The sequence below is a fragment of the Chiroxiphia lanceolata genome, chromosome 5 (genome assembly GCF_009829145.1).
Source record: "Chiroxiphia lanceolata isolate bChiLan1 chromosome 5, bChiLan1.pri, whole genome shotgun sequence".
NCBI classification, from domain to species: Eukaryota; Metazoa; Chordata; class Aves; order Passeriformes; family Pipridae; genus Chiroxiphia; species Chiroxiphia lanceolata.
Window position 1 is genome coordinate 7,586,405 of NC_045641.1, and position 65,052 is coordinate 7,651,456.

The 65,052-nt window shown below is 42.4% G+C and overlaps 4 protein-coding genes across 8 annotated transcripts; 3 read left to right on the forward strand and 1 right to left on the reverse strand.

Annotated features, from left to right (window-relative positions):
• Positions 1–10,779: 10,779 nt before the first annotated feature.
• HSPA14 (heat shock protein family A (Hsp70) member 14) lies at positions 10,780–22,819 on the forward strand. The gene is made up of 14 exons (XM_032689217.1): positions 10,780–10,881; positions 11,003–11,083; positions 11,189–11,271; positions 12,294–12,342; positions 13,163–13,256; positions 13,377–13,467; positions 14,629–14,733; positions 15,221–15,382; positions 16,259–16,414; positions 17,670–17,772; positions 18,825–19,037; positions 19,427–19,600; positions 20,563–20,633; positions 22,175–22,819. Exons 1-14 carry the CDS (start codon positions 10,825–10,827, stop codon positions 22,251–22,253), a joined length of 1,518 nt encoding a protein of 505 aa, XP_032545108.1. The 5' UTR covers positions 10,780–10,824; the 3' UTR covers positions 22,254–22,819.
• Positions 22,820–24,496: 1,677 nt separating this feature from the next.
• SUV39H2 (suppressor of variegation 3-9 homolog 2) lies at positions 24,497–35,107 on the forward strand. The gene is made up of 7 exons (XM_032688065.1): positions 24,497–24,574; positions 25,566–25,711; positions 26,684–27,355; positions 29,226–29,372; positions 29,955–30,084; positions 31,446–31,561; positions 34,127–35,107. The coding sequence occupies exons 1-6, from the start codon at positions 24,556–24,558 to the stop codon at positions 31,553–31,555; spliced, it is 1,224 nt and encodes a 407-aa protein (XP_032543956.1). The 5' UTR covers positions 24,497–24,555; the 3' UTR covers positions 31,556–31,561; positions 34,127–35,107.
• A 298-nt stretch (positions 35,108–35,405) lies between these two features.
• Positions 35,406–48,472, reverse strand: DCLRE1C (DNA cross-link repair 1C). 4 transcript variants are annotated; one of them, XM_032688064.1, is made up of 16 exons: positions 48,312–48,345; positions 48,169–48,220; positions 47,085–47,246; positions 46,451–46,535; positions 45,618–45,857; positions 45,329–45,388; positions 44,006–44,061; positions 43,240–43,341; positions 42,920–42,992; positions 42,620–42,760; positions 41,649–41,750; positions 40,902–41,038; positions 40,686–40,740; positions 39,188–39,276; positions 38,231–38,331; positions 35,406–37,754 (listed from the first exon to the last, which is right to left on the reverse strand). In XM_032688064.1, coding segments are annotated over exons 7-16 (1,764 nt in total). In that variant the 5' UTR covers positions 44,008–44,061; positions 45,329–45,388; positions 45,618–45,857; positions 46,451–46,535; positions 47,085–47,246; positions 48,169–48,220; positions 48,312–48,345; the 3' UTR covers positions 35,406–36,792. The 4 variants fall into 4 exon arrangements, with proteins under 4 accessions (XP_032543955.1, XP_032543951.1, XP_032543953.1 ...); XM_032688060.1 differs by lacking the exons at positions 45,618–45,857; positions 47,085–47,246 and having other exon boundaries at positions 48,312–48,472; XM_032688062.1 differs by lacking the exons at positions 45,618–45,857; positions 47,085–47,246; positions 48,169–48,220; positions 48,312–48,345 and adding an exon at positions 46,720–46,878.
• A 79-nt stretch (positions 48,473–48,551) lies between these two features.
• On the forward strand, positions 48,552–56,732 carry MEIG1 (meiosis/spermiogenesis associated 1). 2 transcript variants are annotated; one of them, XM_032689353.1, is made up of 4 exons: positions 48,552–48,720; positions 51,216–51,348; positions 53,210–53,372; positions 55,283–56,732. In XM_032689353.1, the coding sequence occupies exons 2-4, from the start codon at positions 51,245–51,247 to the stop codon at positions 55,409–55,411; spliced, it is 396 nt and encodes a 131-aa protein (XP_032545244.1). In that variant the 5' UTR covers positions 48,552–48,720; positions 51,216–51,244; the 3' UTR covers positions 55,412–56,732. The 2 variants fall into 2 exon arrangements, with proteins under 2 accessions (XP_032545244.1, XP_032545245.1); XM_032689354.1 differs by having other exon boundaries at positions 48,565–48,720; positions 53,210–53,339.
• The last annotated feature ends 8,320 nt before the right edge of the window (positions 56,733–65,052 follow it).

A 65,052-nucleotide genomic window follows, 5' to 3' on the forward strand; every position in this document is an offset into this window, starting at 1 on the left:
ATAGTGACATGCTTTAACTAAACTCACCTGAAAATACACTGAAACAAAAAGCAAAAGCCATGATTTTTGCTGAACTTCAGTTTTTTGACAGAACTGCACTGGGAAGCAGTGGCACGTGTTTTATCAGGAGACCTCATGTATCAGCAACCATCAGCAGACTGGGAATGCATCATTGGAAAACCCCCCTCCAGCTCCCAGCCTAAATCTTAGCAGAGCTCAGATGCAGTTCGTGCAACATGGCCAGAGAGATTTAAAGCTGCCTCACATCAATATACCCTGAGCTTGTAAATGACAAACTCTACCAGTGTCACACACACTTAAAATCAATGGCAAACTTAATCTCCACTGCAGCTGGGTATTGATTTACCTACATTGACTTAAGTTCCAATACAGTAAATGAATAGATCTCCCCGGCATTAACACAAAAATGCAGGGTAAAGGTGCTTCTGTCAGTGTAGCCTGTACCTAAGAGAAATAATTTCAACAGGATTAATTTTTTTTTTTCCCCCAAGTTTCCCTCCGGGTACGGTTGGACAGTCACAAGCAGGCAGGTTAGTTCCTTAAGGCATATAAGAGGCAACAGCAACACTGAAAGGAGGAAACCTCCAGTAGGGGCTGGGAAAGCAGAAGGCAGCACACAGTGCTGTGTCCTGCAAAGCTCAGCTGTTCATGTTTGCAGATGCCCACCTGCATGTGGGGACATGAGTTCTGCCAGTTTTCTGCCAGACTAAAATGGAGTAACTGAAGCCACTTGCACCAGCAGTCTGAGGTTAAATTAAACTGTCGGGAGACCTGGAGAGGACTGGATTCTGTGCCAGCCTGTGGTGGAAATTTCTTGCTGAGTCTGAGGCGAGGAATATTAATAAGAAAATCAGAAGAGTGGATGCATACAAATGGCAGCGATGCATAGTAAGAGGTAGATTGTTTCCTAGCAACATAGGCTTTAGGCTGGTTAGTTTTGGTTAGCATTTTCTGACTAATAGCTGCAATTTGTATCTGTACTGCTGCTCGCTTGCCTACCTGTGCTGAAAGAGAGAGAATAAGCAATAGAAAACAAAGAAAAGGATCTGTATGTGCCAGACTATGTGTCTGAAGGTGAGAGCTTTGCACATGAGGGACCTGCCAGTAGTCCAAAAACCAATGGGCTGAAAGTGCCTCTTCAGATGCCCATTCCTGCCATGTGTGAACTAGCTCAGACTTAGACCTTGTGCTTCAGGCAGCTGAGCCAGGGCACACGAGTTTCACCCCTACTGTATTTTGACACTTCCCTGTCTCCATTTCAGAGTTGCACATGCTCCAGGAATACCCCATGGCTAAGTCTGCTCTCAGTATCATCAGCAAGAGACCCTTGACTTCACTGGTAGCAGGGCAGAGCCCTTTTATTTATTTATGGATTTTGTCTGTGGCTTTATTTACACCATGTCCTCAGAGAATAGTGTAGGAAAACAGTTTCTCTCTGTGTGTGTGTTCATGTGTGTGTTATGTATAGGACTTGGCATACTGGGACCTCTGCTTACCTATTGCAAGGTAAATAATTAATGATTGTATGTCTGTTGGAAATCTTCGCTGAAGGTGTTTGACAAATGTGTTGCACTGATAGGGTGCTACAAAAGCAATTCCTAATAAAAATCCCAACCATCCCTTTAGGCAGTATCTATGAACAATATGGGCTTGACACTGGTGTCAGCTCAGAGTGTGATCTGGGCTTTCCACATGTACACTTTGGGACAAGCTCTGCTTTCTCCATACAGACCTTGCTGACTTCTCCCCAGCCTTTCAGTACTTCCAGAGCTCAGACTCTCTTATCCTCCCAGAGAGCTCCACTATTTTAAGTCTCATTTACTTTCTGTGAGAGGAAAGAGTTTGAGAGATGCTTAGAGAGCACGTAAGTTTTCATGTTGTCCTTGACTCCTCTGTGCTGCTGGAGAGGAAAAAATCACACAGTTTATGCAAATGCTGTGGAGCAATTGCTGTAGCACAGAGCAGCAGGGTCAGGAAGACCAATTGTTGCACCCCAAATGAAATGGGCTTGCAGTCCCGTGTCCTTCAGTGATCTGTCTGTAGCTCCAAGTATTTGAACAAAGGACCAGGGCTTTACCACAGTCCATGACACTTTTAGAGGGGCTGGCACCAGCTCCTCTGTCTCATTTCTTCCCCCATAATTTGTGATCTCCACAGCCTTCCCCTCCCCAAGAGCAAAGCTGTAGAATAAATCTTACTAGCCACCAGAAAAATCACACAGGAGAATGAGTCTGAAAGTGTCCAGAGAGAAAAGTGCCCATGAGAAAACCTCGTGCCAATCCATGCTCTTTAGTAGGACAAAAGCAGCAGATCCACGAGTCATGAAGCCCTGGGAATGAGGCTTCATTTGGTCCAAGGCACTGGCTATTTATGTCCTGCATTCAGTTTTTATCTACCACAAAAAACCATCTGGGCAAGAGGAAGGCAAACAGGTTTTTGATGTACAAAAGAAAGCAAGGCCTGATTAACTGAAGAGGGAAAAGAGATTTCATTTATTCGGGTTATTTAAAACTCAGCAGTCTTTGTTAACAGCTGCTCAACTTGAACAAGCAATCCCTCTCTGAAGGAGTCTCACTGCTCCTCCTTCACAGCAGAGCTGGGAAAGTGTCCATCCTCATCCATGAGTCATCCAGACAGGCCTCCAACAAAGGCTGATCTGGCTAACAGGAAAGTGTAAGCCCAAAACTCTCTACTTTTATGGCCTAAGCTGCAAGTAGATGAGAAAAGGGAGGGAGGGACTACAGAACTATTTATTTCCCTTTCTGCTTAGGTTTAGAAAGGCTGAAGAACAGAAATAGTCTGCAGGAAGGTACTCAAAGTGACTACACAATGAGATCCCAAAACTAAGCAATTTGCTTTAAAACCTCGACCTACCTTATCCAAGCTCACCAACATGAATATCTGCCATCTTATACTTTTAATGGATCTTTGATAGGGGATGCTGCAAAGCTGGGAAGGCTTGCACACTCCTAGAAGCCTGTGGCAGTACAAGGCACCATAAATTCAGGGGTGCTGACTGCCAAAAGGCATGTCCTAAGGTCATGGGTCTTCCTTTTCCTTTTACATGGCAAAGTAAAGGGTAGAGCAGTGCCAGACCTGCTCATAAAGGATGTTGCAAATGCACAAATAATGGATTTTCAAGGTGACATTGAATGACGTTGCTACTATCTGACAGTTTGATTTTGTACCTATAATAAATCCTGAAGGTAAGCCTTGTATCATGTCCATCTGTCATATGAGTAAATGCAATAAATGTACAATTAAATTAATTAATGGGTAAGGTGATACAGCAAAGGAGTGCTCTTCTTCATGGTAGAATGCATCCCATGAAAGCAGTGGGAGTTCCTACTAGCTTTTACAGTGTAGAGGAGGAAAACAGACAACCTGTGGTTCTAAATCAAGAATGAGGCTCTTCCAGCTCAACCTACCTAATCTATCCTACCAGGACCCAAAGTGGGAGCACTTTTCAGCTCAGGAGCAGGAGGATGATCAACCAAAACCTATGCCTATCTCCTGGCCAGACTGATTCACTGTTTCTCTGCACCCTAGGGAATTCCTGTTGGTTTTGCTCATTTCTTCACTTTTCACTTTCATTATGACTGTAAGTTCTTCAAGTGGATCCTGTCTTTTTGCTCTGTAGTTGAACAGCACTCAGAGGAATAACCTCTGGGCATGAGAACAGGCCAGGAAAAATTCCCCAAAGGTAATTTGGGAAAATCCAGAGCTGAAAATCCAGCGTATGCCTTTCTTCAAAGGGTAGGCCCATGGAAGAGATTGGTGCTGAAGATGTGTCTGCTGAAGTCGGCCTAAAACTGCTTCTTGGTGGAGTGGAATTTGTCCCGCATGAGTTACCAAAAAGCAGCGCATCTTCTGCAGCAGCTCTTCTGTGGAGACTTCAAGGATTCCCCTCTTGCTTCCAAAGAAACGAGAAGTCCCTGCAGCTGGACTAATTAACATCTGAGTGTGGACAGATTTTACAACACAGACTGCCTGATTGCACAACCCTCCTGTGGATCAGGAGGTAGGATCAGTCGATGTAACGTGTCCCAACGGCCTGAGCCACAGGTCTGCCCTGAATGAGAAGTGTTTCAGTCTCTGTAAAAATAGCTTTCCACAAAAGTGGCAGCTGTTCTTTTAGAGGTAGCTCTCTGGGTCCAGGTCTTTAAACCCAAAGCATCACACAGTAAAAAACATTGGGTGCCTGAAATACCTCTGAAGCCATGACGCCGTCACTGAGGAAGAAAAGTGCCGCTGTCTCTTCATCAGCCCAGCAGCTCCCTCCTCTGCACCCCTGGCCTTTCCCAGCTTCCTCTGCAAAGGTGGGAGGGAATTTCAGTGTATCTATTCAGTCATCAGCTGATGAGCTGCCAACAGCAATGTTAATTTTCCCCTGCTGTAACAGGCTGTTTAGGGCCCCAGTCAATGACCAGGGAAGCTGCTGAAAAGAGTCCCACTGATTTCAATGGCTGTCCAACAACATACAGCCATATATGCTGAAAATTAATCACAGATCCTCCAAATTTGCTTCTCACAGGCCACAGGACTGTCCTCTGTTGTTCATAATTATCATTATTATTGTCATTACTGGATTTGAATTAATACCCATGAGTGCAGATGGGCAGAGATTTTTATTGAGCACAAATTCTGTCATTTAACCGGGACTTTCTCAGAACATAAAACAAAGGATAATGGTTCCAGGTGCCATTCTTTTCCTTTGCATCTCCACAGCTGCTGACCAGCTATGATGTCCACAGCAAAAATTGAGTTTCTATAAATGAATTGTAAAATCTGTTCAAAAATTCTTTACATACTGCAACAAGAAAATAAAAACCTTAAGCTGAACAAGAGAGACTGCTAAAGGAATGTTAACAAGTTAGCTAAAGACAGGGATCATTAACACTTAAAAAAATACGACTGCTCTGTAGTTTAAAGAAAAACTGTAATTTCATCTTTTAGCTTTATAGATAACAGTGGGATTGTAGGAAATGAAATAGTTCTATCAGCTCTGCATGTATCCCATTAACACTATTTTTCATAAAAGGAGCTCAAAATCTATCACCACTCTGATCTCAGCTCAGTAAAGCTAATCTTAGTGTTGGTTTTAACATGGACATTTAATTGTGATTAATCAACTTCTGCAAAAATCAATTAAGTTGACATGATTCTGACCAGGACTGGTTAGCATAGATAAGGAAGAGCTGTGTTCTAACTACTCCATCCTATTACACTCACCTAAAGGCAGACAACTAATTAACGTGGTTATCCTCAGGAGGAAGGGGAAGCGCTACTCTTGTTTGTTTGTTGATTTGGGTTTTTTCAGACAAAGAACTCAAGAACTGGTAAAATTAAATGGCTTCCTCAAGGTCACATAGTAAATCTCTGACAGTGCACAGAATGAACTTCTTGCTTCCAGCTGGTACCTTTGTGCCTAAATCTGTTCTTTGCCTAAGATGAAGACATTTTTCACCAACTAATCTGATGCTGATCACAGCCTGTTCTGATAGTCAGCTCTTCTTAAACTGCTGGTTTAAACACTACTTAGTTTTCATCGAATCATAGAACCAGTGAGATTGGAAGAGACCTCTAAGGACATCAAGTGCAACCCCAGCACCTCTGTTTTCCCCATGTCCCCAAGTGCCACATCCACACGTCTTTTGAACATTTCCAGGGATGGTGATTCCACCTCTTCCCTGGGCAGCCTGTTCCAACATCTGACCAACCTTTCAGCAAAGAATTTTTTCCTGATATCTAATCTAAATCTTTCCTGGCACAAAATGAGGCCATTTCCTCTTGCCCTTTTGTATTGACCTTGCCCTGCAGAGTATGAACTTCATGGCAGTGCTCAATGAACACAAGGTTTTCCACTCAGAGCACAAATGTGAATTTCAGACATGTTTTACCATGAAGTTTGCTTAGAAAGCTCTGGGCTTGCCTCCTGGCACCCTTTGTAATTCATGCCACAACTTAGATCTGCATTATTAACCATAACATTTTATATTTACAGGGTATCCTCCAGCCAGGGATCTCAGCACACTTCCTATCTATTATTAAAACCTTTCAACATGCCTGCAGACTGAATTTGACATAATTTAGGAGATGGAAAAACTGGAACATAGAGAGGAAAAAGGCCAAAAATTTAAAAAAGAAGTTATTTTATTATTTCTTCTATTATTTTCCTGGGGAAAAAATATTTTGTACATATCTTTAAAAGTTCTCAGGCTTGAAAAGATTAATAAAGTTGTTCAGCCAACTATGACTGTCATAGATGTACCCAGAGATGACAGTGCCTGACACAGTCAACAGCAATTCCCCAAACAGCAATGAGAATATTACATATTTTTTGTTTTATTAACACAGAGTGTACATGCAATTATCTGTGGCAGGTGCTTGTATTTACTCTACAGAAATTCACACAAATTTGATTTTCCTAATAGCCAATTTCCAACAAAGCCTTGTCAAAGGTGACTTGTTCTGGTTCTGTTCTAGCCATGCAGTATGTTTGCTGTGTTTAATTGGCCTTCAGTGGCTCCTTACTCCTGTCAAGGATAATCTGCAATTGGCTAAATGGAAGCAGAGAAGAAATGTACCAGAGTGACTTGGAAGAGATTCCTATTTTTAGGACAACAACGGAGTCATTGGCAAATTCCCTTGGGATCCTTCAGCATGGGTCAGCAGCTCATCCAGAGTACAGGCTGGAGGTTTGGTTCTTTTGGGTTGTAAGAAAATCAGATCTTTCCTACTTTGTGACTCAAGTTGGTGATGTGGAGTGCAATAAAGGATGGTTTATTTTGAAGGCACTCCAAGGTTTTTCAAGAATAGACAGAAAACTACCATTCCTGACTTACAAGAAAAATCAGAGATGTTTAATATGCTTTATGTCGTCTAAAATACAAACCAATCTTGGGATGTTATCTAATAAGCGCTCTGGTGTAAGAAAAAAAAAAAAAATCTGGCTTCAACTTTTCTGCCAACCTACAAGCTGCCAAACAGACCAAGTGCTGCAGATAATTTGTAGCACTGCTATTACATGCTGCAGTTACGCCACCTACAGGCACTGAGACCAACTTCCTGACCTTCGACCCATAAGAACATTTTGTTCAGCTTATTAAAAATTAACACAATTTTGTTCAGCTTATTAAAAATTAACACAAGTATTTAACTAACTGAGCTGGCTTCTTCCCTATCGCTTATGTACTGTGACTATGAAGCAACGGGGAAACTGAAATCTACTTTATCAAGTGACTTTTGTAACAGGTGGGATATGTTACAGCAAAGCCAGAAATAGATACAGCCTTCCACTAAAACCCAGTTTGGGGGGTGATATACGGACCTCCCAACACCATAAATTCCTGTGCCCAAAATAAGCAGTGCAATATGAATAACGGTGATGTAATTACTTCAAGGGTTTTAGACAATCGGTTTGAAGAGACTCTTTTTATGCAAACAAAAGAAACCTCATTAATGTTTTTGTGAAGGCAAGCAGTGGGGAAGAAAGTTTCCCAACAGAGATGTCAGCACCTCCAGTAAGACTGTACTGTGTCACCCTGTTGTCTTTGGGAAGGGGCTGTTTCCAAAGCCAGGGCAAAGTCAAGGACCACTGTCCAGGTCCCCTGCTTGTTGGGCTCTCCTGCAGCTCTGCTGACAATCCACTCCTCTGGCTCTGTTCACATTCCCAGGCCTGAGGTGATTACAGGCCATGGTATTGCAACTGCCCTCTCAAGTCTCCTTGGGGCTTAATTTCCTGAGAATTAAGTCAGAACGCACGCAAGATAATTAAAAGATGTTCTCTCATCCCTCTTTCCTCACCCCAAGGGACATTTTAGAGTATATACTATTTACCAGCTGCAGTACAGTCTGTTGTTCAACACTCACTTCCACTTTGAAGGTATTTCAGCATTTAGAGAGGGCCTGTGAGAAAGATGGGGACAAACATTTTAGCAGGGCCTGTAGCAACAGGACAAGCGTGATGGTTTGAAATGAGAAGAGGGTTGATTAACATTAAATATAAGGAAGACTTTTTTACATATAGCATGGTGAAACAAAGGCACAGGTTGCCCATAGAGGTGGTGGATGCCCCATTCATGGAAACGTTCAGGTTCAGGTTGAACGGGGCTCTGAGGAATCTGATGTAGTTGAAGCTGTCCCTGCCCATTGCAGGGGGTTGGACTGGGTGACCTTTAAGGTCCCTTCCAACCCAAATTATTCTGCGACTCTATAAATAACTCAGCTGATGTTACTGTCCTTTTGTCTGTGATTTTCCTACATCCATCTGGTTACAGATGATCCATTTTGCATTCAAGCCTCTCAGGCTGCTGAGAGGTCTTGGTACTAAAGGATGTTGGGTGAGCTCCATTGTATTGTGCTAGCACTGGTCTGACAGAGGCTGCTCTGGTTTTTGGATGGCTGAGAGATGTGCCATGGACTGGGAGGGAAGGGGCAGCTCTAATGTTGGGAAGGTTTGTGACACTGCTTTGTCAGGTGGGAAATAATACTAAGGGGTTTTAGCAGAGTATCTGGCTAAATCTGAGGTGAGTTTGATAACGGGGTAGCATGGTGGGCTTGTTTGCTGGATGTAGGTGCCTGAAGACATGTAGGATTCCAGTTAGACTGGGACTGGATGTTTCTCCTCCTCCTCGTGACTCAGAGGGACAGCTCTCACAGAGGTGTGAAGGTTTAATTTCTTTTGTATCCTGAATCCAGGATGTTGCTTCCACTTTTATTTAGTGTTGAGTTGTTTGCCCCATCTCTCAGCTCACTCAAGCTCAGCGCAGCCTGTGAGCTTCCTATTAGCTAAGGACACTTCCCAAAAAGATAAGAAGGACACAGAGGGGCAAGGGGTTTTCACTACTCAAAAAACAATACTTGCTCCCACAAACCTCAGCTAAGGCATTTCTTGCCTGCTTCACTCAGGCTTTTTTACACCTGGAAGGAACATCAATCGCTTTAGTTAAGATAAGCAGAACTTCTCTATGTCCATGGCATAACAACAACTGGAAAATAACTGTGAATGTGCCTGAGTAGATGTTACCAGTGTGGCCACAAGCCCTTTTTAGTGCACAGATTACACATACTGGCTTAGGTTCTAAATACCAGTGTATTGCCATAAATGGTGCAAATGGTATTAGGATTTGGGTGAAAGCATGGGAAAAATATTCTTGGTTTCCATACTATAGACTTCTATTCTGCTTTATCCTCCTGTCTTCAGTGTCTCTTCCCAGATTCTCCTCATCTTTTCTTTTGTCAAAAGCATCACTTTTATCATGCCTTTCTTCTACAATACCTTTTTCTAGTCCCCACAGGTCTCTCATGCTCACCTCTATCCTTTTTCTCTTTAAGTCCTCCATTTACAAGAGGACGCAGAAAGGAGCTACAATTTGGACAAACTTCAAAGGTATTGTTTCCAGTTGTATAAGCTTCACCTTTTTCAACACTACCATCATCTCCCGAGCACAGACTGCTGGCATCTGAGCTCCAGCCTGTGGTCAGACTTCAGCAAGCTCAGTAACCCAAAGGAAGATTGTTCTGTGACTTAAGAAAGCCAAGATCCATTTTGGGACACAAAATCCCTTTATGACTCCAAGTAACTCATTTCACTTCTATGTGATCTTAATTTATTGCTTTAACTCTCAACATATGATATATAAAGGAGGATAAGGACAATCTTGAGAATGATGCAGTGAGATGGTCCAGCAGGGCATTTCGACTCCCTGTGGAAATGAGATGCAAATGAGCACCCAAATCTGCACATGTGCTGTCATCTGTACAGTGTGAGGCTGCAAACATTGGGTGACCTGCTCTCTGGTAACTTTGCAGCGCCCTTTGCAGGGACACACAAAATCTGAGGAGCCTTCAGCATGATAGCTCTGGCCAGGATGTGTGAATGATGTTCTGTGCAAATGGTGCTGATTTCCCCAGGGCTGACAATAGAAATGTAGAAATAATTTCCTTTTTTCTTTTTTTCCCCCTTCTCCTGTGGTATTGAGGGTGTATTTTTCCAATAGCAGTGTAACAGTGTGAGACACCAAGCTTTGCTTTCAGACACCAGTCGTGCCTCGTTAGACAATACAAAACCAGTGCTTCAGCTCGACCTGAAGCACTGGACACAGAAATATTTCCATAATATAGAAAGGTTGGACATTAGGGGGAATTCCTTCACAGAACAGGTGATTAGACATTAGAATGCAATGCACAGGACAATTAGACACTGGAATGCAATGCACAGGATGATTAGACGTTGGAATGCAATGCACAGGGCATTGGTGGAGTCACTATTCCTGCAGGTGTTGAGGAAAGACTGCATGTGGCACTCAGCGCCCTGGTCTGGTTGAGAGGGTGTTTTTCAGTCATAGGTTGGATTCGATGATCTCAGAGGTCTTTTCCCACCTAATTGGCCTTGTGATTCTGTAATTTACAACGTCTCCATGCACTCCGTTGCCTGCATTTAAATCACAAGAGGTGCCACGGAGATAAGACACGCGCTGCAGCATGTACATGATACAGCTTCTGCTTTCTCCCCTTTAATCTCTATTTTAATGCCTCTATTTTCTAACTTCTCAACTTCCACCTCTATTTCCACCCCCCCCAAGGTGTGCCGGCGTCGAAGAACCGCTCAAGGCCCCTCAGCGCCGCTTCCCGCCAAAATACCCTCTCCTCCCAAGCACAGTCTGCCCCCCGTTGCTATACGCGGTGACGCGCCTCCCCTTGCTTTTCTCATTGGCTGTCCCTCTGGTGACGAGCGGGCGGTGCGGCGCGGGATTGGCTAGGGGCGGGCGCGCGCGGTGCAGGTCGGGGCGGGTGGGGCCGATGGCGGCCATCGGGGTTCATCTGGGAGCCACCTGTGCCTGCGCCGCCGTCTACAAGGTGAGGGGGGGACGGGGTTGGGGGGCTGCTTGGGGGTCCCTGCCGGTCGGAGGGGGCGGGCCGGGGCGGGGCGGCGAATCCCCGAGAGGCGGCTCACGGGTGTCTCTGTCTCTCCCCTCAGGATGGCCGCGCAGATGTGGTCGCCAACGACGCCGGGGACCGGGTCACCCCCGCGGTCGTGGCGTTCTCGGAGAGCGAAGAGGTGAGGCTGAGGGGAGAAGGGAGGGGGGCTCTGCGTGCTGCTCACTTTTTTTTTTTTTTTAATTTTTTTTAACTTTATTTTTTTTTTTACTTTTTTTTTATTCAGGTGGTTGGCTTAGCCGCAAAGCAGAGTAGGATCAGAAATATTTCGAACACCGTAGTGAAAGTAAAGCAGATCCTCGGGCGAAGGTAAGAGAACGGGTATGGAAGGAGCAGTGAGAAGTTTGGTTTTCTCCGTTAAAGCTGGTCGGTGAAACCTCTCAGCGCTGATGCTGGAGGCATTTTAATGTATTGTGACAGCATTTAATTTAACCTGGCATTGGCGTGTAATCTCTGAAAAAAATCATTCTGTTATCATAGTCACAATGCTTTGGGTTGGAAAGGACCTTAATGATCCTCTTGTTCCACCCCCCTGTAGTGGGGCACGTGGAAGGCACACTGTCCACTAGACCAGGTTTATATTATTAACTTCTTAGCCTACATTTCATTCCAGGAGCAAAGAGGTGTGTAGTATTTTAGGTCTGAATTTGTCTGTGAAAATCAAATTGTGAAATTTAGTAACAAGTTGCACATATGCTTTTTTATATATACTTAAATTTCTCAACTAAAATGTCTTATTACTGGGTTGTTTTTCTGCGTGTAAAATCCACTGTGGCTTTGTTTGCATGAAACTTTTATATTGTAATAGTGAAACACACTGTTGTGATTCCTCAGTCAGTGGAACTGCGATGGCTTGCACTGGCAATTACAGTGACTAGAACAAAACTTGTGTTGTTCTGGTTGGTTGTTGGGTTAGATCTGACATCAGACATGTATCAGAACTTTTTAGTGATGACCCAGCTGTGTATAACAGCCCCTTCATGTTGTCCGTTCTGATGTATTTCCCAGCACTTTTCATGTCATAACTTTATTGAGATCTTTTACAGTGGTCACTGGGGCTAGCAGGTTGAAACAATGTGTTGGGTTTTGTTTTCCCCTTTCCCTAACTAGTAGGTTTTTTTTCAATTATTAGTTATGGAAAGGAGATTGAAAGTCAAAACTGTTGTCTTTATTTCGACTGTATAAATGCATCTGTAGGGTGGAAACGGGAATTTTGGTGGAAGTATAGTTTGATATATTGGAGATGTTTATAAGGAATATGAGCAAGGTGAATTTGTGCAATTAGCCTTGAGCAAATGATTTATCTTGTTATTTTGAATTTGTCTGGACAGCGCTGGTGACCCGCAGGCAGAGAAATATATTGCAGAAAGCAAGTGCTCTGTGAGTATGATCTGGGATTTCTGCTGTTCCCAGAGTAACTTATATGACTTTATATTTTTCTTCTTGTCCTTGTTTATGCCATTCATGTCTGTGTTCTCTAATGATCACCTCTTCATATGAGGTCCACTTGCTGCTGTGTTTCTCTTTTTATCTAGTAGATAACCATATTCTGAGATCTGCCAGCATGACGTAGTCCAACAGAAAAATTCTTACCTATCTCTTGGACATTCTCTAAAGAGATGAATCTTAATATATTTGGGTAGTAGCATTGTGGGTTTTCTTAGTGCTGGTAGAAGGTGCTCAGGTTACAGCACTTTGTGATAAAAATGCTTAACCACTCGATTTAAATGCAAATTTAATTTGAATAATGCTGTGATTGTTACTAGAAAATTTTGCAAAACAAGAGAAAAAAGTATCCGGGCAAATACATTCATAAAGAAGGAGCAAGTTTTTCTCTGGGTTTTGGCTGTTTGTATTGGTGTGCTTTTATAAATTGCTGGGCTTTTTCTTGTGGGATATAACCAGGCAAGCACTTTTGTTCTAATGATTGCTTTTGTACTAAGGAAAACTTAATAGAAAAAGGAAGTCTGGAGTCTTTAGGTCCTTCAATGTCACTGTTGTGTATGTCAGATGATCCAGGTCTTTTTGTAATCTTTGATAAGCATCTTGGAAGCATTTATTTCCTTGTAATAGAGTACTAATGCAGAGAGTATTTACACAGTCCAGTTCTTTTTACTTTGAACAGAAACTAAATTAAATGTTATGTTTTTTTATTAACCATATTGCATATCTAACAAAGGTGTGTTGGTTTTCCTTACAGATAATTGAGAAGAATGGAAAACTTCAATATGAAATAGATAATAAACTTATTAACCCGGAAGATGTGGCAAAACTGATTTTCAGTAAAATGAAAGGTATATAATAATCAAAATCATAACACATTTTAGCTTTTTAAGCTGTCCTCGTATTTTTAAGATGAAGTATATTGGTTTTTTATGCTTTTAATAACATGTTCTTCCTGTGTTTTTAAACAGAAACTGCTCAGTCTGCGTTGGGTTCAGATGTAAACGATGTTGTTGTCACTGTGCCATTTGATTTTGGAGAGAATCAGAAAAATGCCCTTGGGTAAGAGGATTAAGATTTTTCTGTTACTTAACGTACCTAAAGAAGACAGGCTGGAAGATCAGCAGTGGCAGTTCTCCTGCTGGACTTCAGCTTGTGACTGTCAAGATATTGGGATGTTATTTGAATGGGGAAAATATTAAAGCAGGAGATTAAATCCTGGGTTTAGAAATTTTTCGTGGAATTCACTGATGTAACCAAAAGGACATTCTGAATCATTTATAGTGAGAGGGAATTTTGGTATCATCAAGGACAGAACATCATTTCAGATCAGGATCTTCAGTGTCACCTTTGAAACAGTTTCTCACCCTCCTTAATTTCCCTTCCTTCATACTCACCAAACCAAATGGTGTTACGTGACTTGCTGAGGACTCTTGTCAGAGTTCACATGTGGAAAATACCCCACTATTCTATTTGGAAAGTCTCTTTGGAATCAATTCTGCTGTTACAGTTCCTCTGTATGAAAATATAAGTATGCTTAAAGCTGAGCATAATTGGCAGCATCTGCTGTTCTGTAGTAGATGCTGATATGTGGTAGTAGTATTTCTGCTTTGTGGAAGCCCTTACGTTTATCTGTCATGAAATACTTAAAATGCACCTAAAAGTTGCTCATAAAACATGAGTGAGCTTGGTATTTGCAGCATTTATAATGAAGCATTCTATTGCTCTGGTAAAACAGTTTCAAAATAATTTCAAAGTGGAGGAAACAAGTTGCAGGGCAGTCCCAGGGTTACTGAAGTTTCAAGAAAACATGTAAAGAAGTGTTACAAGTGAGGCGCAGTAACTTCCTTTTGAAGCAAAGTGGTTTCTTTAGCGTGTTACCTGTTGAAATAATGTATCGAGAGCTTTTAATACCACACCTGAAGATAAGTTACCAAGTTTGATTGAGGGTAGGGGTTTTAATCTTGTAGTTGAAGGGGGTTTTGCAGTTTTTATGGGCTATGTAGGCTGCTATATGAGAGTTTTCATGGCCAATAAGCACACAGCAGATCCAACTACCTCAAGAACACAATAGCAACTGAACTTAGTGCCTTCCTTTTCCAGTCACTTGGCTTTGCTAATACCATGCTGTAACCAAGTTCTGAGTTCAGAGGAAATGTTAATAGTGTGTGACTATAGTGAAACCATTAAAGGAAAATGAAATGCTACTGTGCTTTATCGCAGGGAAGCAGCTGCAGCTGCTGGGTTTAATGTTATGAGATTAATCCATGAACCATCTGCAGCTCTCCTCGCTTATGGAATTGGCCAGGACTCACCCACTGGGAAAAGGTAAAATTCTAATATTTTACTTCTTAAATTTAAGCTGCTGTACTTAAATCCCAAGAAATCTTAAATGAGGGAATGCTGTGTTGCCTTAGCAGTCAATACAAAATTAATGATTTGAGACTTGGTTGTTTGGGTTTTTTTCCTCTCAATAAAGCCAATAACCATTTGTAATTCTGTAATTACCCTTCTCATATACTTCTTGCCTGTAACCTTGAAAGTAATGTTAGTTCTCAGTCCTGCTGAAGGAGAAACCTTGGCTGCTCTCACTGTATGAAACAGACTAATTTTGTTCTTTAGAGCACGTTGTCAAGCAGTCAGGACTACTGAGATGCATTAAATACAAACACCCTAAAAAAAAAAAATCTTGAGAAAACTGATTAAAACCTGCAGTACATTATTTGGTGGTAATCTTTATAGACAGTGTGTCAAAATTAACATCTTTTTTGCTGGCTTATTCATGCTACTTTCAATATTTTTTTTAACATGGCAGCAATGTGTTGGTTTATAAACTTGGTGGGACATCACTTTCTATCACAGTCATAGAAGTAAACAGTGGGATATATCGTGTGCTTGCTACAAACACGGATGACAGCATTGGTGGAGTTTGCTTCACAGAAGCTCTGGCACAGCACTTAGCTTCTGAATTTCAGAGGTAAGTTTTGAATTCCAAGCATATTCCCAGGACAGGAACTTCATTATCTAGTGCTTGATTTCAAAAAAAAAAAAAAAAATAAAAAAAATCTGTCAGACCATCTATGAGTGAAATGGCTCAAATAAAGGAGCAGTCACTTGTTGAGGGCTGAGGAGGAAGACTGGGAAATGCTTGGGTTTGTGTGGATATTGCCTGGAGTTGGTGTTGAACTATAACGGCTCAGCTATGAACTCTGCTGTGTTTTGAGTGATGTGTGTGACTACAGGCTGCTTCCATACTTTCAGTCACAAGCTTTTTGGGTGTCAGGGAACTGACTGTGTGGTTTTGTTTAGTTTTCTTGGTGTGGAAGCCTGTAGAGGGACTTGGGTCATCAGGCTGAAGTCTGTGTGTCACACCATCCTGTGATGAACCAATGCATAACCACTAGCTCAGTGGTCTTGAGGTGGTCAGTAGCATACTGCCACAAAAAGACTTTTTGGATAAAACTTAACTATTTTGCTGACATGTCTAATGGTCACTGTTCTGTTTCTTCTTAATCTGTGGTTAAAAATCAGTAACTTGCAGACTTTTTCTTGCTGTTCCTTGCAGCCATTTACAGAATTTGTTCATCTGAGAAACTGTGCAGAGAGACTTTAATCTGTATGATAAACACTAATGCCTGAGTTCAGGGTGCCTCCTCACTGTGATCTCTAGTTGAAATTGAAACAGATACTTTTTCTTGGCAAGCTTTCGATAGTGGCATTGTAGTTAATACTAAAATGTTTACAGAAAGAGTTTAATAGCTCTAAACTGTTTTTCCTTTCAGAAGGTTACCGTTATCAGTCAAATTCCTACCTTTCTGAACTGGTATCTTCTGGGTTTTTTTTTTTAATACAGGTCTTGTAAACATGATATTAGAGGAAACCCCAGAGCCATGATGAAGTTAATGAACAGTGCTGATATTGCAAAACACTCTCTATCGACCCTGGGGAGTGCAAACTGTTTTGTAGATTCGTTGTATGATGGATTGGATTTTGATTGTAACGTGTCCAGGTAAGGCAAATCTTGAAGCTACTGCCTTTATATAAAGCTGTTCTTGCAATCTTCCTAGGTGACATTTAGGAAGTTCAATAAGCTTTGATTTCCGGTGGCATTTATTTTGGAAACAGAAGACAAAAGACCAACTTGCTTTGTTTCAAACTGATGGTTCTGTTGTGCTGCAATCTGTATAGTTAGGGCAGTAACAGAGTGTTGCCCTAATGGTTAGAAAATAAAGTGAAAAAAGGCACAAGGAGACCCCATCTCTGGAGTGTGGTTGTTGATTGAAGGGGAGTAGATACTGTAATGAAGCTAGGTGGCTATTTCTTCCCCCTTAGTGATTTTTTTGTTGTATCTTCCCTAAAGAAAAGAAGACTTTTTTACTCTTCATCTAAATGAGCTCCAGAATGATAGGTGTCATGGAAGTTGATGCTGCCTCAGTGACAGCTGGAGTAGAAAAATGTTCTCTGTTTGTACTGCTCTGTCCTACTCTTAAGTCTCTTTTCCCTTGGGATGATACTTATTTAGATGTTTAGCTCACTTCGATTGCTCTTCCAGACTGCAGCAGCTTTAGCAAAATAAAATGGACTTTTCCATTCCAGAGCTGTGCATCCACTGCTGCAGAAGTTGGAGCTGCTGCGATAAAGCACAGCATGTTTTCAGGCTTGGGAAGCAGTACTGTGTAACTTGGGTTGGCTCTCTTTTGGATAAGGATGTTAATCCTGTGGACTAGTGCTGCAGACTTTGACTTGCTGTGTTCCTGCAGAGTAAAACCACTTCTTCAGGCTTGAAAGAGATGAAAGCAAGCACAAGTTTGTTTTTTAATTTGCTTAACCTATTACCTGTGTGCAAATCAGGACACAGCTTGATTTGCTTCTGAAATTTCCAAATAGAGTCTTTGTGTCCGTTTTAAAGGTGATGGAACAGTTCCAGGATGTTTGCTGCTTTATTTTTTCAAATATGAGTCAAGACAGCAATGCTGGGTTTTGTTGAGACAATACTGTTTTTTCTCTAGAGTACACTGAAGAAGAATGAATGTGCATTCCATGTAGGTGTTAGTGGTGGAATTATTCACAGATACTTTCACAACAACAGAATCACTTCAAGATTAATAATTGGAAAAGAAGATATTTTTTTTAATCCTTAAATACCAGGTACAGCTAGAGAACCAAAGAATATTCTAAAAATGATCATTCTTCCATTTCAGGTATTTGTCTCTAATAGATGAGATGACCCTTCTTGAATGTTTTTTTTGTGGTTTTTTTCCTAGGGCCAGGTTTGAACTTATCTGTTCTTCACTTTTTAGTAAATGTGTAGAAGCCATTAAAAACCTCTTGCAGCAAGTTGGATTTACAGCAGATGATATTAATAAGGTAATAATAGAAGTCACTTGTCTGTAGTGTGCTTAGCTCCCCAAAAACAGTTAAGTGGAGATGATTGGTCTCTATTTTGTGTGTTTGTGTAACTCTTGGTAGAGCTGAGGAATACCTTCCTTAAGTTCAGTATATGGACTTGCTTCTGCCTTCACTGAGCATTGCATGGGGTTTGCTGACACTTCTGAAGAAGCTGGCTGGTGCTTTTAATGGCACTTAATGCTATTTCAGACTCTTAATTAAAGTGTTTGCTGTGTCACATCTCAGTTTTCCTGGTGGATAATGAGGCATCCCAGGCCACTGTTCAGAAAACAGCTTTTGTTTTCTAGTGGCAGTATTTTTTAGGTGGTCTTTTAGGCTCTCAGGCCTCAATGCTTTGGGGGGGAAACACTTTAAATGTAAAAATAAATTAACCTGATTTACAACTCTCAAGTTATGTTTTACATGAGGAAAAGTAGGAATTAGCTTTGTTTCCATATCAGGCTGATTTCAACAAAGTCACTGTAATAAGACTTGGACTAAAAGACAAAACCTGAATTGCTTCTTCCTACAGGTGCATGATGGAAGGGTGAGTGGCAAGCAGCACAGGTTACAGCATGGGGAAATTTTAAATTCCAAGAAAAGAATTTGTAGTGTGAGGGAAATCAAATGCTGAAATAATGGCCCCCAGAGTCTGTGGAATATGTATCTGTGGAGGTAATGTCCTGAGCAGGTTGTAACTCTGCCTGTTCTGGCAAGGAGGTTGGACTAGATCATCTCTGGAAGTCTCTTCCAACCTGATGCTATTTTTGTGATGAATTTCTCGATTTCTAAGAACATTACCTTATCTAGCTGATTCTTGCTATAAGAAACACATTTTCAAGACACCGTATTTCCTTTCATTTCAAATGCAAAAGTATCAGAAGTCAAGCAGAGATTACATCAGTTTTTGTTGTAACAACTACAGATAATTAAGTATCCCAGAGCAGTTTGTGGTTTTGTACTGCAGGTTGTGACCTGTCTGTTTTATTTGACAGCAGAAAGATTTGAAATTGTTATGTCATGTTCTCCAGGTAGTTCTGTGTGGTGGGTCTGCTCGAATCCCAAAGCTACAGCAGCTGATCAAAGACATTTTCCCAACTGTGGAGTTACTGAATTCAATTCCTCCAGATGAAGTTATTCCCATTGGTGCAGCCATAGAGGCAGGAATTCTGCTAGGAAAAGAGAATACCTTGTTAGAAGAAGAAGCACTTATTGAGTGTTCTGCCAAAGATATTCTTCTAAAGGTAAGACTAAAATTAGAATATTAGAAAATTTTACAGCTGCAGTGAATATATAACACTAATGATTGATGTTAGAGAAACAGTATTGTTTTATTACTTCTACAGATTGTCCATAGGTCAGTAGTATGTGGTAACTTGGATTCATTGACAGAAAAATGACAGGAAAAATGGCTTGATTTTAAGGGGAGATAGATTGTATCTTTTCTATGTTGTAATAGCTGAACTTTTACTTTATAGGAATGTCAATTTTTAATTTTTTTACTTGCTGTGATGGCAAATGTGGCAGAGGGAATGAATGTTGAATTTCTTTTCTTGTGGAGCATTGTTGTGACCATTCTAGCTCAGTGAAGCACTTAGAGAAAGGCATGAACTCTTTTTTTTTCTTTTTAAAGGGAGTAGACGAGTCAGGGGCTGACAAATTCACAGTGCTGTTTCCATCAGGGACACCACTGCCAGCTCGAAGGCAGCACACCCTGCATGCCCCTGGAAACATTTCTTCTGTGTGCCTTGAACTGTACGAGTCACTGGGGAAAGGTCCCATGAATGAAGAAGATAAATTTGCACAGGTGAGGATGTACACACTCGTGCACTTTTAATAGCAACCACTGGAAAGTCTGTTGGATCTGAAAAAAATGGAAACCAATCCCACCTCTACCAAAACTTGTTAGAAAACTTGCATCTCTCTGGGCATCAGTCTTCAGTCATTCTTTTCTACATGCAAAGTATTGAAGCACTTTATAAAGAAAACTGAAGTTTCCCGTTTTCATTCCTAAATGGTTGGTAGGGCTTGATGTTTGACACTGCTGTAGTAAGCTCAACTGGGATGAGAGATTCCAGTCATTGCAGTAGGGCACAGATCTCCAACATTTTAAATATAAAACTGCTCAACATAATGATGTAGCTAGTGTGTGTACTGCTGATTACTTTTTGATCTTCTTAGATTGGATAGGATCTTGGTATTACATATTAAATGTGATTTTTCACAATTGTAAGATGATGTGATTATATCAAGTGAGGTTTTAAAGATCTTACTCAGGAGTCAACTTGCAGAGAGAGAACACAGCTTGTTTAAAACAGTGATGATGTGCTTTCCTTGGAAAGCCTTGGGGAGGGGCAGATGTGTCTGAAATTGATGGAATATTTGAGAAAATAGTTATTCTACCTTAGTCCTGCCCAAATATTTTTAGAGGGATAGGGAAAGGATGTTACCTAATAATTACAGAACTGATCCTAAGTGAAGGAAGATGCTCAGCTCTTACTGTAGGCTGTGGCAGTGGTAGGTGTCCAGCTATCTCAGTGATAGATCCTGAAACAAAAGCACAGAAACAATAGCACAAATAGCTAAAAATACATAAATTGGCACTGCAGATAAAGGAAGTCCACTGGGACATGCTTCGATTTGGAGTTACCAGTACAAGTTGCTAAACAGAATGAATTTCACATTGGAGCTGTTGTGTCACTTCCATTAAACTGCTGCACAGGAGTTTGGAGAACTTGATTATAATTTAACTTTTTTTTTTTTTAATAGATTGTACTCCAGGATTTAGATAAAAAGGAGGATGGCCTACATGATATACTAACTGTTCTCACTATGAAAAGGTACCCAAAATACTTATTGCTCTGCCGTTTACCTTGCTGCGTCCCACTTGTGACGAGCAGTCTTTGCTCCTTGTACAGAATGTTTAATTTTGTATTGAGAAATTTCAGCATTTCACTGCTTACAGGGCTGTACAGCCCTGGCAGGGGCAAACTCTGTATGAATGTGGTTTTCTGGCCGTACCTTCGGTGTTTTCATTGTTTGATTTCTAAAGAAATAAATCTTAACACAATTGTATAGGTTATTTTTAGCAACTTCTGAGCTGTTGATCAGATTAACCGTGCTTGAGAGCAGTCAGGATCTCAAACTTCCCATGGAAGGGGCTTGGGTAGTTCTGCTCACACTCTTGGGAAAAACTGAAGGATATTTTGTCTTTTTTAGTTACAAAGGAATCCATGAAGCATTGCAGCATTTACAGGGAAAACCTGTGGCTCTGTCCCTTCTGAGGCAGATTTAGGTAGAGAGACAGTGCCACAGGAGATCAGGACTGAAAAATCTACTTTTTTACATGGTCATCTGGGGACTTTTTGTAGGAAAGTATGAAGTTTGTGTGAAGGTGTGTTTTATGGCAGAATGGGGATGACAGGATATTGGAAAAATCTCTCTAACTTACCTAGGTCTTAGTAGGAGTGCTTGGGCTCATTTGAAATAGTCTAAATAGTTTATAAAGATATCTGAAGGTGGAATTCTAAGTAGTCAAGACATCTTTATCTTCTCAGGGCTGCCCTGAATTTCATATTATTTTCCTAAATGGTACACAAGTTGTGTAGATGTTGCTGAAAAACTAAACCCCCGCTTGTTATTTCAGTTCAAAATACTTCATTTTATTTACAACGGCTATCACATGTCAATAAAGCCTGTTAATAGACCTCACCTGAAATACCTTGTTTGTCATGCAGAGATTTGCACTTAGCACTGGTAAGAAAAGCATCCTAGGGATTATAGATGCAACTCTGTCATGCAGAAAAACAGCATTATATTAAAGGAGGTTTAAGTAACAGGTGAAAAAGGGAGAGAAAGTTCAGTGGAGCACATTTATTTCTATCTGAATATTTTGTGTGTTTGTGTCTAGCTGAAGTGGGATTCACTACTGTCTCTTAATTACTGGATTTTCAAAATAAGGGTTTTCCTTGTTGAAGAAGATCCTTGGAATTTAAAGGCTACTTACACTTTTTTCAAAGTCAAGTTCTCACGTTTTGATGTTCTTATCAGTCTGTTGCTGTTACTCAGTTCTCACAATGAATATTTTGAATAATATTACACATATTCTATTTATAAACCTGTACTAAATAAACTCAATTACAGTATTTAAACATGTTCCTGAGTCTGTTTCAGTATATGTAGAGAAGATAGATGCTATAAGGGCAAGAAATCCATATCTAAACACTTTGATCTGTGTTGAAATATTGTCTTCCCTGGATATTTTGATGCTGATCTTTCTTCCTTTCATGGGTGTGAAGGCTGTTGTTTATTCTCTCTGGAACATGCAGTGGCATCCTGAGTGTTGTGTTGAGTCCTAAACATACCCCTCTCTTTTATCTAGGGATGGGTCCTTGCACGTTACCTGCACGGATCAAGATACCGGGAAGTGTGAAATCATCACTGTTGAAGTGGCGTCGTAGCCTGTTGTGAAAGGCAACGTTTTTCTAAGTTGATTTTTGTCTCTTACTTCCTTCTCTGCCAAAGCAATGACTCTCTGGGATGTCTTTGATTCTTAGAGGACTGTAATAAACTCAAGTAACACATTAATTTGCCACCAAGTCTGTTTGGAGTGGAAAGCATGGTGCAATATGTTAATCAAGACATGCAGACAGCAGATCGTTGAATTATCAGCACTTGGTTTAAAAAATGCAAAGCACAAATGCTTGTGCCTGTGGTTCAGCAACAAGCATATTACATACATAGTCTGAAGATTTCTCCTTTCAGGTACTTTTCAGGTCCTGTACCCAACTGGTGAAAATCCACTCTCTGATAACTGCACCAAATTGTAACTGAAATTCTGTGAGGTGTTGATGTTGCCCAAAACCATGAAGGTGGTGGCTATTCATGCTGGCCTATTGAGCTGTTGTTTTGTTGGTTTTTTTTCTGGAGTAACTGTAAAGTGGTTTTGTGGTATTACCTGAAAAATATGTGTAAGAGTTAAATGTGCTTATTTATGTGTTATTAAAATACTTTTTTTTTTAATGCAGACCTAGCATTCTCCATTCTGCGTGGCACTGTTCCAACCTGTATATGCCATATATTTGGGCATAAGCTGCAGGATTTTTCAGTAAGGAGATGGAGCAGGCAGGTGTAGTTATGGGATTTCAGGGTCTCAGCCTAATGTGCAGTTAAGGGGCAACAGTTCAAACTGACAGCCAGGTGTTGTAAAATACTAAAAATGTCACAAAGACCCTCAAAATGAGATAAAAACTAGGGTAGGGCTACCTGTCTGGATTTGAGGAGACCTGTGTTCAATTATCTATTTTAATACAAGCTTCTCAAATTATCTTGTATTTCAATATTCTTCCTATCTCACAAAAGCAATAGATACTGTATGGCATAGTAGCCTGTAAAAAAAAGGAAAAAAAATTAGGCCTGCCTTATCACTGGCTCTGGAAAATGAGTGAATAGTTCATAGAATTGTAAAATATCCTGATCTCAAAGGGATCCACAAGGATCATCAGTCCAGCTCCTGGCTCTGCACAGAGTAACCTCAAAACTCACTCCCGATGTCTGAAAGCGTTGTCTAAACATTCTCTGATCTCCAACACACTTGCTGCTGGGACCACCTCCCTGGGCCGAGGATGGAGCCCTGTGGAACCCCACAAGTGTCTGGATGTCAGCCTGATGTCATCCCCTTCACTGTAACTTTGTGTCCAAGCTCTGAGCCAGTTGCTCGCCCGTTTTGTAACATGGTTATTCAGCTGTATCGAGAAGGATACTGTTGTGCGACAGTATCGAGAGCGTTACTGAAATCCAAAGATGTAACACCAACTGGCTTCCCCTGGTAACTGGGTGTTGTAAAAGGAAATTGAGTTTGTCCAGCAAGATTTTCATGAAGCTGTGCTGACTGTGACCAGTGACTGCATTGTCCTCCAGGTGTTTTATAATACCTCTCAGAATAATCTCCATAATTTTACTGCTGAAGTGAGACTGACAGGCCTGCAGTTCACTGGTTCCTCTGTGAAAACTTCTAAAAGGGATCTTGGAAAAGCCAGAGTCTGGGAATGTAGGGGCAGTGGAGCTCCACAGCCTTTTAAATACCCATGAAGAGGCACCGAGGCACTGTTTGGTTGGGTGCAGGTTTGTGGGGTTTGGAGCAAACTCAAAACCTTCTCTACGGGTTTGGGCTCTTCTCCCAGAAAACCAGTGACAGGACAAGAGGACACAGTCTTAAGCTGTGCCAGGGCAGGTTTTAGGTTGGACATTAGGAAGAATTTCTTCACAGAAAGGACGATTAGACATTGGAATGGGCTGCCCAGGGAGGTGGTGCAGTCACCGTCCCTGGAGGTGTTTAAGGAAAGACTGGATGTGGCACTGAGTGCCCTGGCCTGGTTGACACAATGGTTTTGGATCACAGGTTGGACTCGATGACCTCTGAGGTGTTTTCCAAAGTGATGGATTCTTTGAAAGCCACATGAATAGGAAACACCGCATTTGAGGAGGGCGCTGCTATCGTGGTGTAACTTTTTTTTTTCCCCACAAGTGCGTGAACTGCTTCTCCGCGGTTTGCCGCTGCTGGGCCCGGGGGAGCTTCAACTCCGCCTCGCTCCATTGTACTCCCCGTCTCACCGCGTTCCCGGCCGGGTCCCGCCGGGAGCTCCTCACGGATGAGGCGGGAGGGGAGGGGCGGGGCCCCCGCGCGCCAGGGCCGCACTCTGTGCCCCGCCCCCTTCCGGCGGGGGGCGGAGCCGGCGCGGCCCGAGCGCGGCCCCCCCCAAGATGGAGGGCTGGCGAGGAGGTGAGGGGGGAGCGCGCCGGGGTCGGGGCCGCCCGGGGCGCTGCCCGCCCCGCGCCGGGCGATGGGGGGGCGGCGAGGACCGAGCGAGGGCGCGAGGGGAGGCTCCCGCCTGCTCTGGGCGCTGCGAGCCGCTGCCGCTCCCCGGCTCCGTCAGGATCGTCCGCACCGCCCCCGCCCGCAGCCCCGCGGCGGGGCGCGGAGGGAAGGGCTGGGGGTCCTGCCCGCTGCCCCAGGGGTCTGCCTGCCTCCCTGAGGATCCCGCCCGCTGTCCCTGGGGCGCTGTGGGAGGAGAGCGGGAGGTGGGAGAGGCGCTGGGTCCCGGCGCGGCCGCGGAAAAGGCACCGCCGCCCCCTCCCGCCTTCCCGAGCTCCCGGCGCTGGGACCGGCAGAGCCCCGCGGAGCCCCGGGCACGGCCCCGCGGCTCCCGCGCTGCGCTCCGTCCCACCCCGGCATCCCGGTGCTTCCCGGGCGCTCCCGCCGAGCCGCCCCGCGGGGTGTTGCGTCCCCTGAAACCCGCCCGGCTGACAGGGCACCCGCGATCCTTCTGGAAGAGCGCCGTGGGTCTCTCCTTCCTCTTCCAGTCTCCATGGTTGCATCGCGAGTGCTCCGTTGCGCTTGGCTACAGAAATTTGGCGGTCTGTTAAAGAATGGAGGTTTCCTTCTTGCCTTGGTTCAGTTATGGGATGCTGTAATTGCAGGGAAATTGCTCGGCGCTTAGTGCAGCTTTTGCCCGTGGAAGTCTCTGTCCTCCAAAATATTTGTTGTTCTTTATAACTGTACGTACTGTGCAGAATAAAGGTGCAGGGAGGGAATCATTGGTGTGTTTCACTTGAACCGTTAGAGAACGGTTGAGTTTGAGACGCTACTGCTGTACAAGAGACTCGTGGACTGCAGTCACAAATGGTAATGTGGGGACTCTGGGATAGGGCAATAATGATTTCGATTTAGCTGAGACATTAAATAGGATTCTTTACCAATTTTCTTATTGTAGCCTGGTATGTGCCATGTCTAGCTTCACTTGAGACCCTCCAAGAATTATGTAGGAAGGAAAATCTCAGATGTAAATCCATTGGAATCACCAACAGGAGTCTAAAGAGTTATGAGGTGGAATATTTGTGTGACTACAAGGTAGAAGAGGTAAGAGAAACACAGACCAATTTGATCACTCTTTCAGCTGAAATTTGGAAGTGAGCTAAAGGTAGTTTTGCTCATAATATAAAGCAACAGGGAGTGAGGACAAAGCTTTTGCTGTCATCAAATTAAATATCTTTTAAACTTTGAGCTGTAAACTGAAAGCGGTGTAAACTGCTGCTTTCAGTATGTGGAAGGAAGATCTTTTCCTGAAATTACAGAAATGTTAGAATATGAAATGTTTCATCTTTGTGTATCTAGAATTTAAATAAGATGCTGATGCTTTAGGTGGTAGCTTGGTATGAATTACAATGCCTCTCCTTTATTTGCAGACAACCATCTGTATTTCTCTTTTGACTCTTTTAGTCTGTTTGATGAAGAGTTAGGGCCATGTGCTGTAACTGGATTCCTTTGAAATTCAGTTTCAGGATTTGGCCTTGTTACAGTTATTTGGCCTTTTTAAAATAAGTACAAAATGTATGCTGCTTCATTGTAACTACAGTATTACATGTATCGAACTCATTACTGCTTTAGGAGGATGGTTGATATAACAAACAATGGGGTTTAGACTTTTCTGCTAAATTTTGGATTTTTTTTTTTTTTGTTCTGTATGTGTTACAACTACATTCTGTTTGTGCATATGAGTCATACAGCAAGTTAGCATAACGTGCCACCTGTCTTGACAAATTAGCCTCCTCCTCCAGGTATGCTGTTAGGGATCAGAATTCATCCCACCTTTTGATTTCTTTGTCCCTAGAGATGATATGTAAAGTATGCAAAATTGTCCTTAATTTGCAAACAGAAAACCTGATTTTTCTCTTTCTCCCCAGCTGTAATTGTTATGGGGACATCAAGGCTCTCTGCACTGTGTGCTTGGTCCTTAACTCCAGATCTCTTTTGTTTGTGTGTGTGCCCTGTGATGCTGGATTGCAGCAAAAGGAACTGTGGCTAAATCTATATCTATTTCTGTGTTTCAAGGGCAAAGAATACTATCTTGTGAAATGGAAAGGATGGCCAGAATCTTCAAATACTTGGGAACCTGAGAAGCACCTGAACTGCCCATTGCTTCTTCAGAACTTTCTTAGTGACAAGAATGAATACTTGTCTCGGGTGAGAGAAGGCAAAGCACTGAAAGTGAGAAACCACATTAAAGCTTTGAAACCTGCCATTGCAGATTACGTTGTAAAGAAGGCCAAGCAAAGAATAGCCCTGCAGAGATGGAAAGAAGAACTCAACAGGAAAAAGAATCACAAAGCAATGATCCTGGTAGAAAACACTGTGGATCTTGAAGGCCCTCCCTTAGACTTCTACTACATTAATGAGTATAAACCTGCTCCGGGGATAAATGTGCTCAATGGAATAACGACTGGCTGTGAATGTGCTGACTGCCCTGCTGAGAAGTGCTGTCCAAAGGAGGCTGGGTTTATTTTGGCTTACAATAAACGTAAGAAGTTAAAAATCCAGCCTGGCTTGCCCATCTATGAGTGCAATTCCTATTGTAGGTGTGGGCCTGACTGCCCTAATAGGATAGTGCAGAAAGGTACACCATATTCCCTTTGCATCTTCAGAACCAACAATGGCCGTGGCTGGGGAGTAAAAACGCTCCAGAAAATTAAAACCAACAGTTTTGTGATGGAGTATGTTGGAGAGGTATGTATCTCCTTAGATGGATTACATACAATAAAGGAAATGTTAGATAAAGTCTTTGAGCTTTCTCTCAGTTTTAACACTTCTTGACTTCTTCACCCAGAGGGTGGTTGGGCACTTGAACAGAGAAATGGTCACAGCACCAGACCTGACAGACAGAGTTCAAGGAGTGTTTGGACAACGGTCTCAGGCACATGGTGGGATTCTTGAGGTGATCTGCAAAGGGCCAGGAGTTGGACTTCTGTAATCCTGGTGGTACCCTTCCCAACTCAGGATATTCTGTGGTTTTATTATATAATAGATCAGCCTGCTTTTGAGTAGAAAGAGAAATAGGCATTCAAGTCGCCAGCAAAATTATATTGTCCAGAACATTCCTTCGTTCCAGAGCAGCTGTAAAAGGTTGACTGCAAAGAGAATACTTGTCCCATATACTAGTGAAGAATTATTTTAGATATGTGTCCTAATAGTATTTCTAAAGGCAAATCCTCCATTTCTTTTATGGCAGTCATAATCTTCATTCTTTCCTGATCATCTTTATTGTAGTTTTTTATGTTCCTGAGGCACAGTTGTTATGAAACTCCCTGCACAGTCTGTCAGTTCCCTTTCTATTTTGTCTGAACTTTTAAGGTAGTATTTCCAAGCATATTTATTACTTTTGATTAAAGCAAGAATAACTCTTGTAGTATGGTCATTATCTGTTTATTGAATTTCATACTATTTCAAAGAGAACTTTTATATTATAAAATACAGACCTTGAGTTACTCTTGAGATCTTGTACTGCCCTGTGTTTCTGTGGTTCAGCCTCTTCTCTGCTTCAGGGCTCTTTGCACCAGCAGCTTCTGGCAGCCTCTGTGATCCAGTGTGTTACATTTCTACCGCAAATCTGCCTTGCTACTGTGTTGACTCAAAATATTTCCTTCTGACCCTTTGTACAAAGGTTTATGGTCTCATTTGTATTTCCTCCGTGCCCCAAATCTTCTAACTTCTGGTGTTCCTACCAGACATTCCAAATATCTCTGTGGAGGGGTTAATGCAGAAGGGTGATTATGTAACTTTGTTGCTTAAAGGAAAAAATGTATTTACCCTTTCACCTGAATCTACTTCCAGCTGCCAAAGGAGTTCTCAAATCTCATCTGTCAGAAAGATTTTAGAGGGCTTTATAATTCAATTTCATCACATTTTGTATCTGTCTTGCTGCCAGATTATGATTTCTTTGCTGAAATCATAATAAACAGAATGTATTTAAGGTAACAGGCTACAGATGAAGTAGTTTGAGCTGTTTCTTCTGTCAAAAGTGACAAGCTCACCTAATTGCATAGATTGAGCTTTGTGAAGTGATGGGCCTGTCTGAGTTGTTATGACTAAAATCTTCCATTGCAGTCAAAAATAGCAGGAAGAAATGCTTCTGGGGAGGGAGGAAAGGAACACCTGGCCTGGGTTTTAAAGACTGACGCCTGTTGATCTTTGTCTGTGCAAAGGGAGAGAGCTGAAACTTGATTTTAAGTAAAAGAGGCTTTCTGGGTCTAATGAAAAACGTGTGTATATAGAAAATTTAGGTAGAAACAGTTGATAGTATTGTCATCACATCTCTTAGTAGAAGATGCTCAGATGGCTTTTTCCCTGAGACGAAATAGTGCTGTGTATCAGCTGTAGACAAATTGCATCCAGAGAAGCCTCAGTCACTAATTAGTTTAGCTGTATGTATGTATTCTTCATTCATTTGAGATGGAATGCTATTACAACATCAAAAACTGAATGTGGTATTTTTGACTAAGTAAAGCTTTTTTCCTAACTTGATTCTGATTTCTGTTTTAATTTAGTAATAGTTAATAATATGATGCAGGTTTCTTTTTTTCTCTTTTTTTTTTTTCAGGTGATTACAAGTGAGGAAGCAGAGAGGCGAGGCCAGCTCTATGACAACCAGGGAAATACATACTTGTTTGATTTGGATTATGACTCAGATGAATTTACAGTAGATGCAGCTCGATATGGAAATGTGTCCCACTTTGTGAATCACAGCGTAAGACCTTGTTTTGTATACTAAGAATTTGGAGAATTATCCTAATTGTGCCAGAAATATCTTCTCCTATTGTAAACATTTTCTTACCATATTTGCAGTTTTTCTGGAGTAGTTTCATGCTAGTCAGTCAGATGACATAATAAATAGAATGGAATACTTGGCCTTACTTGGACTGAGACTACCTACAAAACTCCAGGAGTGAGATGCTGCCTGAAGTGGACATTTGGTAGGACTGGGCTTGTCACTGAATCAGCTGATTCTAGACAACCAAATGGAGTTGATTTGGTGTGTTTTCTCCAAGTAACCTAAATACCTAACCTGTGACATGTCCTTAATAAAATTAGCAAGGAGCCAAAGACGACAGGAATTGATGTTATTTTGTAGCAGGGCAGGATGTGGTGTTGTGCTGCATTTCATTGGTAGGGGCACAAATGAAAATGCCTGTGCTTTCTTAGTTATCTAGAGGGGAGAAATACCATTTTCCCTCCTAAATCTTTCCTGTGACCTTGGTTTGCTTAAACACTTCAGCAAAATTTAGTGTTAATTTTTCTTAACAGAAGCTGCATTCACTTTTGCTTGCAGTGTGATCCAAATCTTCAAGTCTTCAACGTGTTTATTGACAACCTCGACTTGCGTCTTCCTCGAATAGCGCTGTTTTCCACCCGAACCATCAAGGCTGGAGAAGAGCTGACCTTTGACTACCAGATGAAAGGTCTGCACATTTTAACAGGGTTACTGTGGGAGAGCAAGTGCTGGTGGGTTTTATTGCAGCCTGACTAATGGTAGCATTTCAAACATCATAGCATTTCAGCTCAGGCACTGCCCTCCCTAACACATCTCTGGATTTCAGAACAGTCATTGCTTGTGATGTGTTGTGCAAAGAAGATCACACCCAAAAGCTTTTGCCTTCATCTCTAATGCATTGCCTCCTTCAGCACTCCTAGCTCACAGCAGGGACTGTGGTTGGATTGTCTGATGAGGCAAATGATTTTGAAGGTTTGTCCCAGGAATGCTCAAAGGACTGGTCAGGCTACTATTAAATAAAGCTTCCCTTTATTCCAATAGGCACTTCAGATAAACTACTTTCTAAGTAATCTGCTAGTGATAGTTGCTAAGGCAGCTGTAACAGTTCAGCAGTGTAAGGCACCACAGGTTTGTCTCTGGATTCTGGTGTCTGAAGGCCTCAGTTGTGGATGTAGATCCTGTGGAACAGATGATGTGACTGTCCTGTTTTCAGCTGGGATAGAGTTAATTTCTTCTCAGTAGCTGGTACAGTGCTGTGTTTCGGACTGTGTATGAGATGAAACACTGATGTTTTGTTTGCTGCTAAGTCGTGGTTATCCTAAGTCAAGGACTTTTTTGTGTCTCATGCTCTGACAGCGAGGAGGTACACAAAAAAAATTATAAAAAAGATGGGAGGAAGCGCAGACAGGTGACCTGAACTGGCCAAAGGGATATTCCATGCCATGGAATGTCATGCCCAGTATAGAAACTGGGGAGTTGCCCAGAAGGGGCTGATTGGGGTTTGGGGGTGGGGTCTGGATGAGGTGAGCAATTGTGTTGTGCATCACTTGCGTTTGTATTTCTCTCTTTATTATAATTTCTAGTATTGCTATTATTATATTTTTTTTTTCCATTATTAAAAGGTCTTTATCTCAGCCTACAAGTTCTACTCTTGAACACTCCCTGTTCCACTGGGGTGGGAGTGAGCGAGTGGCTGTGTGGTGTTTCATTGCCAGCTGGGCTTAACCCAGGACACTGCCAAATTGATCTGGAATCCTTAAAACTCCTCCTCCTCTATGTGGTGTCTGTAACACTGACAGTCAAGGCTGGCTACACTCTCAGCTGATCTATGTGGATACAGATGTAAGGGAACAAGGCTTGAGTTTGAGTTTTGGATTCTGATGTGTATGCTGGATGTTGTACAATAGTGGTAACAAGGATGTTAGTAGAGTTTGAGTATAGCTTTGCACCCTTTTATCTGAGGTGTCAGAAGGCCTTTAGAAGATGTTCGAATACCAGGCATGATCTAGGTCTGTCTTTAAAACTTTCTTACTTGTGTTTGTGCTGCAGGTTCAATAGATCTGACTTCAGACTCTGCTGATGGTCTTAGCCCATCCAAAAAGAGGATCAGAACTGTCTGTAAATGTGGAGCCGTGTGTTGCAGAGGTTATCTCAACTGAGTTCGGGTATCCAAAGTCACAAATACTTTGTTCTCTTTTAAATGTGTTTTAAGAAGACTCTTCTTTCATGCATATATTCAAGTATTCTTACATCTAATGTAAATAAGGATTGTGAAAACAAGGCATTGTGTTTGTAATTGAAATGGCATTAGTCAAAGAAAGAGATTGTAGTGTTTCAGGCAAATACAAAACTGATAACAGGGATTAAAAATAGATTTTTTTAGAACTGTTGTGTAGGAAGCAGCAAAATGTATGCCAAGAAAACTCTAAAATGTACCTTGATTTGAATATTCACAGAATCCTAGAATATGTTGAGTTGGAAGGGACTCATCAGGATCATCAAGTCCAACTTCTGGCTCTGTGCAGGACACCCCAAGAGTCACACCATGCACCTGAGAGTGTTGTCTGAGCTCTGTCAGGTTTGGTGTTGTGACCACTTCCATGGGAAGCCTGTTCCAGTGCCCAGGCACCCTCTCAGTGAAAAACTTTCCTCATATCCAACCAAAACCTCCCCTGACTCAGCCTCATGCCATTTCCTTGAGTCCTGTCACTGGTCTCAAGAGTGAAGAGATCAGTGCCTGCCCCTCTTCCCCTCCCAGGGAAGTTGTAGCTGCAATGAGGTCTCCCCTCAGTCTTCTCTTCTCCAGGCTGAACAGACCAAGTGCCCTCAGCTGCTCCTCATACAGCTTCCTCTCCAGGTCCTTCACCATCTTTGTTGCCCTCCTTTGGACACTCTCTAATGGCTTAATATCTTTCTTACATTGCGGTGCCCAAAACTGCACACAAAATTCAAGGTGAGGCTACCCCAGAGCAGAGCAGGACAATCCCCTCCCTCACCCAGCTGGAGATGCTGTGCCTGATGCCCCCCAAGACATGGTTGGCCCTCCTGGCTGCCAGGGCACTGCTGACTCATATTCAACTTGCTTCTGACATTCGAATGTGAGCTCACAGCCATAGCCCTTCAGGAGCTGATTGCAGGGGGATGAAGTGATGTTACATGTTTTCTATACCTTGAGAAGTCAGGAGGCATTCGATTTGAATCCTAAATCATAGCTGACAGTTCTTTGCTTTTTTGTTGTATAAAGAAAAGCTTCAAGAACTCAGCAGTAACCTTTATGGCACCAGAGAGAGGGATTAAGGACAGCCAGTGTGCAAATGAAGGTTCATAGGAATGCGAATTATAAAATGTCCATGGAAGTCCATGTGAGTGAAGTAATTGGTGTTAGCAGATCCCAGGTGTAAAGCTTGGAACTTTTTAGCTGATGTTCTGTTATCTAGAAGTTTTTTCAGTTCTGTTCTGATTTTTAGTTAGGATGCTATAGGAGGAGTGCATTTCTGCAGAGGATTTGTAAATACGGGATTGTTGGTGGTAACATTTGCTGTTTGTTTTCATTGCAGAAATTTGGCAGTCATGGCTGAAACAAATTGCTGACTACAGTTTGAAAATAGATAGCAAAAGATAGGGAGAGCAGCCCATTGTCTAACAAGGTTGATGCATTGTGGAGATATGCTCAAGTTATCTGTTAGGTGCAAAAGTACCCTGGAAATTGATGTATATTCACAACTGGTTTCCATTGAGTTTTTACATACTGTGACTTTTTTATCTAGTGACAGACTTCTAAGATACTAGGCCTGTATTTTCTGGTTGCAAAAATGTTAACTTCAGTGAAGTTAGACTAGGGGTGAGTATACCCATTTCCAGCAGACATTTGTAAGATGTTCTTGAATGTAAAGGCTGAGAAACGTGCTGTTCTTCAGCTGCTTGAGTCCTTTTTTTTTTTCCTGATCATTTTAAAGTTGTCTCGATCTGTTCGTAACATATGCTAAGTTTTGCTTGGCTTCAAAACAACAGCTGAAGGGGGTTAGGAGTGGAGTTACATCCAAAGTCCGTACTCCGTGCTCCGGGGATGATCCAAGTGCTTTATTCTCATGGATTAAAATCTTGTAAAACTTGCATATTGCTTACAAGTCATGTAAAAGTTGACAGGGTCAGGCAGAACAATGTTGCTCCATAAATGGATGCTCCATAACTGGATGCTAGCTATGTATCATAGGTCAGCTAATTACCTTTATAAGGTGCCCAGCATGTAATTGTTTACTTAATGTTAGCAAATGCCTTAAATTCCATGTTAATTACTAGCACTTCAAAGGATAATACAGGTTGCTCATTAACAAGCACAGTTGCATTTGCAGTGAAGATCTGGCCCTTTGGTAGAAAATGACATTTTATATGCTACTAGCCCAAATCAGTATCACAGATGGGTGAAGAGCGTGGGCCACTGGAAATGCTGTGTGAGTTTTGTAATCTCCAATACAGAGATACACGTTGAAATAGAGACTTTATATTGCTTAATGAATAGGAGAAAGTGTGCTTAGATTTGAAAGTATTTGATGTGACCGAGCTCACCTGTATTCACGCACTTGGATAAATGCTGAATCTAGTCAGCTTTTATCACGCCGCATCTCTAATGATTATTTTTTTATTTAAAGTGGAATGTGGAGCTTTCATGTTAGCAAACTCCAGATGATCTTGCATCGTTTGGAGTCATTAGTGCTTTCTCTTGCATGTAGCCCGAGCCAGCGGTGCATTCCATGTGGATGGAATCTGCAGTCTCCAGCTCCTTAATCCGCTGCAGTCGGCAGCCCGCCCTGTCACTGCAGGATGGAGAGAGCGGCTGCTGCGGCAAGAAATGGATTCCCTACTGTGGCCTCGCCCGTGCCCGGGGCACAGGGCGGGCTCCTCTTTCTGTCTGTTGATGTTCATGCCCAGTTTGATTTAAATATTGCAAGTTTAAAAGGTAACAGTTGTGGCAGTTGTACCTGAGCTCAGCATCTGCCTTGTCCCGAGGCAGTGAATGTTATCACCAGTGCTGGAATAAAGCTGCTGTTCTCGAAGGATATGTGTGTTATCTTCTGCCATAAATAAAGATCCGTTAATTTATGTTCTGGGAGGCAACAGCATTTTGTATTTATTTGAAGTAAATCCATGTATCCAGTTTCCAGTTTAGAGCATTGAACAGTATTTTATATTTACATATGCACAGTGCATTTGGATTGCTGTAAGTGAATTAGCTTAAAGGGACACTGTGTCACTTTTAAAACTCTTTTTGCTGTTTCTATGAGTTTGGCTGAAAATTGCCAAATTGGAAAAGGAGAAAAAGCTATTTTCAATTTCTTAGGGAACCTAAACCAGCCCAGCTTCTGCCTTTGCTTTGCTTTGTTGGCATTGTCATGGTCACCAGTTCAGTTGTGTGTATGCACTTCTTGGGGACTGGTGGCTTGTTCTCCAGCTGTTCTTTTTTGTTGGGATTATTTTTATTTTTTGGTAGCAAAACTAAAGCTGCAAGATCACCTGTAAGAAAAGCTATTGTCTATTTATTTAATCTCCAAATTAAGTCAATCTTTTGGTTATTTCTAATGTATGTTTTAGGAACTGTGTACATTAGAATATGCAGTTTGTAAGCTCAGGAACATTTTCTTTTCGTACTGTGTGATCTCTAGTATTGCTATCTTCCTATAGTTTTTGATAAAATAAATGAAATCTAGTTTTTCTCTTGTTGTTGTCATTCTTAAAAAAAAAATAAATCTTAGCCTGTCAAAATTAGCTATAGCAGTAGAAGTTGCTTTAAGACTGCTATCTCTTAATTCCTGTCCTGTTCCCAAAATTTTCTAGCCCTGTAAGGACTCCAGCAGAGTAACCATAGGAAATCATCTGTTTTCAGTTTAGGGCTGGTGAGAAGTGGTATAAATTTACACTGTCAACTTGCCTGAAGCAGACTGGATTCCTGTGTATTTGAGCACCCTGAACTTACATGCACAGTACAGATATGAAACAAGCCCACAGAGTAAGTTCTGCTCTGTCTGACTTTATTCACATAAGTAGTTATAACAGCAGTTCCACTCAGGCTTGCTAAAAAAAATCCCAAGAGTTGATAAATCACATTTGGAAATTACATTAACAAATCCCACAAACACTGGACAAGGTGACAGTGAAGAAATATATGGATCTTGAATATCCTTAAAATCATATGTAGATCAGAGCAATGCTTTGTCCCCTCCTGCCCCTGTTCCCAGTGTCAGAATGCTGGCTGGTTTAACATTCACATATCACTAAACATGGCACAAAGACTCAAGGCACACTTGGAGGGGAGAGATCTTGTGTTAAAGGTCTGTTTAATTCTTTGGCATTTAAGACCACATGGATAGGAAACCTCAGGGATTTTCAGATGACTTCTGTGGTTTATTTTATAGGCACTGCAGTTTAACTAAAACCTGAATTACATTTCCATGGTAGAACCTAAGAATTCTGGCAGAGAGAGTTATGATGGCACACATGTATAGAGAATATATTGTCTTGATTTGAAAAAGAATTCAGTGAAGTCTACAGAATGTTGCAGAGGAAGTGAAATTTTGTAGTACAGGAGCCTCAAGTAATGCAACCACCTGTCTGGGATAACAGGTTACCTTCTGTTGCCAGAGCAGGCCATGGCTGGTGGTTTGGGAACCACAAGATTTAAAGTTTCTCTGAAAAACAATTCAGAACAAACCAAAACATGGAGGAACTGATGATAAGTTGTATGCAACGAGTTGGAGTTAAAGCACAGACAGTGGTGTGTAATACCTCACTCAGGAGTTAAAAGTCAGATGACACCACTTGCTCAGTGTAAAGTGAGACTTGAACAATTTGATTTAACAACAAATTAAAAACCCCTCACATTCTCAGTAATTCTCTAATCTGTTCTGCAGTTGTTTTTAAAAATAACTGCAGTGAATACTAATTAAATAGTGATAATAATGATAATACTGCCTTGTTTACATGGTCATTCCTATGTGTTCCTCCCCACAGTTAGCTGTGGTATTTTATTAAAACCTGAGATCACATTACAATGGCAAACTCTTAGAGCTCATGACAAACACTAAATTTCATTTAGTGTTCTGTGCTTACTTTTTTCTGGTCCACTTTTTGTCTACTTACAGTCCTGGAGAAATGAACCTCAGGAGGTAGAATGCTTTTACAGTCCCTCCTAGAAATATTTCGTTTCCAGTATTTCATAGAAGGAACAATAAAGTTACACAGGCTACAAATTCCTAGTTCTGACAGTAAGATATTTCTGAAAAAAAAAATAATTGCATGAGTCAGCATAGCTGCATATAGTAATTGGCACTAAAGAGACAAAGATTTCAGGTATTAATAAACATTTTGGGTATCACCCCAATGTAATCAGTTATATCTGTCCTCAGGAGACTTTTTTCTCACTGAGTATGTTTTCCCCTGCTGCAAGCTTCTCGTATAAATGGTGCAGTTTATCTGGCTGAGGCACTTCAGCACCAGGAGTCAAGGGAATTTCGAAGTCAGAGGAGCTCTGGGAGTCCCTCCTCAGCTCCAGGTCAGGAGTCCTCGAGCTGTCACTTAGTTCCACCAGCGCATCCTGAACACGAGCAGTGCCAGTCTCTGCAGCTTTCTCACAGCCCTTGCTTTTCAAGTCACAGGTGCCATCATAGACACAGGGTCTGCTCTGCCCTGGTGGCTTCCCCCTGCTACTCTCTGGCTGACTGCCCCTGGCAGTCTCCTGCAGCACAGGAGCAACTGCTCTGCTCCCACCTTTGCTGAAGTCCAGGGCACTTCTCTCCTGGGAGGTGATAAGCACTGTGTCCATTTGGCTGTCCCAGCCCTGGCTCCCCTGCTCTGATATGTGTGTTGACTGAGAAGAATTTTGGGAGGAGATGTGTGTTGAGTCACTTACTCCATCCGAGTCGCTGAAGAGCGACTGGGACCCACCAGCATCTGCCGAAGATGGGATGTTGTCCTCATTTTCAGAGCTTTCCTCTAACTTATTACACATAAAGAATTCATCCCAGCGAGGGACATCACCATTAGGGTCCTGTTGGTCACTAGTTACTCCACTGAAATTTGTTGTGGAAGTGGCATCTGGCTCATGGGAAAGAACTTGAACTGTACTTTTTTCAGATTCTTCTTCGTCATTTTCATCATCATCATCATTTGATTCCTCACAGTCCACAAAATCTACCTGGAGGAAGGTATAAGTTGTGGTTGCTTTGTAACCTTCTGTGCTCTCATTAATATTTCCTTCAGCATTTTCAGACTGTCCTGTGCTGGATGGCCTGCTCTCTCCTGTCTGCTGTTTTGGAATCTTAGGCCTTGCAGAAGTTAATTCTGAATCAAAGAGATCATCTTCATCTGTCAGGAAACAAACAGAAAAAGAAAGTCACTAAGAAAAGTTCACATCTCTGCTAAAATCTTGTTGAGAGCAAAGTTTTAATAAAAATTCATTTAGTATAAATTGAGGAAAAAGTTCTTTAACCCAGCTGGAGACTTTGCAGGACGTTATTGACAGTGTTTGCCATGCCTTGTCCAGCTCAGTGCCTCACTGAGGGGCAGTTAGAACAAGCTTTCCTAGGGCTGGTCCAAGACTGTGGGAAGGAACCCTATCCAAAGACTGAAAGGGCTGTTGAGCAGTAACTACATTTTAAGACTGCAAACAAGTGTGTTTTTATACAATTAGTGCTTTTAAAATCCAAAGTTAATTTATATTTTTCCTTTCCAACTGTTGTTTTGAACACAAAGACAGACTGTGGTGAACACTGAGGCTTTTGGCACCTCTGCTTAGTCTAGGACTCTCACTTAAGGTGCAGCAACACCATCAGAACCTTTACCTGTATCAGATAATTCTCTCTTTTGGACTCTCTTCAGTGTTCCTAAGGGCTTGTACCTGGGTTCCGTGTTTCTCCTGTATGACCTGCATAATGGCTTTAATCTGAGGGGAATGAGAAAAGCAATTATGTTTAGAACACAGCAGGCACTTTCAGGAGCAGAAGTAAAACTTTTAACTTGATGTAAGTACACTGCTCCATGCCTTTCACAGGCACTGCAGCAAAAATGTTAAAGCACAGACAGCAATACCTAGGTCAAAGCTTTTGATTCACTGGTGAGCTTAAGCAGCTTAAAGGTAGAGATCTGTCATTTCAACATATTTGCCTTAAAACATGTAGGTCATTTGGAAACTATCTTGCAGTTCCTTGCTTAGTGAGACAAGATGAGAGGGTTCAAAATCTGACTGCAGTTTTATTCAATAACTGACAAGTATAAAGTCTCCTTTCTAAATTAAGGAGGAAAAGAAAAAAGGAACAGAAAAAGGAGTCCTGGTTTTGTTTAGACTGAGTGACACCACTGTTCTCCTGCTCTGTGAGGTTGCTTTCTAAGCTGCCAACACCTGCAGCCACACAAGAGAACTGGCCTCTGATGCAGAGGGGATGCAAAGAAACCCTTTTTAAAAGACACTTCTCAGAAGTTGCAATGAAGTAGAAATGGGTCACAGAACACAGTGAGATGAATGTGTATTCAGCTTCCAGAGTTTACCAGCAGGAAAGCCTCTACACATAGATAGAAGTAGCGTGTGGAATACAAACTCTCACACTTAACTCAGCATACAAGTGTGCTTCAGAAAGCTCAAGTTTGTGGGACTGAATATAGAGGAAAAAAAGAAAAAAGAATTATCAGACCAGTAAAGAAAAAGGCAGTGCCCCTCCTGAGAGGCCAGGTTTCAGGAGGGAAGTTGTCCTCAGAAGAACAGAGTTTGGACCACCTCCATCCAGCAGCCATTTGTCACTTACATTTCCACTACTTTCTCCTCTGTCCCACCCAGTGGCAGTACGTTGGGATACACATTCACAGGACAGATATAGCTCAGGAAATCCTTAATCTAAATTCCAGAGAAGAAGAAGCAATTTGATAAGTTACATCAACAGTTAAGAATTTCACTTAAAGGCAGCACTGATGCAAGCATACAGAAAAGTACTACCACTGGTCTCACGTAAAGACCAATGCGACCCATGAGCTAAACTCTATCCAAGAGGATAGCTCTGGAAAAACAAACGGGTGTGAAAGGATTCTGAAAACTCAGCCTCACCTAACACCTCACTGCAATTATCAACTTCTACAGACCATCACTATCTCTGAAAAAAAAGGCTGGACAGATTTGGAATGTGATCCAGCACTTCCCTGTCCTTACTGCTGTCAGTATTTTCAAACCTGCATTTTTCTTACTGGACTTCAAGTCCCTATATGTGCAGATCAGGTATTCCCTTTCTCAGAGACTTTTCCTAAAGTCTCCCTTCAGTCCCCTGTAAAAGCCCATTTTGACAAACACATCAGTTTTTCCAAGCCTTACTCTGTTGTCTTCTGGATGCTCTCCAGACAGTAAATTTCTTGAAGAATTGTGTTCAGTTTGCAGCATTCCACTCCAGCTGAGGCTTTGTCAGTGCTGAGCACTGGAAACACTTGCAGGTTGCAGATTACACTCCTATCTGTACAGACAACAGGGCCTATCTATTTTTGCATGTGGAGGAAGGAGTGTTACCGTTACACTACCCCCCATATTCCACCAGTAAACCTGTCACCTTGTATGTACTACGCTAATACCTCCATTTAAAATTCCTTATGGCAGAGCAAACTAAAACTTAAACAGGATCTTAAAAGAGGACTGTCTTCCTGGGGCTCTGGGGCTCTGAATAATCTCCATTTTGTATGAGGCAAGGCTTTGTTACAGGTTCCTTATTAGCGCTGATCCAGCTTCAGTTTTTTAGGAGAGAGAAGTGTTTTTAGAACTGGATCAAGTCACATTAAATCCTCTGGGGAGGATGCTGCCATGACCAATTTCCTTTTATTCCCTGACACAGAAAGAGGAGTAGCAGTGGCAGATAGGATGTGAGAAAATTCTGTTTACATGTGTGGGCAGGGAATAGAAGGCAAACCTACCCAAAACTGAGTCACAGTAGATAAACAATGTATTGAAAACCAAAACTCCATGCTTTAAGCATTGCATAGTTACACAATAATCTAAAATACAAAGGCAGGCAGCAAACTTATGACCTATATGCTGAGAACAGAGAACAAAAAATAGGCTTGTAATCCTGCCCTTCTTTAATATGCTACTCTGCAGCTATACTAAAACAAGTTCCTCTGTCTTCAGCATCAGGACTTCTTATCCCCTTATGTCTTATTATTGACAAGATTTTTTTTTGTGTCAAGTCATGTCATTCACTCCAGAACAATCAAATCTCCTTTATGTTTTCTTAATCATTGTATATTCAGAACTACAAGTATACGAACCTCACTGTATGAAGAGTGGAAAGAGAAACAAGCTCTGTACGTTCTTTCCCCAGTCCTAAAAAACAGAGGAGGTACAAAAATTAGATAACTGCTCTTCATCCTCAGTCAACAGTCAAGCATAACCTGCTCTTGAAGTCCATTTTGAGATTAAGTATACAAGTGTCAGGCAAGATATGTTTCTCAAACAACAGGTTTCTGTGTGGCCCAAACGCTCACCTCACGATTACATTGGTTTTCTTGATCCTTTCCCCAAACCATATAGTGGAGGGTTTGATGCTGATTATGTGCAAGGGAGTTCCATTTTGGCAAGTCAGCCCACAGGGCAGTCTGTTCCCTCGGAAGCAGTCATCATCCTGCCCAACGCAAGATAAAATTAAGTGCAATAGGGACCCTTTTTTCCACGAGAAATTAGGCAACATAGTATCTAGGCAGACCAAGTTCTCCTCTCACTTCCAACTCCCTTGAAACACTCTTTGTCACACATTGCTTCCTTAGTGCAGATGGCAAAGCAAATCAGTCATAGAGACCAATGCCCCAAAATGCCGTCTCTGCTTTCACCTGAGCTCCTCCAAGTTGGAGCCTCCAGCTTGACAGACATCCTGGAAAGGGAAGGCCATGTGCTACAACCACACAGTGCGTGGCTGCAGCAGGCATCATCTGAGCTGCTTTTGATACATTTAGATGGATAATACCCGACTGATCTAATCTGCTGCTTGTTTTACTTCACTTTATACAATTTTCAGGTTTCAAATACAATTAAACTATTTCCAGCATAAGCTAATATATTTTCCCCTTTTTTCTTTTTTTTTTAAAAAACTTCAGCCTGCCAACTAAAGTTCTCACTCTTCTTTACATTAAGCCACCATTTCATCAGTCTTCATTAGCACAACAAGCCCAAAACACAGCACCTACAGCCACACTTTCACAGTAAAGCTAGCAGAGGCTCTGCAAAATGATACACACCCAAGGATGTCGACAGGCATGGATCTGAGTGTGTCGGTCTGTAGTAAGATGGCACAGGATTTCTGGCATGTTCCTGAACATATCAGGTTTGTTCGTGTGCACCTAGAGAAAGGCAGAGTTTACTCTTCATTATCTCAGTGTGTTTGCCAGGCTGCAGCTCGAGCTTCTGTACAGATGTGCTTCTGCTCTCCCCAGATACCAGGAGGCATTTAAAAACTACTCCTACTAATAATGTCCAAGCAGAGATGTGTGAGCCAAAACTTGGACATCTAGAAGAAGTAGAACATATCTCTTATGCTGAGGAGGGGAAGAATATAATCAGAAAGTCAGAATATATCTGCTCACTATTAATGTTGTATGTAAATGGCTTTTATCATTCACAAGATAAAAGGGAGAGAGGTAAATGCTGAGCTTGAAAACTGGGAATTAACTTCTGTTTGGAAAGTACAGATGTCATTGCGATCTACAACTTCCTTGTAGGGGAAGAGGAAGGGCAGGTGCTGATGTCTTCTCTGTGGTCACCAGTGACAGGACAGGAGGGAATGGCCTGAAGTTGTGTCAGGGGAGATTTAGGTTGGATATTAAAAAAAGGTTCTTCACCCAGAGGGTGGTTGGGAACTGGAACAGGCTCCCCAGGGAAATGGTCACAGCACCAAGCCTGACAGTCAGAGCTCAAGAAGTATTTGGATGATACTTTCAGGCACATGGTGTGACTTTTGGGGATGGTCCCGTGCAGGGCTAAGGGCTAGACTCAATGATCCTTCCAACTCAGCATATTCTGTGATTCTGCTCCAGACTGGAATCAACAAGTTAACTCATTTTGAGCACAACTGCAGCTTCTTAAGGGCAGTTAATGGAAGCAGGCACATCTGTAACACACAGTAGCCCTATGAACAGCCACTGCCAGCTCGGTGACTGGCCACAATCATTACTGAGGATCTGTTCCAAAGCAACAATCATAGAAACATTACCTTGATTCCGAGTTCCTCACTGAGGTTTACAAATAAATATTCATATCCATAAGCAGCTTTGCAGTTCAGCCACACAACATGACAGCGGGACAGTGAGGTCCAGCTTCGCACTAACTCCAAGATCCCATTTAAACATTCCTCCTGAAAAGTGTAGAAAATGCTGTGAATCGTCTTTGAAGATACTTTCTATGTGTTGCAATTTGGAAATGCAAAATGGCATTGTCTTGTAAGACTTACATAAAAAAGGGATGGTTAATTAATCAGCAGTTTTAAGGACTCTCACAGCTTATTTGGACTTACCCGGCTTGGTATGTGATAAAATTTGGGATCACAAAAAGTAGTGTCCAAATACACACTCTGGATGTCTTTTACTCTGGAGGAGAGAAATGTGATATCAGAGGGAATATTCCATCACAGTACTAAGACACACCACTTCCTCTTTTCAAAAGGAAGCAAATCTACCTCTTTATTACAAAGAACAAATCAAAAGGATTTTGTAACTGCAGCATTGCAATTATATTTAATCCAGAATAAAAAATGAGGAAAAAATTAGTACGTTATTCCTGAATTGTCCATGCCATACGATCTTTTATTCTTTCTAAATCCCACAAATAGCTCACCTGGTTCCTGAATGCAAAAGCTCCATTCTGGCTGCTTCTCCCTTTGCAAGCCTGAAATCCCCTGTGTACAGCACAGTGCCATTCTCACCTTCAAACAGAAACCTGCAAACAGCAACAGCTGGGTCAAATGCAGCAAAATAAAGCATTAAATGCCAGGTGGTGATTTGTTACCTTGCTTAGGGCAGTCGCCATGACTTACATAGGCTGTAATAGAAACACTGGGCTCAACTTGGTTCTACGGTAATTTCAGATAAACCAAACAATTCAGACTCAGTATGTCTGGAAAGTAACCTGTGCCTGGCCCAGTCAGAGCTGAAGACAAAAGCCTCACAAAATCAATGAGGGTGGCCCAGCTGTCTGTTGGAGCCAAAGGCATCTATTGGGCAGCTGTATCTAGAGCTGGGCACCTTCTTTTTAATGTCATACTCAAGAAATGGAGGATTTATTTTCAATAACAGTTTTGTATGTAATTTTTAAGTACAGTTGAAATCACTCAGCCACGGGGAAAAGTAATCTGCCCCACCAAGGTAACAACTTCCATCTGGACAGATCCCAGACAGTACTGTGTTTTTCCAACCTTCATCAAAGGTGGTGGGCCCTGCCACAATAGTATTTCCTCCAAGTAAGAATTTTAAATTCATTAGCTTCTTCTAGCTGGGAAAAAAAAAAACAAACAAAACAACACCACAACCCAAAACAGTACTCAGTGAGAACTCTACAGGACAAATCTCTCAGCAGAAACATTTTGGGCACTGAAAGTACATACATGACTGAACCTGGACAGTGACCAGCTGGCAGAAGTGTCACCACTACATCTTCTTTCTGGAAAAGATGGGTTAGCATTATTTACACAGTGTAGCAAGTACTACCAGTACTTTTATCAGCACAATGAAAGTAACACATTACTCTCCACAGCCTCTTGAAGAATTTAGCATTTAAATCAAGAGAGTCTCTTCACATTGCAACAAGCACTAAAGAGCAACGAGCATCCTGTCATGTCTGAAGAGAGGACCAAGTATTGTAAGGTGCCTATAAAGCAAGTTGGATATAAGACAGTTCTAATTCTCTAGTTCCTGGTGAGCAAGTACAGAATCACAGAATAGTTTAGGCTGGAAGGAACCTTTAAAGTTCATCCAGTCCAACACCCCTGCCCCGGGGCAAGGACATCTTCAACTAGATTGGATTGCTCAGTCTCTTCCATCCTGAAGTTGAATGTTTTCAGGGATGGACTATCCACCACCTCTCTGGGCAACCTGTTCCAGTGTTTCACGATATTCATTGTAAAAAACTTCTTCCTTGTATCTAGTCTGAATCAACCCTCTTTTAGTGTAAATCTATCACCCCTTGTTCTGTCCCGACAAGCCTTACTAAAAAGTCTGTCCCCATTTTTCTTATAAGCCCCCTTAAAGTACTGAAAAGTCTCCTCAGAGCCTTCTCTTCTCCAGGCTGAGCAACCCCAAATCTCAATCTTTCCTCAGATGTAGCCCTTCCCCTTTTTGGTAGCCATCCTCTGGACCTGCTCCAACAGGTCCATGTCTTTCCTGTATTGGGGACTCCAGAGCTGGATACAGCACTCCAGGTGGGGTCTCCTCAGAGTAGAGCAGAGAAGCAGAACCCCCTCCCTCAACCTGCTGCCCACAGTTCCTGTGATGCAGCCCAGAACACATTTGGCTTTCTGGGCTGTGAGCACATGACATGTGCAGCCTCCCATCTACCAAGCATCCATGAGCACCACAGAAATGGCACCTTAGGATACACTTTGTGTGAAGATCCTCTACTAGACCATAACATTTTGCATTTAAAGCTTGTTAATTAAAATAAGCCAGAAGATACAAAGTGAAAAAAATCACAAGAGCAATAGGTAAGTTGGTAATGCCCTGGAAAGGCATTACCAAAAGAATGCTATGATCATAAGAACAAAGTAGGGCAACAGAATTCATTGGCTGAACATCCAGGAGAGGAGGGTAACATGCATTTTAAACATAGCTTATCCTCTTGGGATGTTTACAGGTCAGGTGTTTCCCATACTCATATAAACAGCATTACTGTCCATTACTAATATATGAATCTTTTTTTTCCTGGAACTTACCTCACCAGATGTTTCATCTACTAAAGAAATCTGAGTTGGAGTTTCAACTTCCAGTGCAACCTGCAACAAAATGATTAACTGCATTATAGGATTTACTGGACATTGTGTTTCATGTTTATGGCTGGTATTCATTATCTAGATATCTCTAGCGCTCACTGTGGTTATTGCTAAGCCTGTAAAATCAAAGTCATCTTCCCATAGTCATGAATTTCCGTTTCCAGTGGAGAAAAAAGTTTCCTAAAAGTTGTCTAAAAATGAAATGGAGATACCTCAACCAAAGTGTACATACCTAAAAGTTAGAGCATGTGGGACTTATTACAGCAACAGCTCTTCTTTCTGTGGTTGGATCATATGCCTTATTTTGGATGACTGCAAGACCCAAGGCATCCCAGTCCTAGAGCACATCAGGACATCTTCCTAGGACAGATCTGTGCTACAGCACTTCCCACTGCCCCCTACTACCAGGAGAGCCCACAGACCACAGGGAGTATGGATTCCTGTGTTTGTGCAGAGGTGATTATTTTTATTTCTGTAAAAAAAACCACATTCAATTTCATGTTGCCTGTGTCTGCAAAGGGAAGGAAATAACTACAAGTCACACCTGTACATGACACTGATCCCTTGAAGTTTGACTCCAAACAGTGGATATCGTGTAAACTGATTTAGTTCTTCAGTGACTTTACATCATTAAAACTTTTTCATGTTAGAGATAGCCCATTTTCCAAAAAGCAAAAGGAAAATAATATAACTACAGGTTACATATTCTCCAAGCAGTAAGAGATTTTAAATTAAGGAAAAGAGAAATTAATTAAGGACAGGAGAAAAAACACATGAGCCGGGTAAGGAAATGAATACAGAGATACAAATGATCAATGTAAAGATGATGGCCATGTAAAGCTGAGGGTGAGAGGAAAGGAAAAACTCATGTGAAGGGAATAATAATTAAACATCAATAAACCAATCCCACACAGCAAGCGGCAGAAAAGACACATTGTTGGAAATACTTAAGATCTGAAACATTGTATCGACACAAACATTTAGGCATTTCTGAGGAGCAGAAGCTTCTTCTTTCCTAGAATCACTGCTTGGAAAACGTTAATTTAAAAATAAACACAAACTCACAATATGATTCTCCCAAAACTTGTATTTCCAGTTAGACAACAGCAATTCCTTAGTTACTGGTGAGCAGTAGAGTTTAACTTTCAAGCTGTGAGGAGACAAAAAGCAGAGAGAAGTGTGTTTTAAAGTAGAGGCAAGGAACAATCTAACGACACATCAGCACCCGGCACCCAGCACATCAAAACCTGTGCTCAGAACACTCTCTCATGTGAAGAGACCTGCAGAGTAGGAAGCCTGCAGGCTTTTCTTCAGCACAGCAAACCCAAAATTACCTCTGCGTGCCCATGCCTGCATGGATTTTTGTATATACAAATGAAGAGGTCACATGTACAGGTTTCTGTTTCTATACCCACACCCCTGGAACAGGTGTTTGGGGCAGTCAGCATTCAGCAGAACTCAGAATACTCCCTATTAATCTTGTGCACAGTGCAGAGACCCGACGAGCAAAAAGAGATTCTCTGCTTGCATCTGAGGAGAGGCAACATCTACTCTAATAAATGAAAAGTGCCAGGGAGCTATCCCTCAACCTCCCTGGGCCCATTCCCATGTTTGACCACCCTCATGGTGAAAAAGGTGTCCCTTGCCCTTTCGTTATGCACCTCCAAGAAGAGTCTGGCTCCATCTTCTCTATCCCTACCTGCAAACAGTGACACACAGCTGACTCCTACTCCCACGGCTGCAGACATCCAGCTCTCAGCCTCTCCTCACACATCACACACCCCTGCCCCAGAACAGTGTGGTGATCCTGCTCCAAACACCTGTCGGGGTGGTTTTTTGTCCAGGGGAGCCTAGGACTGGACTAAATACTCCAAAAAGAAGTCTCACAAGTACTGGCTAGAGCAGAATAACTGTCTCCCTCAACTTGCTGGCCTTCTTCACAGCACAAGCACAAACAGCACTGTTAGTGTGCACTTCCAGGGAGTAACAGCAGAGATCCTTATGAAGTTCCACAAGGCCAAGTGCACCTGAGTTTGGGTAATCCCAACATTAATACAGACTGAGGTCTGAATGGATCAAGAGCAGCCCTGCGGAGAAGGTCTTGGGGGTCCTACTGGATGAAAAAATGAACATGAGCCTGCAATGTGCACTCACAGCCCAGAAAGTCAACTGCATCCTGGGCTGCATCACCAGCAGGCCGAGGGGGATGATTCTCCCCTTCTGCTCTGCCCTTGTGAGACCCCACCTGGAGTGCTGCATCCAGCTCTGGGGTCCCCAGCATGGGAAGGACAGGGACCTGCTGGAGTAGGTCCAGAGGAGGCCACAAAAATGATCCAAGAGCTGGATCACTTCTCCTATGGAGACAGGCTGAGAGAGTTGGTGTTGTTCAGCATAGAGAGGAGAAAGCTCTGGGGAGCCTTCAATATTGCCACTACTCAATACTTAAGGGGGCTTATAAGAATGATGGAGAGGGACATCTTACAAGAATAGAGGAGAATCACTTTAAATTGAAAGCTTAGGTAGATAAAAGGGAAAAACTTCGTATAGTGAGGTGGATTATACACTGGCATAGCTCGCCCAGAGAAGCTGCGGCTGCCCCATCCCTGGGAGTGTTCAAGGCCAGGTTGAACGGAACTTGGAGCATCCTGGTCTAGAGGGAGGTGTCCTTGCTGTGACTTATAACCCACGGCAGCTCCTCAAGCTGTTTTGCCCACGCTTTGCCGCGCACCAGCCGCCTCCCCCTCAGCGCTGCCGGTCCCGTCCCCCCTCAGCCGCCGCCGTACCTGCCCTCCAGCCGACACTTCAGGGCGGGCGCCCGCAGCCCCTTCATGTGATCTGGGGGGAGAAAGAGAGGCACGGCGGTCACTGGGGTGTAGGGGAGGTGGGGTGCACCCGGGGACGCTCCCAGCCCCTCACGGCCGCTCACCCTTGTGGCAGTGCGACAGGAAGAAGGCGCGGGCGCGCAGGTTGTGGTGGTCGAAGCGGTCGATGGACAGGGTCGGATACTCGCGCATGCGACCCCCAAACCGGCTCATGGCCGCCGCCGGCGCCTCGCGCTTCCGCCTTCACCCCCGGCCCCCAGCCAATCACGACGCGACCCCGCCCCCCGCCGGCCTATCAGAGGCGGGCACGGCCCCTTTAAAGCGGCCATGGCGGGCGGTTGCCTGGCGACCGTTGGCGTCGTGAGGGGGGACCCGCGTGAAGGGACCCGGGGCGGGGTTGGGGGGAACTGTCCTGAGAGGCGCCGCTGCCATCGCGCCTCGGCCGCCGCTCCGCTCCGCCCCGCCCTGCCTAGCTTGGGAGGAGACCCCCTGGCTTGCGGCTCTCGAAGCAAGGTGGGCCCTCTTAAGGGCTGGGTGGGCGGGTGGCTGTGGGAGAAGCGCGGGGCTGCGGTCACAGCGTTGTCACATCGGGACGAGACGTCGGCCTGCGCACCTCGTCGCGTACGAGGAGCTGTCTTGTAGATTCTGCCCAGTTCTGGGCCCCTCCGTTCAGGAAGGATATTGAGGTGCTGGAGCAGGTCCAGAGAAGAGCAACAAGGCTGGCGAAGGGGCTCGAACACAAGTCCTATGAGGAGAGGCTGAGGGAGCTGGGGCTGTTCAGCCTGGAGAAGAGGAGGCTCAGGGGAGACCTCCTCACTCTCTACAACTCCCTCAAAGGAGGTTGTAGCCAGGTGGGGGTTGATCTCTTCTCCCAGGCAGCTATCAACAAGACAAGAAGGCATGGTCTTAAGCTCTACCAGGGGAGGTTTAGGTTAGATATTAGGAAAAAATTCTTTACAGAGAGGGTAATCAGGCATTGGAATGGGCTGCCCAAGGAAGTGGTGGATTCTCCATCCCTGGAGGGTTTTAAGATGAGACTGGATGTGTCACTTAGTGCCATGGTCTGGGAACCACGGCGGTGTTGGATCAAGGGTTGGACTTAATGGTCTCTGAGGTCTTTTCCAACCTGCCTGATTCTATGATTCTATGAAAGAGGGGAAGCTTAGGTTAGATATTAGCAAGAAATTTTTTTACAAAGAGGGCAGTGAGATGCTGGAAAAGGCTTCTCAGAGAAGTCATGGCAGCCTCATCCTTGGAAAGGTTCAAGGCCAGGTTGGACAGGGCTTGGAGCAACCTGGTCCAGTGAGAGGTGTCACTGCCAATGGCTGGGGGTTTTGAATGAGAAGGTCTTTAAGGTCCCTTCCAATCCAAACCATTCAAGGATTCTTTGAAATCTCTTAGTGACTTTTCTGGGACCCTAAACAGGCCCTGTGTTTGCTGACTCATGGTAAGTGATGTAAGAAACACAGCCATCTCCTCCTGCTGTTCTGGTCCAGAGCCTCTCCTGCATGGGAACGTGGGGCTCCTGCCTGGGCTGAAGATGCTGCAGGGCCCCCTGTCCTGGACCCAAGGTGCCCCTACCCTTCAGCTTAAAATTTGCTGATAAACATGGGTGTGTGCCCTAGGATTACCAAAGCTGGTGAAGATACAGACGACGCTTCTCCCCAGTATCCAGCACCAGGCACACAAGCTGTGACCCACAGCCCTGCTCCATATGTTGACATGGAGCCCCTCACTCACAACAGTAGCTCATTTTTCAGACACATCCTGTTCCTGCTCCAGTGGCTGGAAGTTAAAGCCCCCCACCTGCACCAGCAGCTGACATCATAGGCTAGAGATGCCCTTGCCCCCAGTCTGACCCCAGGAGCTCATGCACAGATCTCACCAGCAGCTGGCACTTTGTCCTTTATCACACACATATATGGGATACAAAGTGAGATTATGCACAGAGATGCTTAAGATTTAAGAAGATACAATAGAGTAGGACAGTCTGTGCTGATCAGGCATGGGGCTCAGCCAGGCACGCATTCCTCACAGGTCTGTACATCTCCATGGATTCCCACACCTCTCCAGGGTCCCCCTGGTTCACAGTCCTATCAGTGCAAAGTCCAGGCTGCTCTTCCTGGTGCCTGTATATAGTTTCTTGATAGCCCATCCACCAGTGTGAGTGGTGAGGTTTGTTTCTTGTCATGGTCTTTCTTTTTTTGTCAGGTTCTTGTCTCTTTATATTTTGTTTCTGTTTTCCCCCCTTTTCCCTAATTTCCCAATTGACAAGGGGCTCTGATCAGAGAACCTTACTGGAATAAACATTCTCGCACTCCTCTCATGCTCCATGAATTGATGTGACTGACCAGGTTTGGTTCTCATCACCATATCACTCATTTACTGCTCAGGTCTGAGTCCCCATATGTTCTTGTTTTATGGCTTCCTCCCTTTCCTCTAATCCCTTACTGCACTTAAAATGGCCCTTGAGCAGATGCCCTTAAGGAGCAGACACTCTCCTCCCACAAACCCTTGTGTAACTGTTAAGGAAACCACTATATGCCAGCCCAGGCTAGTCAGGATTCCACAGTAATTGTGTTATGATTAAATTAGTAAATGTGTTCCTAAAGCCAAAACAGTGATATGAAATCTCACTACTTACCCTAAATGAAGAGTAGGCAAACATTGTCATATTTAATAAAGTCCACTTCACTGTTCAACAATTTTCTTTAAATGAAAACTACTGGTGTTACGCTGAGCATTTTCTTGTTGCTCTCTTGAATTCTTTCATTTTGCTTTATCTGTCTGTTGTCTTTTGTCTCATTCCTGAATTCCTGGCTGGAGTACAGCTGTCTCCTGCTCTCGTGCAATGAAAACAGCTCTGTGCGTGGAACTTGGACACACTAAAACAGACAAAGAGTACAAATTTTTAAATAGCAGCCCAATATCAGGATGGTGCTTTTGTTATTTGAAGTCACCAAGCTGGAACTTTCAATATATGACCTTTATATCTGTTTTTTGAGCAGGAAAGCCTGTGGCCAGGCACCCTGAATTAATGGTGACTCAGGAAGCAGCAGACCTATCTGGATGTCTTGAAGAAGCACGTTCACTAGGTGAATCCAGCATATCCTCTCAAGAAGTACATAGCAATAGTAACATGTAAGTTATCACAACACCCTTAAATTCATCACAGTTTATAATTTATTAAGATCTAATGTTATTGTTAATCATACTGACTGTCTAAGGTCAATACTGACTGACAACAGTTCTCATCAAACACTGATGAGCATATGCAGGGCTTGAAAAAATTCTGTGATGGCTACAAAAGAGCCCTTTGCAGCACAGGAGAAAAAAAACTATGTTGAGATGGATATCTCAAGACTACCCTAAAGATTTAGAATAAGGATATGTGCTTATCCTATTAATCTGTATGTGACACCTCATAACTGGGTGAGAAAACTATGTTTTGATTTTAGTAAATGGTTGCTTTCAATTGCAAAATGATGCAGAGCCTGGTAAAAGAATGCTTGGAGTGCTGAACTGCAAGAAATAGTTTACTGTTGCCAGAAAAGAGCCCTTGTGCATATTTTTATTGATCTTTATTAAAATGTATTCTCTAAGAGATGAAAGGCCCTTTCTTTGTTTGCTGATGACTCTCATACAGTCAGATGACAGAGATGCAGAATTCTGCTGGTTTCATACTATGGTAACAACAATTCTTCATGTAGTTTCCCTGAAGATTTGTATGCTGTGTTGCGAGGTTTTTTTCTAATTTCTGCTTTTCTAGCAGACCAGTACCATTCGTGCATTTGATAAGATTTCAGCATTCAACTTCTCAAGCTCTCAGTTGAAATAGGAACTGGCTAAGTAAGGAAATTTTACTCCGTGTGCAGGGTTTGGAGGCAGCATACTACTCACAAGGAGGGAGGCTGTGTTCTCCCTCTCAAAATCTGTCTCTCATTCCTTGAAGATGCCTTCCTAATTATGGAGCTGAAGCTTGAGTCCTTTCCTAGTTTTGTAATGTCACCATCTCTGATCATACCTGCTAGCCATGACAGTGTTGTGTGTACTTTGCTTGCAGATGCAACAGAAGTTCTGTTTTAGTAGCAGAATAAGATACATTCAAGCAAATGCAGTAAAATTTAGATATAAGGTAGAACTCAAGTGATTCTTATTTTTTTAAATAAAGTTGAGATGTTTCCCTGGTGAGTTTACCTTGTTTGCAACTTTTTATTATTGCTTTTTTTGTTGCAATAGTTTTTGGTTTGTTTGGTTTTTTTGGGGGAGGTTGTTTGGGTTTTGGTTTTGTTGGGTTTTTTTTTACAGTTTAAGTTTCCTCTTGTCCCAATTCTGCTCTGTTCAGTTTTAGCAGCTGATTAATCTATTTACTATTTCTCAGCAAACTGAACAAATGCGTTTTGTGTGAGGAGGAAGTCAGTGGCAGTCAATGCAGGTTTTGATTGGGCAAGGGTAGAAGAGTGTGAATTTTAGTAGGTTGTGTGCTTTGTCTATATCTGGTTTCTCTCTCAAGACCTCTTGTCTGTCATCTGCACCGTGGCCATGTGACTGGCCATGCATTTCTCCTTTCTCTTCCTCTCCCATCCTGAGTGTTTGCTGTTCTTCAGGAACAGCCCAGATCTTCATTCTGTGTCTCTCAGTTTGGTGTCGCTGCAGGAGGAAGAAAGAAAAAACCAGAAAAACTCTCTATCCCAAAAGGACAGCAACTGCAAAGATGTGAAATTTAAAAATTGCTTTTATTTTTTTTAATGCATCAATATGCACAATTAAATTTTAGTAGATTAAGTCAGGGTGTATATTGAGGTATAGGTAAGTTGGGTTTGAGATCAAATAGTGTATTTAATTTGATTCCAACTGCTTATCACTTTTTTTTTTTTTTAACTCAGTCTTTGAGGTCTGTAATTCCCTTATTTTAAAATTTCGTTTTACCCGTTTCTGTATATCCCCATCAAAATCACCTACTTCTGTCTTCTCTATTTAATTTTTAAAAATCTAATTTCAGGAAGAAGTCTGAAGTTCCTGGAGTGGTGGCTAAAGCTGACATCAAACCAAAATCTATGCATCGTGCCAAAACATGGTCAGATGATGTAGAGAATTTATACAGATTCCAGCAAGCTGGATACAGAGATGAGGTGGAATATAAACAAGTAAAACAAGTTGATGTGGTAAGATTTAGGACTTTGCAAGGGTTATTACTTTAAACTTCTGTCCCGTGTTAAATGCTGAAATAAAAATGGAGGTGCTGTTTATTTCCTTTCATTTAGGCTGGGTTCTTATACAGTGTTTTTCCTCACAGGTCTGACTTCAATTCTTGAGCTGTTTTTGTTCCCCCTCTCTTATGCATTTAGAAGCATCACAGATTTCTTTGAATAGATGTAGCTGATAACTAAAGGGAATAATTCAGCATTGAGGAAGGCAATATTTCAAAGTGAGTTCTCTGAAGTTTCCCCATTAGTCTGTCAATGGCTTTGATGGGAGACTTGTTTGTTGTCCAAGGAGTCAGTCCTGGGTCACTCTCACCAGCTTCAGCAGTTGGATCGTGTGGCAGCCCAGACTTTGTGCTCACTCAAAACTTGACCTCTACTGGAAGTGGAATATTTCCACAATGGAAATATTTGATGCCAGCTGTGGTAAAAGCAGCTGTGATACAGGCTTTTGTCAACACCAAGGACTTGCTCCTCTGAGTATTGGCCATTGAGCTATTGAGTAATGGCCAGGCATTTGGTGGCTACTTGAGGTTCAAAATAGCAACCAAGAGGTTAATACAGCAAACACATTATCTTTATCAGAGGTCTGTAATTTATCTTCCAAAACAGCAAATACAGTATGAAAAATTCACTTTTAAAAGATCTTAAACTCCTCTGCACATAAGAAAGAGCAGAATGTTCCTGAGAAAGTCATTCCTCATCCAGTTAATCCTCACACACTACTCCTCACAACACAGCAAAACATTGGTGTGAGTAAGATACAGTTTACTATTTTGTTGTGGGCTCAGTTACCACTGCAAAGGCTGTGGTGTAAATTCCAATAACTGCAGAAGGAAATTTTGTAATTAGAGTGGTAGGACCTGTGCATTTAAGATTTATGTCAGGGCACAACCATTGGCAATTAAACCCTGAGGAACATTAAAGAACACCACAGACTCATTGTAAAATGAGTGTGTGTTCTGTTCCAACCTGCCAGGGCCTGGCAGTGATTCTCTTTCAAACACATTCTGAAATGTCTTGTTTACCCTATATTAGGTTTCTATAAAGCGGCTGCTACTAATGATGCAATTATAATGTAGGCAGAATGAAGATTAAGGCTGTTATGTTTAGACAGACAATGCAAGTAACACAGCTGTATGCCTTTAAGCAATAAGGTAAGTGATGAAACCACTTCTGGGACTCTCCAATTAGAGAAGGCTCTAGTTTGACATCCTGTTGTGAGCCCTGTCTGGAAGAGAAATGAGATTCAGTTTGATCAGAAACAGTTCACAGGTGTTGAAGCTGCAAAGAGCTACTAAAGCCATAAAGCTGTTGAACATGCAAGTGCTCAAGCCTTTAGTTTAAAGCTTCACACTGTGCAACACTGAAGAGCACCAGGGGAGTGCTGGTTTGTTTCGTGCAGGACCGATCCTGCTGTGATAGATACAACTGACTTTATTTTCATGAAGAAGCATGTTTTTCAAGGTCAGGAAGAAACCTTCAAGTATATGTCAGTCTTACAGAAATGGAATCTTTCAGCCTCCTAGGTTACTCAATAACTGAATAGCATCAATGTTATATTCCTGGACAAGGTATTTTAAAAGCTTTTACCAGTCCAATTTTAAATTTGTCCTTTAAGTATCCTTGGATATCCATTTCTAGACTTTCTGGGTCACATAACTCTTTATAGTAAACCTGAAAACTGGTTTCTGACACCTCGTTCTTAATCTGTTTTTAGAAGTTCAGCAAATTAATAGAAAACCAGTATTTAGATGCAACTGATGTTTTCCCATGGAAGTATACCCTATATTCCTTGCAAGATAATGCACAAACCTGGTTTAATGCGAGCGTGTTCAGGTGAATTTATGTCCTTTTTATTCTATTTGTAGGTAGAGTGTTGGCCAGAAACCGGATTCATTAAGAAACTTCAGAGAAGGGACAATACATTCTTCTATTACAACAAGCAGAGAGAATGTGAAGACAAAGATGTGCATAAAGTGAAAGTTTATGTGTATTAGTTTTGTTGTTGTTCTAGTTTGTTTGTTTTTATAATTCTGTCTGCTAAGACCTGCAAGTAAATGAATTGTGTAAGCTGACTTACCTTAAGTATTGATGCCATGCTTATATAGAAGGGGGAGTGCTGGAAATGTAGAGAAGCCTGGAGGTATAGACATAGAAACTTCACTTTTTTTTCCTCCTATAACTGAAAGTCTTATTATTCCTCATTTTCCTGGTTACAAATGGTTAGACATAAAGATAAAAAGCTGGTAAATGGGCATCATATATTTGGGTTAACTGTGTGTAACATCCATTATAAGTATAGGCACCAACCTTTACTCAAAACAATATAATCTTATTGACACTGGCTAATGACAGCCACAGTCTCTTGGTGTAGCTAAGGGTTATGAGACTCCAGGGACTAAAGGGCTAAAGTGAGGCCAGAACACTGACTAAAAAGCAGTGCAGGAATGACAAGCAAAGAATTGAAGCGCAGGACACTGAACAATCAAGTAGCAAGGGCCAGTGATGAGCTGTAAATTTAAAGACTGGTTATTGTGATAGAAACAGTCACAACAAAAACGTCTTTCTGAGCAATAGGTAAGGTATCTGCACAGTATTTTAGTCAGGTGTAACTATTAATTACTCAAGGAGGAAATATTAATTGACTTGGTAGCATATGCCGTCTTGAGGTGGGGGATGGATTGTGGACTTACACATGGTGAGAATAGGGAGTATAAACCTTCTGGGAGGACATGAAATCCACACTATGTAATATTTAAGGTTAGGTAATTTCCACAGATGATATGTGGAGTTTCTGGGCAGAATTAATCTCATCTAACTTCAAATGGTACAATGTCAGCATAATTGACCATTGACAGATTATTGTTATGTAAACCAATAGATATGTTCATGGTAGTTACAGAAAAAAATGTTATTAATATCTCCTGTCTCTAGACTGTCAACCAAGGGGTAACTAAAACTGAGTTTTGGGCACAGATTAGCAGTGTACATTTTACCATCCGTCTTAAGGATATTCTTCCTTCATTTGAGCCTAAGATGGAGGCCTCTCAAGAGGCCTATGTGAAATAGAGGACTTACAGCTCCTAATCAAATATTGCAATATTCAAAAGATCCCACTGACAATGGCTGATGATGATCTCCTCACTTATTGATACTGCTTAGAAAATTTCAGCTTTAATTTGTACGAGCTCTGTTAGAGGAATGACTGAAAGATACTCAGGAGCAACTGTGAAAGTGTTATATTCCAAGAAGGTTTTAATGGCACATAAAGAGAGTTACTGCAGTGACAGAAATAAAGTATTGCGACTCTAAATGTCACTTTAGCCTTTTGTTATGATTTCTTTTTTTGTTTGGAGTGCTCTGGATTTACTTTTTAAGACAGAATTTTTTGCATACTTTGCAACTAAACAGTGGGAACAGAACAATTACTGAGATAACCCATCTATTTTGTCACTTTGATTTAGTGGATCTCACTTTGTTAACTTCATAGATTCCTAAAAAAGAAATCTTCTAGCGGACATGAAAAGAACCTTTTAAAAAATTCGTGAAAAATAGATGTGTTGTACAGCCAACTCACACTTATTGACAGAAATTATTTCTATCAGCAAACACAGAAGAAGGGAGAACATTTGGTACAACCATTTTCTCTGTCTATAAAAAAGACACAGTTGGGCATTGAAGAACAGGAATTAAAACTGCAGGGAACTTTTTAGGGTTTGATTTTTTTTTTCTTTTTTAAGAAAGACTTCTAAAAATTGAAACAAATGCAAGAAATTATTGTAGTATTCCCTCATTTTACCTGACTACTCCTCCATATTTTTCCCATACTGCTGGATGCTTCTGTCTATATTTTAAGATCAAGAGTGTGCATTTCTTACAGCCTGTGGGTATTTCATTTCAGATGAGTAGCATGGGAATTCATGTTCCGCTTCTGAAATGCTGATTTTATATGAGTTGGCAGATTCTTCTCCCTTTGAGAGAGTGAACTACCTAGATTTTATTACTTATATTTTTCGGTGTTGTCAGTGTGGGAAAAGATTGAATCTCATTGTGATGTTTGAAAGATTAATTGGATGAAAAGGAAAGACAAGCTTTGTAATCAGTGCTGGAGGCCAGTGGACAGACATAGCTTTTGTCAGGACTCTGCTGAATTTGGGAGTACTCTCACTTCATTGCCAGGACAGCAGGTTTTGTACTGGCAGTGATAGTTCCAGTTATGATTGTCCTTTGGCATCCAGTTCATACCCAAATTTCACTCCAGTTCATGCTAAACTTAAGGTAACATAATCATTCCTTCAGCCTGTCAAAGTTCTTCCTGACCTGGCTTCGGTGTTCAGCCCTTCTGGCTGAACATGAAGGTGACACTTGAGTACCAACAAAGTTTCCCCTGCTACACTTATGCTGGATGTATCCTTCACTCAGAAATGCTGTCAGTATTTTCCCTTATCTGACATATCCGTAACTGAAATGTCCCCTAACACAGTTTTAAGCATGTTGGGAAACGTGAGCGTACTTTTGTCTTAATGTAATGTCACCAACTTGTGAAGAAGTATTGGAAGTAAGCAATCTGGAGAAGATATGATTTGTTTTAGGGGTGCTACAAAGTTCATATAAAATAAATAATTTCCGAACATCATTAGAGAAACTATTTTACTGAACTTTAAAGAGCTGGAGATAAAATCTCATCTCTCAGTTTTAGTGCCTTGAGATGAAAATATGTGCTATTTTTCTGGTAAGAGTCCTAGTAAAAAGTAATTCTGTGAAAATATCTTCCAAGGTATTTTTTTATCTCTTGGTATTCCTCTTATCAGGGAATACTGTAATGCTCTCAACAGCCATTTGCAGCAGCTCAAGGAGTGGCTGGTGGCAAGGCTCCCCATGAGCTTGCACTGATCTACTTGGGGTAATTCTAATTCCCTTCATGGCTTTGCACAAGACTTTCTGTGCCTGTTGAAGCTCATAAAAGGAGGTAGAATAAACTTCCAAGACCTGCTTTTCAGGCTTTGGGTTTGACAGCTACATGTGGAATGGCAAGAGTGCAACCTTGTGTGTTCCAGGCTGGTGTGCTCTGATTTCAGCCTTTACTTGAATCTATTGTGGAACAGCGTTTTCTGACAGTGATACCATGGTTATTTGGTTGCTTTGCAGTCACAGCAGCTCAAAGCACACACAGAAAGATTAAGTGTTTTAATTTTCACTTAGGCACCTGAGTGGACAGTTGTTCTTCCAGCTCTGAAGACAGTTGAACCTCAACCTTTTGTTTTTCAAAATGGTTCCCTTTTTTCAAGGTGTTGAAAATGATTGATTGGCTTCAGACTTTTTAAAGACAACTTTCTAACTCAGCAGCTGGTGGTGCAGCTATTCCTCATGTTGACTGTACTGAACCAAAGGCTGCCTGAAAGCATCCGGAATGGAGTTCCCTTATGCTCTTTGAAAGTTCTCTCCTAGTACTCCAGTTCCACTGAATTTATCTTTATTCATGGGATCTGCTTTCTCAGTACCTGCCTGTGCTGAACATCTCTTGGCAATTTGTAATTACTTAATAAAACACATTTTCTTTCTTGTTGCAATTGAGACTCTGCATTTACTTCAAGTCTGAAGCCCAGCACACTCACAAACAGCATTTGGGAGGGTGACTGGTGGATGTTTACTGTTAGCAGACTTCCAGGCTGGCACCTGAAAAGTCCCTGCAATGTAGCCTTGAACAAACATCACCATTTTTATGAACACTTTGTCAGCCAGTGTATTATACAACTCAGTGTTGGGATAGAGTATCTTTGCTGCTTGGTGCTTTCGTGGATCTTTTTACCCATCAATACTCTTCCATATTCTTGGTCTTCACAAGGACCTCACATTCATGGATCCCTTTAAAGTCCTGTCCTGTGTCTTCTACCCTGTCTGTCTCAACCAGCCTTGGCTCAGACCTTGAGTCTTCTCCAGGGGCTGAAGTTAAGAATGGGATTTAACAAGAAGACAGGCCAGACTGCAGGGATCAGAGGCAGGGCCCAGTCAGGTGAACCTCCTGCCCAAACATCTGATGACATGTCTGATTCCTCCAACCTCCCTCCTTGCCATCTTCCCATACTTGTTCCACCCTGATCCTTCCCTTCCTTCTTTGATCCCGCCCTTAAACATCCCATAGTAAGTTTTGTACAGTCCCCCAGTCTCCTTCAAATACCCCTTAATATTCACACTAACCATGTTTTCCCCATCTTATCAGTTTCAAAATTGAGGCTGACCCTCTCCAAAGACGGAGTAGCTCCATCAGTGCCTGACAAGCTCTGGCTTCCCTTATTATCTCTCTCATCACCTGCTCATTAATGGTTGTGTGTCTGTGTGTTTAATTTACTGTTTTCCTCGTTATTTGTATTTCCATGATATGGAATAAACCTTAGCCACACAACTTAGGGAAGCAGATGCTCTCCTGTTTCACATATCCTCCTGGCAGCCTCCTCAAGGTGGGTGCTTGACTCTGAAGGATGAAGCCATGTAGAGGCATCTACACAGCAGGAGCTTTGTGGTGCTGCTGCTGAAGGTGTCCAGGCAGGCATCAGCTCTAAGGACAGGGAGACAAAGGGAAAGGAATGCCTAAAAGCAGGAGGAGGAGGAGGATGTGGTGGGGAGGGAGGGAAGAAGGGAATGGGTTCAGGGAAGGATGAATACATTAATGAGTCAACCACACAGATGCATCAGCCTTTTGCCAGTGATCTTGTACTCACAGAAACCTCCTCCCTTGCTGGCAGTAGCTCAGCTCTTGCTGGCTGGGGAAGCAGGACACGGTCCCAGCTCCTCGCTGCAGATGTTCCTCCTACCTCCTTCCTCCGAATGCCTCATCCAGGGGGAAGGTGTCCTTCTTGGGTGGATAAGATGCTGGCAGCTGCTTGGGGGATGGAGCAAAAAGCAAGGGGACTGGACATGTAGCAGGTTCTTCATTTTTGCCCAGGGTGTCTAGAGGATGTCTGCTGTGCTGTCCTGGGGAGCATCCTTGTGCCAAACACAACACATGGTGCTTTTGAGGAACAGCCAGCGCTGGGATGTGAGCAAGGAAGAGTCAGCAGGTGGGCTGTGGGTGCAGGGAGATAAGTTCTAGGATGCTGTGCCTGGAGAGATGGGCTGGAGCCAGGCATGCTCCATGTAGGGATGTGTTGGGCAGTGTTTCTGGAGGAAAGAGCACGGTGGCCCTGCAGATCTGCCTTTTTCCCTGGCTCTGATCTCCTGAAGCTACAGACGGTGGAGTTTTTGCTCTGTGGCCCCATTCTGTGACTGTGGTGATTAGAACCTTCCAGATCCTATCCTAACCTCCCTGACAGGTCCGTCTTGATCAGAAGGAGCTTGAGTTACAGCCCAGAGGGACCCAGCTTCCCTTCACTGACTCTTAAAAAAGGAGGAGGTCTGTGTACCAAGGGCTGAAAGATCAGTGTTTGGAGGAGATGCTAATTAAAAAGATGAAATATGTCTTTGATAGTCTATCACTCACAACTTCAGTCTCAACAAGTGCGAAAGATCACTACACTTGCAACTGCAAAGACAGATTTATCTAAAACATCAGTGGATTAATATTTAGTCAGACTAGAGCAATATTTTGGAGATAAACAGAGAAGAGAGATATAGATATAGAGAGATATAGATATAGATATAGATATAGATATAGATATAGATATAGATATAGATATAGATATAGATATAGATATAGATATAGATATAGATATAGATATAGATATGAACAATAAGTTCAGAAGTGGTATTTAGAGAAGAGAGATTCATTGCTAGTATGTGTATTGCAAGCAGATTATTTAGAATGCAAGACAAAAGAAACAGGAGAAATACAAAAGCTTAAGTATGCTACAGACAATAGTAAGATATTAAAATACCATTGAAAATCTTCGTTTAGGAATAGCTTCTCTGCTATTTATAATTTTACCATTTATATCCCTCAGATGGGAAAAAATCACACCAAATATTCATAGTTCCTTCTTTACTATATCAAAGCAAAATAGTGGAATCCATCTACATCAGATGAAATAATTTACTGTCTGTAACTAAGGAGGATATGAAGCATCACCTGCTAAATATAAACACTTTCAGTTCAGAAGTCCAGGGTCATGTACACTCTCAGTAGCTTAGGAGTCCATTTCATGAATTTTAGATCTTAACAAACTTTGGAAAACTGGAGAGGTGCCAGAGGATGGATGGAGGGTCAACATGAGCCAGTACTTCAAAGGGAATGATACTAGACTGAATAAACAGACTCTAGTCAGGGATAAGCTAATGAAGTGGTTACCCTAGGACTCTGTCAATAGAGGTTAATAAGTATTTTCCACTGTGCTTCACTGATCAGACACATCTTGTCCGACACAGACAAGATGGATGCAGAGGTACAAGATAGATACAGAGAAGGCAGAGGGTTTGTTTCTGGAACATTATTTTACTGCCTGAGGAGTAACACAATTTCCAAGCACTGTCATCAACCTCAGCCCAAAGTTACCTAATGATAAGCAGTGACTTGTGCTGTGTGAGACCCTAAACAAGTGGTTCACACCTCTCGTGTGGGATGGTGCATCAATTCAGATGCCATGAAATCCATAAGCTTTTAGTAAGATAACAGCTTCCTATGCAAACAGGATTTACATTACTTGCTTTTCAATTCAGAGGCTGTAGCTGCAGCAGGTTTTGAATTGCACAGCCCATGGAGAAGAAAAAGCCTGTGACTGGGGCAGTGCCAGCTGGAAACATTTCAGCACAGGAGGCAGCAGTCTGGATTCCAGGCAGGTGTTTTAGTCACCCTCTGGCTAGCCCTTGTTTAATGGAGCATGTGCCTTGGGAACACCAAATTTGAGAAAGAAAATCTCCTTCTCCTGTATGCACTTTGCTACCAGGTAGCCTTGAGATGTTTTGGGCAGCTGGAGGAGTCACACAGAACCTCGCTGCTGGTGGGATGATCTCTCCTGGCACAGCAAAGCGTGCTTGCTGTGGGTGAGGAAGGTCTTTCATCTCTGCAGAGAGCATCATAAAATCCTGAATTTCAAGGCTCAGGTGGTGCTAAGGGGACCATATGCACATAACAAGGAAGGACAAGGAGGGGGAGATTGTTCTTTGCTGTTTGTCCTGCTGTGGAAAGCTTAAATAACAAGATGGAAAGTCTGCAAAATCAGGAGGTGGTACTGCTGCTATAAGTACTTTTGCAATTCCAAGTAATGTTTTTTCCCTCTTGAAGATCAGTAACAATCCAGATTTCCCTGTGATTTCCCTGCCACCCTCGCTGGGCTGACAAGTGATGTTGTCTGATTTGCAGACGCAGCAGATGAAGGGCTGTTTTGCCGTTCGGATGGTGTGTAACGACCGGTGTTAGTCCGAGCTCCTCCCTCTGCTCCTCAAAGGGGTGTTTTGAAGCAGCCCCACAGCTGCTGCCCCACTTAACGTCTGCCACCAGCCTCAGAGGAGAGCTGGGTGTTGGTAAACTGCTTATACATTTATCAAAGAAAGAAAATTTTCATTATATATGCATACACACATGTATATTAATGAAACAGTTATATTTTTGAAAATATTCTCAAAAATAAAAAATCTTGAGGACATTTTTCTCTGACTCTTCTATCAAACACTGTGACTCTTTCAGTTAAGATTTTGGAGCGTGAAGGAGCAGATGGGACAGCTTCTGCAATACATTAAATAAGATAATGTAAAAGAGGGAGAATCCACAATCCTCATGAAACTCAAACTGCTGGAAAACTCATGGGAGAATGAAGATTATAATGAATAATTCAGACAACACATCCCTGGATCAGAATGTTTGAGCTTCTTAATTTGTTCCGTCTGTTGTCTGATCTCTAAAAGCTAAGTGCAAATGTGGAAAAAGTGAAACGCAATGGTTTTGCAGAACAATTTGAAGCCCCCTGCCTACATTCCGGAGCTCAGAGGGACGCCGCAGGCTGAGGCTTGCACCGAATCTGTGAGCTCTTGCCTCCCTCTGCTGACTGCCTCCCCCAGACCTCTCTCTCCTTGGCTGCAAATGATAAAGGGCCGTGGTTGTTTTTCCCCTCCTGTTGGGCTGATGTTCCTTCCCGTGTCCCAAGCAATGACCGTAACATCAAGGGAGCTGGTGGATATGAGCTGCTCACATCAGCCCCACCGCCGCGGTGCCAGTGGGTGTCACTACAGCAGTACCGTGTTCACCCCTGTGACACCTGCCCCGAGGATCCCTCTGCCACTTGAGTTCTCCATTAACACTAAATTAGTGCATGAATCCTTGTTTAGGGGAAGTCTCTGAAAGTTGTAAGGCAGAGACTCAAGGAAAGTTACCATAAGCTGAGAGATGCAAGCAGGGACCTTTGGCTACATCGTGACAATGGGGATACCTGGGGAATGCTGGAAATATTTTTGCTGAATTTTAACTGTTGTTGTTTCAGTTTGAATATGTCTGTAACACCACTGGGTACCAATTTAGAAATCTCTCAGTCCTTACAGGTAGCTACTGAGTAAAACTTGACCGCAGGAACTCTAAAACCTAAAGCTTTTGGTTTCTCTTCTCTTTTCACGAACCCTCTGCAGAAACCCATCCTCTCAGCAGAACATGTGCCCCTGCCACATGCAAGGGCAAGAAATGTACAGTCTCAGCATGGCAGCATTAACTGGAAAAAGTCATGCCCCTTGCTCTGGGGTGGAAGAGCAGTGCTAGCAGTCCTTGAGCTGGTTTTCCCTTTGATCTGCCAGGGTTGGGTGACCATTTCCATGGAGGGAGACAAACCCAGCTCTTCTGGGATGATGGAGAGGGATCTCAGTGTCGTAAATGTCTTGTCCATTTATTTATCTACCAGGGTATTTCCTCAGGTAGAGGGCTGACAGAGATGAGAATAAACTCCATTTTAACAAACCAAGTCTGTTACTTAGGTTCACTTTGGACTCTAAAGCAAAGATGAAAACAGCTCCTGGGTCCTCCAGGAATTTCGGGTTGTGGAAGCTTTGTTAGAAAGCTCCAAGGAAAATGGAATCCTTTCAAATTAAAACATACCAAATAGAATAGCCCAAGGGCCATTTTGCTGGGAGCTGAAGGCTGATTTAATAGTGCAAAACCCAATTACTAGGCTGTAATTACTAACGGCTGTGTCGGGAAGCTGAAATCGCTGCAGGGAAGGAGACAGGAGAGCAGTGGCTGCTGCTGCTGGAGCTGCAACCAAGATAAATTGCAGCAGAAAGCCCATGCTACCGAAGAGTTATGGGATAAATTGATGCATTAGAAGCCTCAGCACATTGGATCACTCGAAAGGACACGCAGAGCATCAGCAAAGAGGGTTGGTGAGGAGCTGAAGGCCTGCCTACATGGGTTACTGACCTCTGCCCTGGGACTCCAACAACCAGTCTGTGAGTTATGGAGGCAGCAGCATCAATGACAGTGGTATATAATTGGCCTTGGGATACATTGCAATTTTCATATATGTGCTGAATTAAACCTTCACCCAGAGTACAGGAGATAACACGCCTTGGCCTTTAATATAAATAAAATATTAGACAGGAGAGAGCATATATTCTTCTACAAGTCCATGGTGCTGATGTTCTGAAGAGACTCCAAAGTTCTCTGCAATTTATGGGCCAGATCTATTGCTTGGAAGCAATGCCAAGAATGTTTTTGAGAAAGGGAAGC

What these genes read in the sequence shown, in the direction of transcription:
- HSPA14 (XM_032689217.1), top strand. Translation starts at nt 10,825, where the DNA reads ATGGCGGCCATCGGGGTTCATCTGGGAGCCACCTGTGCCTGCGCCGCC. An exon ending in AATCAGAAAAATGCCCTTGG is followed by an intron (nt 13,468 to 14,628) that starts GTAAGAGGATTA and finishes GCTTTATCGCAG; the next exon opens with GGAAGCAGCTGCAGCTGCTG. An exon ending in ACTGTTCTCACTATGAAAAG is followed by an intron (nt 20,634 to 22,174) that starts GTACCCAAAATA and finishes TCTTTTATCTAG; the next exon opens with GGATGGGTCCTTGCACGTTA.
- SUV39H2 (XM_032688065.1), top strand. An exon ending in GTGACTACAAGGTAGAAGAG is followed by an intron (nt 25,712 to 26,683) that starts GTAAGAGAAACA and finishes CTGTGTTTCAAG; the next exon opens with GGCAAAGAATACTATCTTGT. An exon ending in TGATGGAGTATGTTGGAGAG is followed by an intron (nt 27,356 to 29,225) that starts GTATGTATCTCC and finishes TTTTTTTTTCAG; the next exon opens with GTGATTACAAGTGAGGAAGC.
- DCLRE1C (XM_032688060.1), bottom strand. Translation starts at nt 48,420, where the DNA reads ATGAGCCGGTTTGGGGGTCGCATGCGCGAGTATCCGACCCTGTCCATC. An exon ending in CTTTTGCATTCAGGAACCAG is followed by an intron (nt 42,993 to 43,239) that starts GTGAGCTATTTG and finishes TCTCTCCTCCAG; the next exon opens with AGTAAAAGACATCCAGAGTG. An exon ending in TCCACTCTTCATACAGTGAG is followed by an intron (nt 39,277 to 40,685) that starts GTTCGTATACTT and finishes TCTGGAATTTAG; the next exon opens with ATTAAGGATTTCCTGAGCTA.
- MEIG1 (XM_032689353.1), top strand. Translation starts at nt 51,245, where the DNA reads ATGGTGACTCAGGAAGCAGCAGACCTATCTGGATGTCTTGAAGAAGCA. An exon ending in GTACATAGCAATAGTAACAT is followed by an intron (nt 51,349 to 53,209) that starts GTAAGTTATCAC and finishes ATCTAATTTCAG; the next exon opens with GAAGAAGTCTGAAGTTCCTG. An exon ending in AAGTAAAACAAGTTGATGTG is followed by an intron (nt 53,373 to 55,282) that starts GTAAGATTTAGG and finishes TTCTATTTGTAG; the next exon opens with GTAGAGTGTTGGCCAGAAAC.